This window comes from Mustelus asterias, unplaced genomic scaffold (genome assembly GCF_964213995.1).
Source record: "Mustelus asterias unplaced genomic scaffold, sMusAst1.hap1.1 HAP1_SCAFFOLD_279, whole genome shotgun sequence".
Taxonomy (NCBI): domain Eukaryota; kingdom Metazoa; phylum Chordata; class Chondrichthyes; order Carcharhiniformes; family Triakidae; genus Mustelus; species Mustelus asterias.
Window position 1 is genome coordinate 110,391 of NW_027590244.1, and position 72,089 is coordinate 182,479.

At 43.1% G+C, this 72,089-nt stretch overlaps 1 protein-coding gene across 1 annotated transcript; it reads right to left on the bottom strand.

The window, feature by feature from the left end:
- Positions 1–10,153: 10,153 nt before the first annotated feature.
- LOC144486054 (scavenger receptor cysteine-rich type 1 protein M130-like) lies at positions 10,154–47,727 on the bottom strand. The gene is made up of 14 exons (XM_078204156.1): positions 47,688–47,727; positions 43,760–44,404; positions 42,338–42,592; positions 35,820–36,134; positions 25,590–25,904; positions 20,516–20,833; positions 20,379–20,435; positions 19,976–20,125; positions 19,790–19,831; positions 19,466–19,582; positions 17,701–17,808; positions 12,557–12,609; positions 12,304–12,394; positions 10,154–10,209 (listed from the first exon to the last, which is right to left on the bottom strand). The coding sequence occupies exons 1-14, from the start codon at positions 47,725–47,727 to the stop codon at positions 10,154–10,156; spliced, it is 2,562 nt and encodes an 853-aa protein (XP_078060282.1).
- Between the last annotated feature and the right edge of the window lie 24,362 nt (positions 47,728–72,089).

Sequence of the window (72,089 nt, forward strand, 5' to 3'; positions counted from 1 at the left end):
TCTAGAAGTTATAGAATGGGGATCAGAACAGGAAAGGGCATATAGTAAACTAAAAGTAGAACAAATGAAGGCTCCAGGGCTTGGACTGCCTGACGCTAGTAAAGATTTTCCTATCTATTGTAATAACGAGGGGGGGTTTTATTCGGCAGTAGTCACACAGGTCCATGGGGACAAACAGCGACCCGTGGGTTATTATTCCACAGCGGAGGGCCCCGTAGTAACCGGGTTACCCAGATGTATAGCCGCACTAGATTGAGTGGCATGGGCAGTAAAGGTCAGCGAGCCCATCATCATGACGGGGAATATTGTTTTACACACCAAACATACTTTGGTGGAAATGCTGAACACAGGAAAATTGCGGTCTGTCTCAAACATGAGAAGGGCGAAGTGGGAGGCAGTGCTTCTCCCACCCACTAAGTCCATCACCATTGTACGAGACATGGGAATGAACCCCGCAGAAGGAATGTTAGGTGAAGGGTCTCCCCACTCATGTGGGGACGGAGACGAAGAGGTAGAGGAGAGTAGAATAAAAGATGCGCCCCTGGAGGCACCAGATTTTGTCCTGTTTGTGGATGGATCACGGAAATATGCAGATGTAGGCCCATTACGGGACAGGATTAGACGATATGTATCAGAGTTAAGCTCCCAATTAAAAGATATGCGGAAAACAGTACGGGACAAACAAATAGTGATAGATGAGCACAACAAACGAGAACAGACCCCGGAGGTACCCCCGGCGGGCAGCAAGGTTATGGTAAAAACACTACCAGGAAAACCTGGATTTGCCCCCAAATGGAAAGGCCCCTATGAGGTCATTATCAGTGGAGACACCTGTGCCTGCATAGATATGCAAGGTAGGGGTGTCTGGAAGCATTGGACTCAGTTAAAGGGACACACCAATTACCGCAACAAAACAGTTAAAAGGGGAATAAAGGGTTAAAAGTAAATAAGCAGGTTGTAAGTTTCTCTCACTCGAGGGAGGGAGAGAGAGAGAGAGATGTAAGATGTAAATGCGGTCGAGAGCCTCATGTGATGGAATGGGGTACAGCAGATCAATGCGAGTTTAATAAATTAATAAATTTTACAACAGGGGCATCGGACAGAGATTTGGGAAATGTGGGAATAATAGCATTAGATTACACCTGAAGAGTCGTAAGGAGAGTTACTGCATCTGCCTGTGTAAAGATAATTATTTTAGTAGGGATATTTAAAAGTGATAAAATAAATGGATTATTTGGAGCAGGCTTTTGTTAAATTTGAAAATGTATTTTTGATAGAACTAAAGTTGAAAAGATAAATAGAAAGAATTATTCCTGCGTAAGGAAGTTAAAACTAGAGGACACAGCCTCAAAATAAAGGGGGGTCGGTTTAAGACAGAGTTGAGGAGGAACTTCTTCTCCCAGAGGGTGGTGAATCTCTGGAATTCTCTGCCCACTGAGGTGGTGGAGGCTACCTCGCTGAATATGTTTAAAGCGCGGATGGATGGATTCCTGAGCGGTAAGGGAATTAAGGGTTATGGGGATCAGGCGGGTAAGTGGTACTGATCCACGTCAGATCAGCCATGATCTTATTGAATGGCGGGGCAGGCTCGAGGGGCGAGATGGCCTACTCCTGCTCCTATTTCTTATGTTCTTATTTGAAATGATGATGAATCACTTGTTTATGTTCCTTTAAGTTATAAGACTTGCAGTAATTTTAAGATATAGTCAAAATTTAACAGAGAAGGGAGTTACATAAGGTAGAATGGGAGTGCGTGTGTCATACTGGGAATTATTGTACTGCCATAATGCATTCTAATTAAAATGTGTTACATGGATCAACCATGAAACTGTATTAAATGACAGACAGGCTAAAAGGGAGTGCCCGCCTATAATACCAAATTGACAAATCAATATAATTAGAGATGAGGGAAATTATTCAGTGGAATAATGAGATAAGAAAATGCTGGGGAAGTATTTGTTACAAACGGTTAAAGATTAAAGTGATAAGATTTCTTGAATTTACTTCTGTTTTGAGTTGAATTACAGCTTGGAAGGCAGCAGCATAAAAGTGACTGTTAATCAACGGTCTGTATTCTTAAATGTTTTACTTCCATCCCAGTGTAAGATGTTAAGTCTGAATAAATGTTGGAAGCTTCCATGTGTATCTATGTGTATCTGTGTGTTTAACAATGTGATTGCGTGAATGTTTTGTTGTTGTTCGTTTTAATGTTGAGAAAGGAGTTAGACCTTGGAAGGACCATGTGCTCTTTCCTTGTCTTGAAGTTGAAATTATAAGAGTGTAGTTGAGAAGTTTAAAAAAAAAGTAATTTGGTGAAAAATAGAAAAGCAGGAACAAAAGAATGAGGTGAATATACTGTCTGAGTCAGTTTAAAGTCCATCAAATCACTGAATCGTAGTTCCGATTATCCCAATTTACAGCAGGAGATTAATCAGTTAAAACCTCAGTTGTTAATACAAATAAAGATGTTTTCCTTGAGTATTTTTAATTAGCATTTGATGCCAACCATTGAATACCATGAATTATTGGAACTTGTGTTGCCAGTTAGTTACCGATATGAAATTCAAGACTTGTGTGATGTTCCGATAACATGCAACAAATTACATCATTTAAATCATCTCACATTGATGATAGTTCTGATAGTGTAACTAGTTAAAATTATATAGTGCCATTGGAATTGTTCTATCTATTGTTCAAGGTTTTCCAAATCTCAGAACACTGCAAAGCTTAGAACCTAGCCAGCTAGGAAGCAAACCAAAACATTTATAATCAAGTAACTCTTGTTATTGTTCTAAAAGTGCAAGGAATTCTGATCTGGAGCTCAGTCTAAAAATGGAAACAGATTAATTTAAAACTAAATTAAGAGGGTTTTGAAATACCCGATGTAATTTGTAATATCTTGCACAATTAATATTAACATAACGGGGTGAAACCGGTTTACTGGAGAGAGAGACAGAAAAAGAGTTGGAGACTGGCTTTGCAGCCAGACTCAGAAATCTTGCATCATTTCGGTTATCTGTGTTTTTAAAGAGCGGTGTCTGACAGCATAAACTATTGACATCTGTGAGACCTTATGAGACAATCTGTCTAGAGAAGGATCATTTCTGCTGAAACATTGCACTTTCAAATATGGACAAGCAAATGACCAAATTAGATATAATGTAAGAATACATCATACAAAGATCGGAGTTGTATGATATGTGATATAAATGAGAAAAGCGATGTCTTTTGATAGAATGTCCGGCTGCAGCCAGTGCAAAGTGTTGTGTGATTCGCCCCAAGCCAACTGAAGGGTCTGTTTATTTCTTCAGAATAAACTCGACTGATCTGAAGTAAATATGCCTTTCTTTAAGCATTGTTTTCGAAATAACGGTTATTTTAGAGAAAGAAGGAGAGAGAGAGAAAACAGCCATACAAGCAGTCTCCAGCTACATCAACAACTTGGCCATGAGAAAGTTTGTTTACCTTACATTGTACTTTCAGAGAATGCAGCTAAGTTTCTAAGTTGGACTCAGAATTCCAAGCTGCCGAGGCCAAATGAGCTTAAATTAACTTAAAGCATAGCACAATTATTACATTGGGCAAAAATACTTTGCACTGGCGAAGGCCATACAGACATCGGAAAAAAAATGTGGATGAAGGTATTGCCCACCATACTAAATGAGATTAAGGGTTGCTACAAACCGAACCGGATTAACCCCTTATGAGCTAATGACAGGACGGACGACGCAATTACCAAAAAGCATCATAACAGGTGGGACCGATGTAGATCCACTAAAAGATAAAATCAAGAGATATGTTTTGGAACTAAGCACCCAACTAAAAGGGATGCATAAATCGGGAAAAAAAACAATCAAGAAATAAGAGACGTAGAGAGAGCTTGAAATGCTCCCTGACAGTCCCAACAGTGGGATGTCCCAGTAAAAATATTACCTAACAAATCAGGGCTTGTACAAAAATGAAATGAGCCATATTAAGTTATAATTAGTGGAGATATCTGTGCCTGTATATACTCAATTGAACATGCTGAAATTAATTGGAAAAATATGTGATATACTCCACTTACAGATATAAGCAAACAAAGTGACCTCCAAGCAAGCTGAACGGGTTCGCGGATCCGTGGTGTTGCGCGTGGGCGATATAGCCTTTGGACCATTGTATAACGGTCGCGCGGGATATTAGTAAGTGATAAGATGCTTCTCATGCTGATGCTCACGACCCTGGCCCTGTTAGCCATAGCGGGAGAATATAGATTGAATTATGAGTTAGGGGTGAAGCACAGTGATCATCTCTGTAATGATGACTCTGTCTATTGTATGAACACCTTTGTGTATATGTCTTATCTGTATGCATCACAATCGAATCTGAGCAAGTGCTGGGTGTGTTCACACATTCCCATGCACGGAGGAAAGGGAGGAATTCCCTTATTTCCTATCCCTTTATCAGCTCCAGAAGTAATTGAATGGGTTTTAAATAAGGAATGGAACCCAGAAAGGGACAAGGCAACTGACATTTAAAACCCCATCGGGTACCACTATGCAGGGTATCAGCAACAGTGATGTTGTTCCAAGGCCAGGGGGCGGAGGGTGCACTTTATCGTCCTTTAAGAAGAATTACCAGCCCAGCTACAACAGATCAGATTCCCCACCCTACTTCATTGTGAAAAATAAACAAAGGGGATCTATCTGCCTGATAAGATATGGAACCATACCTGTTGGCCGTAGCTACTGTATACAGCAGATTGATATCACTGATGACGCTGAGGCCATGATACAGGTCACAATCCAGTGCCCCATAGCCACTGTCCCGGTTAGCCTCTCCTCTGCTTATGTAAGTGAGATGACTGCATATAATGGGACCTATTTTGTCTGTGGAAACAATGCCTATCCGTGGTTTCCCTGGAATTAGACAGGATCGTGTTATTTGGCATATGTGGTGCCTTATGTTCACCATTACATTGACTTACGGGACCACCCCGAGATACACCTGCTTAGGGCTAAGCGAGCCATTAGTGAGACAGAACGATTCTGCATGATAGCCTACCCATTTTTTGGGACAGCAAAGGCAGCACAGGAACTTATACGGATGGCCACAACCCTAGAGAAAGTTGCAAATAAGACTAAGGATGGGTTCGAGGAGGTGAGCACGGCCATCTCTGAAATGTCAGCAGAGGTCGTAGCTATTCGGACTGTGGCATTACAGAACTGATTGGAACTCGATTGTGTGCTAGCCTCCCAAGGTGGAACATGTGCCATAGTTGGCTTCGAATGCTGTACGTATATTCCCGAAGCTTCGGAGAATATAACTCGCTTAGCAGATCATATTAAACAAGTAGCAAAAGCAATACAGGAAGAAGGGAACCAATAGCATGATGATAACCCTCCGGGCTGGCTGGGGCAATGGTTCGGGTCGTGGGGTTCATACCTGATGCATGGATTGATTGTATCAATTGTAATTGTAATTACTTGCTGTGTTTGTATGGCATTATTGAACGCCTGTTGCAAAACAGTAACAGCGCGAATTATGACAGTCGCAAGTGTACAGGCGAAGGGGGCAGACCTCCCGACCAAGGAGCTAGGCCCATTCCCCGATACAATGTGGTTCTGAGTTGGTCATAAATGCCATGTTTGGATCTGTCATCCGACCAGAAGGGGGGAGTGCAGTCGGGAATGGGTTAATGACCCTTGTCACACTTAAGCAGTAAGACCCGAACTCTGTGATTTTGTTTACAACACTGCAGAGTCCATGTTTTTGTCAGAGTTCGGTGTTTTTCATGTCTGTGCCAGATAAAAGGAACAGCTATTCCTCTGTCTCCATTTGTTATCAAGAAATGCGATTAACCCAGCTCGAAATAAGCTAAACAGTCTCCATTTTTATGTACCTTTGTTTAACACGATGGAGTTGGCATGTATGCCTTCTGTCTTTGAATCACCATAGATTCATATATATATATATATATATATTCATCATACGTTATTCATCTTATCCTGATATAAAGTATTATACAAACCTGTATGTAGATTAGTTAACTTGTTTGTGCAAAACCTGTAATATTGTTTCAAGGCAATGGCGAACGATCGTGGCCTTGGAGATCGAACAAACTACGCAGAGGAAGATACTGCTAAAACAACAAGAATCTCACCATGAACAATGACAGACATCTTAGAGAATTGTAATGTAATGAGGGCGGGGCCCGGGACATATATAAACTCTGTTCTTACTTGTGTTCGATGAGAAGCCCTGGGTCCACTGTTAGGAACCTCACTTCTCCCACAATTGTGAAAATAAACCTGCATTTTGATCTACTAATAGTGTCAGAGGTTTTTTTACCTACAACACCTTCTTCACCACCTTCTCCACCTGTGACGTCACCTTCAAAGATCTGTGGTCTTGCACACCCAGGTCCCTCTGCGTCTCTACACCCTTTATGGTTCTTCCATTTATCGTGTAGCTCCTTATCTATCCGTAAACTGTCCATCTTGATGGAGAAAGCATAAAATAATGATTCCATGAGCGACACGTTTGAAAGAGCCTGCTCTCGAACTAATAAAAGGAGATCAGTGATCATGGTCTTTGGTCTAAACAAATCTGCTGTATGTGTCTTAATCGCTGCAATAATCGTTCACATGCACGTATGGGTCTGTGGAAGAATGAAATTGTCAAGCCCAGCTCAGTCATGTTCGGCAAAAAGGAGCAAGATGGTCATTTTCTAACACTGATTAAATGGGAACCCTCCACATTTCAGTGTATTGTTCACATAGTCAGGCAATGAGCAATTGATTTCAGTTGAGATGTGAACATTCCACAGTTCAGTATATTGTTCATACAGTCAGGCAGTGAGCCACTGATTCACATTCTGGGGCAATTAGTTACTCCCCTAGATTGTTGCAGGGTGTTCACGTTTGTAAGACCGCCTGGCAGGAGGTGTGCGATTTATTTCCTTTCCTAGAAATGTATTTAATTGGACGGCAAACCGCTGTAAATGAAGACAAAATAAAACTACTTGTTTACGAGAGAGGCAGGAATAAATGCGACTGTGTGTCATTGCATCTGATAAAGCATTTACAGGATGTGTTAGCAAACGGGTTGGGACACATAGGGTCAATATCAGTGGGCCGCTTTTTTGATGCTCTCGCTCAATGGTATATTAAATACCCGTTATCAGTCTGTACAGGACATTTCAGGAAACATAAATGGGTGTGGTGGAATTCGAATTACCGAGAACAAAGTGTGAATGTGTAAATTAGGAAAGAAGGATGACAGGGGTTATCCTGCATTGAAATGGGGCAATAGCGGGACTCAGGGGCGAAGCACTGTGGCGAGAACCAGGAAAAATGGGGATGTCCCGGCTGCACCGAACATATTTGCCAAGGTTACTTCTACATATATCTGGAGGCAACTGGAGCTGAGGGGAAATAAAAATGGCAAGTGAAGTTAAGAGACATCTGGCGTACGTGGAAATATCGTTGGAATGCAGAGTTTAATGAGCATTCCTAGCCGATTATAGTCTCTGAGTCCCATCGGGAATGTCGAAGTTGACATGAGATCACCATTTATTCTTCTAAATAACAACATGGTGTAACATATCATGAAATTGCAGTGATCTCAAAACACAAAAAGCGCCTCTTGGTCCATCATTTCTGTCGCCATCCGAAAATGAAACATGCAACCTTATTCCACCGTTTGCATTTGCTCCGTAGCTCTAAAGTTTCTGGAACATGCGATGGATATCCATAAACCGTTGAGGCATTCTGTACATATTACCCTCAAGGCTGTGAATGGCAGAGACCCACAGGTCTCTGTGTGATTTTTGTTTCTGATCTCCCCTCTAATATTTCCAAAAACCTGTGGAAATCTATCACCCTTAGTCATGAAATTATCTGTTAAAATAAGCACGCACTTCCCATATAGTCTATCCTGACACCTCACAATTGTGTACAGTTTCTTGGAATCCCCATCATCCTCCACTACCCCAACGAAAAAGAGAAGACAATCCATTCTTTCCCATCCCTTCAGCTTACCAATTCTAGATGCATCACAACTTGCCATGGCTCCTGCTCTGTCAAAGACGACAAAAAAACTACAAAGGGTCGTAAACGAAACCCAGACCATCACGCAAACCAGCCTCCCATCCCCTGAATCTGTCTTCACTTCCCACTGCCTCGGAAAAGCAGTCAGCATAATCAAGGACCACACGCACCCCGGCATTCTCTCTTTCCACCTTTTCCATTAGGAAAGAAACGTACCAACCGATTCAAGAACCGCTTCTCCCGTGCTGCCATAAGACCTTTGAATGGTCCTCGCATCAATTTGATGTTTCTCTGTACACCCTGGCTATGACTGCAAAGCCACATTCTGCACTGTCTCCTTTCCTTATCCATATATAGTATGCATTGTCTGTATAGCGCGCAAGAATTGATAATTTTCATTGCATTTTGCAGATTATCCCTGTTATCCTTATGAAATAAAGGAACAACATTGGCTATTCTCCAATCCCTCGGGAGCTCTCTTCTGGCTAAAGACGATACAAAGTTTTTGTAGGAGGCCCCGCAATTTCCTGCCTCGTCACCCTCAGTATTCTGGGATAGGTCCCATCAGATACCGGGACTTGTCTATCTTAATGCTTCTCAAAACACACAACACATCCTCCTGATTTATACTGACATGCCCGAGAATATCAACATGCCCCTCTCCAGATTCATCATCCAACAGCTCCTTCTCCTTTGGGAGTAGCGATCCAAATGTTTCGCTGAGAGCCTCATTCACTTTCTCCGACTCCACGGATGAACTCCTCCCTTTGTCCTTAAGTGGACCTACCCTGTCGCTGGCTACCCTCTTTCTCATTACCAATCCAGAAAACGCCTTGAGATTTTCCTTAATCCTGTTTGCAAAAGACATTTCATGCCCCCTTTTAACCCTCATACCTCCATATTAATTTTAATTTCTGCTTTGTTAATATTCGTCGATGGCTCTGTCTGTCTTCAGTTTCCTAAAGCTGCCCCCTTTTCTTTTGACTAAGTTCACAATTTTTCTTGTGATTCAAGATCCCCGAATCTGTCAATCCTTCTCTGTCAGGTTCACAGGAACATGCTGATCCTGAACTCTAATCAACTGGCCTTTAAAATGTTCCCACGTGACAGACGTGGATTTATCCTCAAACAGCCGCCCAAATGAACATTACCCAATTGCTGCTTAATATTGTCGTATCGCCTTTCCACAGGTTAGCGCAGAGGTCTACTCTGTTCCTTATCCATAAGTAACTTAAAACGTAGTGATTATGGTCCCTTCCCGAAATGCTTCCACACTGATACTCGTGTCACCTCGCTGCTCTGATTCACCAATAGTAGATCTGGTACGGCCCATTCCCTATTTGACTGTTTCCATATTGCTTCAAGAAACCTTGCTGGACGCATCAAACAAATATCACCTCTCCTCCACCCCATCCCGCACACACACACACAGACACCCCGCGCCCCTTCCATCCATGCACCCAGACATTATGAAAGCCCATGTCAATACAGGAGACGTTGCCATTAACTACCACAACAACACTGTTTTCTTTCATATTCTCTAAATAATTGCTGCGTTAAAAGAAACTGAAATAATTGCAACATCCAAGTTTTAGATAGAACATAAACAACGACGGAACACACATTCTGACTGAAGTGTTTAGTCAATGCACGTTTATTGATAAAATCCAGCAACGTTGCATATGAATGCATACAGACTAAGGGAACATTCGTTCCTGCATTTGGGACATTTGGCGGCGGCGGACGATGTTAAAATAAATCGCGATACAACAGTTTGGCCAATTGTTTTACAACGTATTTAATGGGGTTTCAAATACAAAGCAGTTGATATTCCTTGATGCCTTTCATTCATACACAAGTTTCGCAGTTTTGTAGTAGAGATAACGTATGCAAACAGAGCAATAGTTTTCATTATTAATATAACCAACTAAATTATTTAAAACTAACGCTGTTTAAAAATTTAATTCAACATCTGCATTACAAAATCTGAAAAAAGGAGAAAATTGAACTGCAGTTATTTCAGCACAAAATATCATGGTAATTAATTGAAATAAAGGTAAATTCGCATCGACACAATCGTAGTCAGCATGTTCATACAGTTCGCTAAGATAATGACAATTTTCTCAGAACGCATCCTGAAGTTCTGTCTTATCTGTTGTGATTAGACGTTGACATTTACCTGGAATGGAGAAAAAAGCGAGAGTAAGGGCGATGTGCATTACCACTCAGTTGGTCGATCTCTCATCTGTCAATTCCCAACTCAATGTTTCTTTATTTTTAAATATGTGGTTGACACGCCAAAGCAATCGCGAGGAAGTCCTACGCTGACAAATGTGAAAGCCATCTTAGCGAGCAGAATTGGCAGTTAAGGCATTATGTCAACGGAACTGAATGTGAAGTACCAGAGAAGTAATTTCAAATAGACCAGAGGAATTATCCTGTAGTTTGCCAGCATCTGACCATTATCTGCCATTCAATCAGCCATCCCATTTAGCAACTGATCTTGTCGTTCTCACTGAATCAAGTTATCCGTTTGTGTAGTGCAAACGGCGTCCCCATGTCCGTTATGTCAAGAGTGATTACATTTCAAACACGAGGTTAAAGCGTGCTTTTGACCTGAGTTGTTCATACGTTGTCGATCTTCATTTTCTTTTGCTCGATAAAAAAAGTTCCAACCGCCACTAGGACATGATAATTCATAGAAATCCTACAGTGCAGAAGGAGGCCATTCGGCCCATCGAGTCTGCACCGACCACAATCCCACCCAGGCCCTACCCCACATAATTTACCCGCTAATCCCTCTAACCTACGCATCCCAGGACTCTAAGGGGCAATTTTTTTAACCTGGCCAATCAACTTAACCCGCACATCTTTGGACTGTGGGAGGAAACCGGAGCACCCGGAGGAAACCCACGCAGACACGAGGAGAATGTGCAAACTCCACACAGACAGTGACCCAAGCCGGGAATCGAACCCGGGACCCTGGAGCTGTGAAGCAGCAGTGCTAACCACTGTGCTACCGTGCCGGTTAGACTGCCGGTTAGAGATTATTATCTTTACTCGTCAATCTGAACCTGTTCACCTCAAATATCTTTGATTAATCAATAAATAACATGTTCGCTCGCATAATTTTAACCTTAGCTAATGGATGGAGTCACATCACAAGCGACAGAAACCACACACGGCACAATCTCATCACCGCCGCATAAACATTGGAAGAGATAATTAAACATTGTTGTTAACCGGTTGGTAGAGATCTTTCTTCATTTTCAGGCACAGGGTCGTTGGCCTTCTGCACGGGAATCACACAACTTGTAACTGTCAGGGCGAAAGCACTCTTTCTTACCAAACTAGGAGGATGACAATTGAGTGGGATCTGTGTTGTTATGAGTGCTGTGTGTTGTGATTAGATAAAGAGTATAGTGTTATGATGGGAGTGAAGGAATAATGCAACTCTTATTTTTCTAAACAATTGACTGCCAGACATTTCTCATAACTTACAGAGAAGTGCTTGCAAACAAATGTTTACATAAAGCAGCATAATGGAAAAATCCGGCAGATAGCAAAGTCATTGCATTTTAGAAAGTTATGCCTGGAATTGTGACCTCAAGACACAAAGAGCGATAGAGTGGCCTTCAGCCACAAATCACGTCGGGATTTCATTGCGGGGTTTCCAAATGGCCAGGATGTACGGGAAGATCTATGGCTGGAAAGGTTTGCAGAGAGCGTGCTTAATTAATGGAGGGGGGTTAGAAAAAAAATCTGGCTGGTGATGAACTGGGATCGATGATACTCCAGGAACAACAGGAAGATTCGACCTTAAAGTTTTTTAAAAACAATGAACTCAGGTGTATGGAGAATAAAATGTGATTGCAGGGGCAAAACTGTTTCGGAAAGTAACGATCGAAGTTTCCAATGGAATGGCTTTGTTTTCCCCAGCTGAGCCATTTGAGGAGACGGGAAACGATACAGAAGAGGGCCCACTGATACTTGAAAATATCCATTGCCTTAACAGCAAACAAGAACTACACCATCTCAAATCGTCCCCTGAGAAACCTGGTGTTTCATTCTCTTTCTCGGCAGTATGTATTCCAATTAAACAGCGGATTTGCTGATGCCTGCAATTACTGGAATGTAATCAGGCTATGTAACTTACAACCTGTTCTTCACATCTCCAGTAAGATAAGACTGTCTTGTGCTGAATAGTTTATGTTACACAAGATGTATTGGGGATGAGTCTGTTTAAATTGAAAGTGTACCGCAAATATCTTACCATGGACATCGTCTCCAGTACAACTGGCGCTTTGCAACGACACCTTCTGCCCAGCGAACTCAGATATTTTTGGAGGTTGCCTCTCAATTTTCTGGCCGTTGGTTAGAATTGAATTGAAAACAGCCTTTTTACACAGATCACTTTTACTGGGTAAGTGTCAGTGATTGAACTCACCAAGAAGAGAGAGATCGCCGTCAGCAGTCCTTTCTGTGAAGTGGTGATCAGGATCTCTGTTCATCAACAAGTTACCTACCCTTGTCCCATATGCTTCAGTCTCAGCATCATCATAATCGCCCAATACCGGATCTGCAATGAAATAGAGATTTCCATTAAAATTCTTGCTAACACTGCACACACAGAAATGACCATATTTGTGTCAATCTACCCGGGTTTGAGCACAGGAAAATTGATGAACGTTGACCTTATGTGTCGAAAGATGAGAACATCAAGAAAGTTTGCAGCTTGCTAACTGGTGTTCGGATCGTCTCAATTTGGAAGGCACAAGGATCACAATGTAGCAACCATCAAATACGAACAGGCATTTCTTATTTTTTCTGGCAGAAAGTCGAAAATTGTTTTCATTCCCTTTACCGCTGGGTGCAGTCAGTTTGATAATGTGTCAGATGTATATTATTCCAGCATTGTTAAATTTAACCACTACATCACTGCGCGTTCATGGCAGCGCCCTTAGACCGTTTGGTCGTTTTGATGCTGAGTTGATACTATTCGATAGCAGAGAGAGAGTAGTGGGGGGTTTGGGGGGTGAGGGGGGGGGGGGGACTTGGAGTTGGGTAAGGGAACAAAACTGACAGTCACAAAATTGAAGTCATACTGACCCTGAAAGCAGGAGGAGCTCCAAGCTGGATTTTCTGATCCCAGATCCGTGCTACCTAAGCTGTGACTGGTGTAATATTCGATCTGATTGAGGGAATCCATGGAAGCAGAAACTGCTGAAGACAAAATGATTTATCATTGGGGAGATAACTTGAAATGTAGGGGCAGAGCGCCCAGTACGTACATCGTTCCTGTGTCACTATACTGGAAATTTAATAGGGCGCCTTTCCGTCATAAACTTAAATACACAGAAATACAATAGTTCAAGGAGAATTATCCGCACCTTCTGATCAGAGCAACACTGTCCAAATAAAGCTGTTCCTATTGCAGGCGACATACTGTAAGTGTTAGACCTCTTCCAAACAAAGGGAATGATTGCAGATTATAAAGCATAATGCATGTTTTTCATATAGAGACATTGAGCGGTGTATGCTGATGACGAATCCTCTCAGAGCGAACACCCACCCCCGACCGCACGGAGTTGTTTATAATTGCGAACGTAAGTTCGCCGGCAGTGACTGTGGGAATGAAAACCCAGATACATGCATCATACTATATCTCAGTGCGTTAATGTATTCTTACCTATTCATTCATTCCCAAAATAGAGCGTAAGTTTCTTTGAACTGATATTGCGGCACATAATTGGACAATTAATATTAAATATCAGATTCTGGAATTTCAGAATTTTCAGGTGGATAAGACAAATCGCAGAATAGTTGCTTCCATTATGAACACATTGCAAAGAAACGAAGAGAGTCACGAATGAACACAAATTTTAAGGTTATAATTTATTATTGCCCGAATGTTGAAATCCCCACCCTGGGGGGGGAATTCAGTTTCATTGACAAATGTAGGAAGTGCAGGATTAATCCCCATGTTTGTATCATAAATCGCTGTTCTGCATGGATGCTTGTGAAACACAAGGTCCGGCATTCTGCCATTCTGTATATCTATGCAAGACTCGTAGGTAGTGCTTTCTAAACTGTGACCAGAGAGATCATCATAATATCTGCATTAACATTGTATGCTCTTAGCCAGACGGCATTGACAAGTTATTGCGGCCATTTAGGAATTTGTTTATGTTCAAACACTGATGTAACAAACAAAACATGACAGCTGATTTACTCAATTAAATGCGAACAATTAAGTGTGATGGTCTGATTACGTGATGAAACATGATGGAAAACATATTTGCCAAAGCACCAGGAAAATTGCCATGCCCTGCTTCAGTTTGGTTCTGTGGTATATGTCAGTCCAAAATGAGAGGGGAAACATGGACCTCTCATTTGGATTGAAATATACCAACGTATATTTGAACGTTTTGAACGTCTCATCCACTTCTTGCCCTCGGTATGTGGATCTTTCCCTCATAATCGCACTGATAATTTAGCCTTGCTTCTGTAGAATGAGTTGAAACCAGCGCTGCCTAACAGTGCTGGCACCTGAACAAAGGCTGACGCATACATGAGGCATTTTCATGAGGTAATGATGCAATAGCTTATCAAATGGAATTTGAAATGTTGATCAATTTGGTGATCATCTCATCTACCATTTGAGGCATACGTAGTTTTCATTCTCGAAGTCCACTTACTAATCACAATATGTTTGTATTTTGTGTCGTATTTTCTCATTTAGCAGGTGTCCCATTGTATTTTGTCTAATAACCTAAAGATGATTTGTCTGTTGTGCAAGGGACATGTTGCATCACACATTTCAAATATAGTCATTATTAATTATCAGGTAGAATTCAGATATTGCACACTTTTTGCTTTGTATATTTTTAACAGATGTAATGTCGCCACTGTCATGTTTTAGGTCATTGGATAAGCTTTCAGCTTATCTAACTTACGAATATTCTAAATCCTCACAATTAGATAGTGATTGCATTTGTTTTCTAACCTGAACTTCTAGTGCTATGGCCATTTGATCTTTCTCGATTTTGTAGTCTGCTATTTTTTTCTCCGATGTCATAGGCGAGTCGGCACCAGAATGTGGCATCTGGAGGATTTTCACGTTTACTTCATTGCAGTGTTCACTAACTTGTGACAGAAATATCTAAAATATCCGATACAATATGTTGCAATATTATTCTGGTTTGCTATATAATTTAACTTCATTGCCTTCTTCATTGTTTCTCGTGCCTCCTACCATCCTGTTTTCTTTCTTGGTTTCTCCATCTCCAGCTTTCCATGTTCTTCGTGCATTCTTGTTCCTTCAGCTTCAATTCAAACAATGTCTCTTTCGTCCACAATGTGACATTCATACTTGACTTTTTCTTACATATTTGACAGCTTATATATTCGCAGCTCTTTGCGGGACAACATTTCAAATTTTCTGAGGATCGACATAGGGCACCTTCCTAAATATAATAACTTTTTCATTCCTAAGGTATCTATGTTGTCCCTCAGCTGGCTCCTCCCATCTATTATTTTGCCAATCTAGTTGCGATCTAAAAGACAATTGAGTTCAAGTGACTCGGTTCCAGCTGTTGCTTTACCTTTTGATTCCATCTGCTCTGAATCATTCCCCCTTTCTCGATATAGTGGAGATTCCTATTCTTTTGTACTCCCACGCGGATTATATTATTATTTATGCACTGTAAGTACATTTTCCCTTGCTATTTGTTTCCTGCAACAACATTCTATGAATTTAACGGCACTGGAAATAATCTCATGATTATTTTTATATGGATAATTGTATAATTTATGCTAAATTAACTACACATTCTGATAAATATGAGCTGATGTATTGTGGGAGGTCCAACGAAGGTAGCATATACACAATGAACAGTCAGCCACTGGGGATTATTGACGAGCAAAGGGGCATTGGTGTAGAAGTCCATAGTTGCCTAAAGGTGGCAGAACACATCGATATTATCGTGAAGATGATGTACAGAATTCTTGCCTTCATTAGCCAGACATGGAATATCGGAACAACGAGTTCTTGGTACAACTTTATAAAACATTGTTTCGGCACAGATGAAGGATTGTGTGCAGTTTGATTGTCAGCCATTCAGTCGGACATGATTGCACGAATATGTGTGCTGATGAGATTCACAAGGAAGGAACGTTTCAGTTGTGAGGAGAGACTCGATAAGATGTGTGTGTTTTCCCTGGAGCATAGGAGACTGAGAGAAAATCTGATAGAGGAACACAAACTTATGAGAGGCATAGATCGGGTAGAACATAGTAATGATCCTCCATAGCTGAGCTGACGATGGCCACGGGGCAGAGATTTAAGGTGAAGAGTTAGTGATTTGGAGGAAATCTGAGGAAATATGTTTTGCTGAAAGAGTGGTGGAAATATGGAACAAATGTCGAAGAGGTGGTGGAGGCAAGTGTTCTCGCAACATCTAAGAAGCATTTGACCGAGCTCTTAAATCGCCAAGGCATAGTGGGTTCTGGGCCAAGTGTTGGAAAATGGAATTAATATGCTTTAGTATTTGCCATTTGGCATACATACGGTGGCTCGATGGGCCTGTTTCTGTGCTGTATGGTTCTATATGTTCCTCAATAGCACTTCTTTTGTTTGTTGTTCCGTAGCAGCCAGCTTCCCGCCCCCTCCAGCACACTCCCCCCACGACACCACCCCCCCTCGCCCCTCCCCCCCTCCTCGCTTACCCCTTTCATCCCACCACACCCCTCCCCCCTCCTCGCCACCCCACCCCACAGGCACACACACACATTCCGCCATGGGAGTGACTGAATTATGTTATAGTCAATAAAGTTACTCTTCACAGCTCAGACACCTGAAGTAGTCAGTATGCTGCTGAGTGAGAAATAGGAAAAGGGATTCCTTATCGTTGTCTACAACCAAACTATCAGAAGGATGTGGAGACTTTGGAGAGGGTACAGAAAAGATTTACAGGATGTTTCCTGGTATGGAGAGCATTAGCTGTGAGGAGAGGATGGAGACACTTGGTTTGTTCTCAATGGAACGACGGAGGTTGAGGGGCGACCTGATAGAAGTGTACAAGATTATGAGAGGCATGGACAGAGTGGATAGTCAGAAGCATTTTCTCAGGGTTGAAGAGTCATTTACTTGAGGGAAAAGTTTAAGGTGCAAGGGGCAACATTTAAAGAAGATATTCGAGGCAGATCTTTTACACAGAGGGTGGTGGGTGCCTGGACCTCGTTGCTGGGGGAGGGAGTGGAATTGGATACTGTCGTAACTTTTAAGGTGTATCTTGACACATACATGAATAGTATGGGAATAAAGAGATATGGTCCCCGGAATTTCAGGGGCTTTTAGTTAAGACGGGCAGCATGGTGGGTGCAGGCTTGGAGGGCCGAATGGCCTGTTCCTGTGCTATAATGTTCTTTGTTCTTTGTTTTTTGTTCAAATAAGACAGGAAGGAGCAGGGGCAATCTTCCCAAACCCATCACTTCTCTCTGCGCTCATCTTCAGGGAGACGCTCAATGTGAAAGTATTCCATCACAAGAGCATACTGATTATACTGCTGATCATGTCATTTCGGTGAATTTTCAATTGGAAATGGGAATTTCAGTGGAAAGGGCATTCCTTCAGTGAACGTTCGCGATCAGCCAGAATGTGTATAAATACCTGAGCCACAAGTTTCATCGAAAATCTTGCCAGATGGAATACTCTCAATTTCTTCATAAATTCCTTGATACAAGCCAGCAGGTGGACCACTGGCGCCAGTGACGGCATCTGTTTCAGGAAGCAAAGAGTGAATTGATTTTCAGTACATTCCCCCGGGTTTACATCTGAGGTTGTGTTTAATTGCGCCTTAACATAATAGAGGAGCAGTTCCTGTTTATCTTGAAATAGGGTCAGTGTGTCAGCCTCTGGCTCTTTGCTGTAAAATATATTTCCTAATTGAAGTTATTTGCCTTTGCCTCTGATTTATGTATTTCCTGAAAGTTGCTGCCTTATATATTTATGATTCATAATTAAGATGGAGCTTAAGTTGCAATGCTATTCATGGAGCAATATTGAAGAAGGACCTGCAAATCATTAAGAAAATCAACACTGATTCAGAAATAATTCTTCACTGGTGAATGCAACACGCCTGAAATTGACAAAGGAATATTTTGTTGAACCACTTCCCACTGTGAGTTTCTGAGAAATGAAAGTGACATTTGTTCTATGAAAAATAAAGATAATGTGCAGTTTGACCAGTCCCATTGTCTAATAAGTGAGAAAAATTGTCTGTACAGAACGCCCCCCCCCCCGTCTCTCCCCCAGCCCTCACCCCCCCCCCCCCCGCCCCCCACAAACTATCCTAACTTGGACATCAGCTCCTCAAGTGTTCCGTTGAGCAAAGAACATTAATTATTTTCACATATATTTATATTTATTGATACCATTTCTAAATTTCGATTTTTTTCATGGTTTCGTTATAATCATAAACCATGTTCCATCATCGATTTAAACTCTGGAAACTTCTGAAGTTTTGCTCCATTTAGTTTGAGGTTCAGGCGCGCCTCATGCTCCGGACATTATCATTCTCCCAGAATTTACAAGCCAGATTCCGGAGGGATTTTACACTTTACTGAGTCTGCTTAGGAGAAATGTAGTGCAGGACGGGTTCTCATGTGTAACAGGAGTAAAGAAAACCGAGGAAAACGGTGATTTGACAAAGCCAGTCAGCTTGAATAAGGAGGAGACTATTTGTATGTAATAGGTATATTTTTTAAATGTGTTTGCATGTGTATGTGCTTGTGCGAAGTGATTGCGTATGACACCGGCTGAACTCTGCGGACTGTATCAGTTTTGAAGGGCGAATGAGGACAAAACTGTTCTTTGTTTTATCTCGTCAGTTTGAAAAGTCATCAGTTTATCCATATTCAGGGTGGTTTTTAATATTATATATTAGTTGAATTGGAATGTTTTGTATATTATTGCGCGTCAGGAATGAGAAGAAGAAGAAGAATGGAACCCGAGTGGGAAAGGATGAGTGACATGTGAATTTTTAATTGAAGCAAATGTGATTCATCGGTACAACAAGTAACTTATTTTGTATCGAGTACACTGTGTGATCTTGGAGAACGAATATGAAGTTTGCAACTAATTTACATTTCCATAATTGCATTGAGGAAGACGCATATCGCCTAAGAACGTTAGGCCTGTTTCCTCGACATATGCTGCTCTCTGTGCTGATGTGTTCCAGTTTTTTTTGTTCTTTGTCTTCATCGTAATCAACAACTGCATTGAACATTTAAAAAAAGGAAGTTAGTAGATTAACATGTATTTCTCACGTTGTCAACTCAGACTCTCTGGAAAAGTGTAATAAATGTAGACTGTCCGGGATGTGAAATATGATGACTGGTCCAGTGTTAGATCAGAGGTAAGATATGAAACTCACCTTTCCTTTTCAGCGTTCTCTGTATGACAGCCATTAGTGCTGATAGCTCACAGATTAACAAAACTCCGAGTGTAATGCAGATGAAAACAGGTATGGGAGTCTTCTCAATTCCCTGTGCTTAAGCGGAAAATCACAGAGGGATTTAAGAAATAGACACAACGATTGCATTTCTCAAACAAAAGTAAATCACTGATGAAAACACTAATATTTTCTTTTAAATTTACAATGCCAAGAGAATGTCAATAACATGAGTATCGCTAGTGCGAGCACTGTGAAGAACAGGAATAATATTCAAGATATTGTAAAGATTTTAAGGAACATTACCTGCAGGTGAGGATGGGGAATCTGTCAGTGCGGCCTCGGGTCCTGTGGAAGGCATTGCATATTAAGTCATGAGATTGATACCTTAGAGTTTATCTTAAGAAATGGAACTGCTGACACTCATTTTTGAAAAAAATCTGTCTCATTCTAACCGAACAAAACAAACTCATCACGTGTCTGGACCCTTACCGGAGCAGATCACACTGGCATCTTCTTTATGATTACAATCTGATTGTGCGGACGATGATGTAGGACAGTCAGAGAGAAAGTATTCCATTCCAGTACACTTCACCTCTTCTAGCCAGATATCACCTTCACCCTGAGTGAAATAGGCCCCTCCTGGGGCAAATAGAGCGGAACCACAACCCGATTGACGACAAACGACATTGGCATCTTCAATATCCCATGAGTCATCACATACTGTGCCCCAGAGGTGATTGCACAATATCTCTACTCTCCCTGAACAGTTGTTGTCTCCTCCAACCAAGCGCACAGGTAGTCCCAAATCTGGAAATAGAAACTATTATTGACATCTCCATTCCTAAAGCCACGAATACCTCAAATGTTCAGTGTAATGAAGAAATGCAAACACCTGATTTGCGATCGCATTCCGGTGGCCTGTCGACTTCCTCTTTACCCACGATGGATTCTGTTAGCAGGAGGAAAATATAATTGAATTGGGCACCAATGTCTGAAAAGGCGACATGATTTATACGTGTGCTGGCTTACCTGAGCAGACAACACCCGCATCTTCCGAGTGCTGACAGTTGTGTTTACCCCAAGGGTCTGCCTGACACTGCCAAAGCGTTCTCTCATTTAAATTACACTTAATATTATCAAGCCATATGGGTCCGGTTCCTGGCCCGAACAACTGAGCGTCATAATTAATGTAAGAAAAGGCGCCGCAGTGTAGCTGTTTACAAATCACTTCTGCATCATGGTTATCCAGTTTGTCCGAGCACACTGTTCCCCAGGTGCCATTGTAGAACACTTCCACTCTCCCCTCACAGCGATGCTTTCCATTCACCAACCGTAACTCTTTGTACTCTGTCAATGAAATTAGAAATGTGCAATGGTTCATTCGTAAGCTCGCTGCATGATCGATGATCAGGTCATAAATAATAAAAATACTAAGTTCACTGCCTATTGGTCATTGTTTCGGTGGGTAAAGATGTAAATAAAATCTACTCTAAAGTAAGTGATTATCTCACTCTTGCCAGTTGTTATTGGATCATTTGAAGAAGTTACAGATGTTTTCAACGAATTCTCAACCAGAATGGATTTCGACAAGGGATTCCACAACGTATCTCGCCAAGATTAAAGCCCGAAGGTAAAGGCCCACCGTTTTGGAGGCAGTAACTCGGCATTGATAGAGAATTAGCTATTGGGCAGGAATCAGCGAGCAGGGAGATGGGGTTCTTTTTCATTTTGGCGACCAGTATCCAGTGGGGTTTCGGAAGGAACAGTGCTGGGACAGCAGATACCTGTAACATATTTTAATGATTTGCAGGAAGGAAACGATTGCACTTTAGCCGGATTTACAGGCAACACAGAAAAGAACGTGGACAGGCATGTTGCGACAGGGATGAAAACAGTTTACAATGAGAGCCTGGCAGGTTACGTAAGTGGCCAAATAATTATCAAATTAAGTATCTGTGGGAAACCGTGAAGTTGTTCATTTTGGATGGGAGAGCACAGAACAAAATAATACTTAAAGGGTGAAAATCCTCAGAAAGCTGCAACACAGATGGACTTGGGACTCCATGTGCAAAAGCACAGAAAGCTAGTACAAAGATGTAGTAGGTATTCTGGAAGGCTTATTCAAAGAACAAAGAAAATTACAGCACAGGAACAGGCACTCTGCCCTCCAAGCCTGCACCGAACATGCTGCCTGATTGAACTAAAGCCCCCTACCCTTCCGGGGACCATATCTCCCTATTCACGTCCTCTTCATGTATATGTCAAGACGCTCCTTAAAAGTCGCTATCGTATCTGCTTCCAATACCTCTGCAGACAACGAGTTCAGACACCCACCTCCCTCTGAGTGAAAAACTTGCATCGTAATCTCCATTCAACATTCCCCCCGCATCTTAAACCTATGCCACCGAGTAATTAACTATTTCACCCTGAGAAAAAGCTTGTGACTCCACACTCTGTCCATGCCCCTGATAATCTTGGAGACTTCTACCAGGTCGCCCGACAACCTCCGTCGTTCCGGTTACAACAAACTGAGTTTCTCCAACGTCTTCTCATACCTAATACCTTCATGCAAGGCAACATCCAGGTAATTATTTTGTCCAAAGCCTCCTCATTCTACTGGAAGTGTGGCGACCAGAATTGAACACTGTATTCCAAATGCAGCCGTACTAAGATCATATAAACCTGCAACATGACTTGCCAATCTTTAAAGTCAATGCCCCGGCTGATGAAGGCAAGCATGCTGTGTCCCTTATTGGCTACCTTCTCCACCTGCGTTGCCACCTTCGATGGCTTGTGCACCTGTACACCCAGATCCCTCTGCCTATCAATAATCTTAAGGATTCTGCCATTTACTGTATCTTTCCGATCTGTATTAGAACGTCCAAAATGCATTACCTCACATTTGTCCGGATAAAGCTCCATCTGCCATTTCCCCGTCCAAGTCTCCAACTGATCTGTATCCTGCTGTAACCTCCGATGGTGCTCATGTTTGTGAGGATGAGAGTGTGATGCAGGCTGATGGGCTGGAGGAGTTAGATGCTCTGAGGGAAGATGTATTAGCAATTTTGAAAAACCTGAGTGTCGATAAGTCCCCTGGGCCAGATGGGATATATCCTCGGATTCTTTGGGAGGCAAGGGATGAGATTGCAGAGACTTTGGCTTTGAGTTTTGGGTCCTCACTGTCCACGGGGATAGTTCCAGAGGAGTGGAAAGTGGCGAATGTTTTTCCTCTGTTTAAGAAAGGAAATAGGAATGACCCTGGTAATTATAGGTCGGTTAGTCTTAATTCGGTGGTCGGTAAGTTAATGGAAAAGGTCCTGAGCGGTAGGGTTTATGACCATTTGGAAAGATGCAGCTTAATCCCGGATAGTCAACACAGATTCGTGAAGGGGAAGTCTTGCCTCACAAATTTGATTGACTTCTTTGAGAAGGTAACGAAGTGTGTAGATGAAGGTAGAGCAGTTGATGTATTTTACATGGATTTTAGTAAGGCGTTTGATAAGGTTCCACATGGTCGGCTCATGAAGAAAGTAAGGAGGTGTGGGATAGAGGGAAAGTTGGCCGATTGGATAAGTAACTGGCTATCTCATAGAAGACAGAGCGGGGTGGCGGATGGAAAATTTTCAGACTGGAGACCAGTTACCAGCGGTGTTCCACAGGGATCAGTGCTGGGTCCTCTGCTATTTGTGATTTTTATCAATGACTTGGAGGAGGGGGCTGAAGGGTGGGTCAGTAAATTTGCTGATGACACCAAGTTTGCTGGAGTCGTGGATGAGGTGGAGGGCTGTTGTAGGCTGCAAAGAGACATTGATAGGATGCAGAGCTGGGCCGAAAAATGGCAGATGGTCATTCATTTTGGCAGGACAAATTTGAATGCGGATTACAGGGTCAACGGTAGGGTTCTGAGGAATGTAGAGGAACAGAGAGATCTTGGGGTACATATCCACAGACCTCTGAAGGTTGCCACTCAAGGGGAGAGTGCCGTGAAGAAGGCCTATAGTGTGTTAGCGTTTATTAACAAGGGGTTTGAGTTTAAGAGCCGTGGGGTTATGCTGCAACTGTACAGGACGTTAGTGAGACCACATTTGAAATATTGTGTGCAGTTCTATTCACCTTACTATCAGAAGGACGTGGGAGCATTGGAAAGAGTGCAGAGGAGATTTACCAGGATGCTGCCTGGTTTGGAGGCTAGGTCTTACGAGGAAAGGTTGAGGGAGCTAGGGCTTTTCTCTTTAGAGCGGCGGAGGATGAGAGGCGACTTAATAGAGGTTTATAAGATGATGAGGGGGATAAAGAGGATGTTCAGAGATTATTTCATCGGGTGGATGTAGCTGTTACTAGAGGCATAACTATAAGGTTCATGGTGGGAGATTTAAGATGGATGTCCGAGGTAGGTTCTTTACTCAGAGAGTTGTTGGGGTGTGGACTGGACTGCCTGCTGTGGTAGTGGAGTCGGGCACTTTAGGAACTTTCAAGCGGTTATTGGGTAGGCACATGGAGCACAACAATATGATAAGAAGTGGGATTGCTTGATCTTTGTTTCGGACAAAGCTCGGCACAACATCGAGGGCCGAAGGGCCTGTACTGTGCTGTACTGTTCTATCTTCTATTTTCATCACTATCTGCAAATCCACCTCCCTTTGCGCCATCAGCAAACTTACTGATCATTCAGTTACATATTCCTCCAAATCATATACATATATATATATACATGTATATATTACAAACAGCAAAGGTCCCATCACTGATCCCTGAGGAACGCCACTTGTCACAGCCCTTCATCCAGAAATGCACCCTTCCGCTGTTACCATCTGCTTTCTATGAATGAGACAGTTCTGTATCCAACTTGCCAGCTCACGTCTGATGCCATGCGACTTCACCTTCTGTACCAATCTGCCATGAGGGATCTTGTCAAAGGCCTTACTGACAACATCCACTGCCCTACCCTCATCAATCATCTTCGTCACTTCCTCGAAAAACTTGATCAAACTAGTGAGAAACAACCTCCCCTTCACAAACTTATGTTGCCTCTCTCTAATAAGTCAATTGATTTCCAACTAGGAATAAATCCTGTCTCGAAGAATCCTCTCCAATAATTTCCCTACCACTGACGTAAGGCTCACCGGCCTGTAACTACTTGGATTATTCTTGCTACCCTAATTAAACAAAGAAACAACATTCGCTAATCTCCAATCATCTGGGGCATCCCCTGTAGCCAGTGAGGCTACAAAGATTTATCTCAAGGCCCCAGCAATGTCCTCCCTCGCCTCCCTCAGTATTCTGGGGTATATCCCATCAGAAATCCCAATACCTCCTCCATTTTGATCTCAACATGACTCAAACTATCTCCACAACCTTTCCCAGGCTCATCATCCATCAAGTCCTTCTCTTCGGTGAATACTGATGCAAATACTAATTTAATACCTCACCCAATCCTCTGGCTCCACGCGTAGATTCCCTCCCCCGTCCTTGAGTGGGCCAACCCTCTCCCTGGCTGCCCTGTTGTTCTTTATATATGTATAAAAAGCCTTGGGATTTTCTTTAATCAATTATGGCAATTGTTTCAAGGGGGCTGGAGGGTAATTTGTGGAAGTTTAAGTATATTTATTATTGTCACAATTTGGTTTATATCTGCAATGAATTTACTGTGAAAACTCCCTGGCCACCATACTCCGGCGCCTGTTCGGATGGACTGAGGGACTATTTTGCATGGCCAATACAGTTAGTCTGTCTGCAAGTGCACAAAGCATTGTCGAGACTACATCTTAATTTCTGTGAACAGCTTCGTTTCCTTATTGAAAGAAAATAATACTTCATTCGAGGCAAAACAGACTGGGATGATCTCCAGTATGGAGGGATTGTCTTATGAGAAAAGTTGAACAGTTTAGGACTCGATTCATTGGAATTTGGAAGAATGGGCCGTGATCCCATTGACAGAACTGTTTCGATGAAGAATTATGTTTGCTTCATAATTAAATAAAATATCCATTCGTAATTCGAGGTTATTTCTGTGTGCTGCATTTCCATTTCTATCAATGAAATATCTGTTTTGCGAACTCATGTTTTTGTCTGAGAACAATTAACACATTGAAATCTCCGTTACCTGAACACATAATGTTGACATCCTCTTTCTGATTACAGTCGTGGTTACCCCATGATGCAGAGGGACAGTCCCATAGAAACAACTCGTCACCGGAACAGTTCACTTCATCCAACCAAACTGAGTCCACACTGGGTCCACTTGAAGCAGGAAGTGCTGCGTCCAATGCAGTTCCACATGCCAGCTGTTTGCAAACCACATGGGCGTCCGTGAGATCCCAGGAATCATCACACACTGAGCCCCATGTCCCATTGTAATAAATCTCCACTCGGCCAGCGCATCGGTCTCCACCGTCTGACAGTCTTAACTGTTCATGTCCTGTTGGGCAAGAAGTTAGGTAGATTATATTCAACACCATTGAATACTAACATTGGATGGTCAGTAGCCTGGGATAGGCTCCTCGCTCTGTGATTGGATCCTCGATGTCCTGAACCAAAGACGGCAATCAGTAAGGAACGGCAACAACAACTCCTCTGCAATTATCCTAAACATTGGTGCCCCACATGACCATGTCCTCAGCACCTTTCTATACTCCTTATACACCTATGAATGTGTGGCCAAATTCCCCCCCAACTCGATTTGCAAGTTTCCTGATAACACCACCGAAAGGGGTCGGATCTCAGACGATGTTGAGACGGGTACAGGAAGGGGATACAGAATCTGGTGAACTGGTGCAACGACAATAATCTCTCCCTTAATGTCAGTAAAACGAAAGAGATTGGCATCGATGTCAGGAAGCTCAGTGGAGGAAATGCCTCTGCTTAAATCAAAGGGGATGAAGGGGAAATGGTCGAGAGCATCAAGTTTCTAGGTCAGCAGTTCACCAGCAACTTGACCTCGCCCCTCCACGGCGACGTTAAAGTTAAGAAAGCCCACCAACGCCTCTATTTTCAAGCGAGGCTAAGGAAATTTGGCAAGTCCCCAACGACTCTCAGCAACTTTTATGGATGCACCATACAAAGCGTTCTTTTGACTGTATCAGAGCTTGATATGGATGCTGCTCTGTCCAAGATGGCAAAAAACTACAAGTGTCGTGAAAGAAGCCCGGTCCTTCCCACAAACCAGCCTCCCGTCAATTGGCTCTGTCTACCTTTCCCGCTGCCTCGGAAAAGCAGCCAACATTTTCAAGGACCCCACGCACCCCGGGCATACTCTTTTACACCTCTTTCCCTTGGAACAAAAATTCAAAAGTTTGAGGTCAAGTCCCAACCGATTCAAAAACAACTTCTTCCCTGCCACCATCAGCCTTCTGAATGGACGTCACTCATATTAAATTCATCTTTCTCTACATCCGAGCTATGATTGTAATACTACATCCTGCGCCCTCTCCTTTCCTTCTCGATGTTCACAATGCTTTTACTCTATAGTGCACAAGAAAATCTGAAACCAGGTAAGTACAAATAAAGTCAGGTAAACAAAAGGTGTTTAAAAGTATTTGTGTTTATTTATGAACAATCTAACGAAGCAAAGAGGGTTTCATTGCAGGGACATTTAGGTTGAAAATACTTGCGATGTTGTGTTGACAATTATTAGCTTTTTTCCATAAGGCCAGTAGTGGCAGAAATTGAAGTGTACTGCGAGCTGTGAACTCAAAAGATGTTGCAAAAGCATTTGTGTGGACATAAGGTAATTCACTGTCGGCTCTTGAGATGCGATCGAGAGACCTCCTCAAAGGTGGGCAATAGGCACATGAAATTTGAATGACATCTACTTTTCGAGGAATAGATGTAGACAGACGAGCTACCAGTGAATTTGAATCACCAACCGTAAGGGTAGCAAAATGAAATAAAGAGCTTTGGTGACGGTATGAACAGGTGCAGAGAAAGACACCTCGATGTCAACAATCACATCAGCATTACAGATGACATGACAAAAGGAAAATACTGCGGATCCTGGCATCTGAAACAAAAACAGAACATTCTGGAAAATCTCAGCAGTTCTGACAGCACTATTGGAGACAGAATAGAGCTAACGTTTCGAGTCTCTCAGCGAGACGGAAGATCACCCAGACTCGAAACATTAGCTCTATTCACTCTCACAGATGCTAAGAGTCATGCTGAGATTTTTCAGCATTTTCTGTTGTTGTTTCAGATTCCAGCATTCGCAGTCCATTGCTTTTGTTTGGAAATGGACACTCTCTTTCCGCAGGATGCTACTAAAAGACAACAAGTAAACAAAAATCAGTTTTTGATCAGGATATCATGCTTGGAGGACACCACAATAGCCTACTGTCGAGGAAAGTGAAGATTGTTGCTGATAATTCCATCATATTGATTGATTAGCTTAGAGTGGAACCAATAGATTGCATTCCCAACCAACCTCAGTCAGTGGACAGCAGTTTTGGGATAAAAGATCCATGACCAACTATATCGTAAACTGAAGAGTAATACAGAAGGAGAAGGAGCAATAGTTTGCCTTTGGCACGTTCACTAAGGGTTGTTTCTGTGGTAGAGTAGGGCTGAAAATATGATTCTCGTGTATCAAACATATTGCAAGTAACTCTCAAATGAAAGGGACACAGAACATGCAGGAAGAATCGGCAAAGTATTAACTAACCGAAAAATAGGGATGAATGTGTGATTTCAGTGGAAGTAGAATCCAGAGGGAAAGAGATTGAAACCATCAACAAGCTAGCTCGAATGGGGCATGATCAAATATTGGAGAGAAACTAGATATGTCAATTTCATGTGATGGTGCAGGTGAAACTGTTATTAGATTGAACACACTGATGGTGTCAAGGTAGGGGCTGCTGAGGAGAATAAACTGTGAATAGTAAATCCAATGGTGGGATTTAAATTTTCTTGGATGCCAGGATAAAAGAGAGTTTTCGATGATTCAGAAATATTTTCCTTGATTGTGATGGTGATTGATGAGTGTTATTTGTTTTTTTTAGGATGCTCCTTTAATAAAGAACAAAGAACAATACAGCACAGGAACAGGCCCTTCGGCCCTCCAAGCCCGTGCCGCTCCCTGGTCCAAACTAGACCATTATTTTGTATCCCTCCATTCCCACTCCGTTCATGTGGCGATCTCGATAAGTCTTAAACGTTCCCAGTGTGTCCGCCTCCACCACCTTGCCTGGCAGCGTATTCCAGGCCCCCACCACCCTCTGTGTAAAATATCTCCTTCTGATATCTGTGTTAAACCTCCCCCACGCTCTTCACCTTGAACCTGTGACCCCTCGTGAACGTCACCACCGACCTGGGGAAAAGCTTCCCACCGTTCACCCTATTTATGCCTTTCATAATTTTATACACCTCTATCAAGTCTCCCCTCATCCTTCGTCTTTCCAGGGAGAACAACCCCAGTTTACCCAATCTCTCCTCATAACTAAGCCCCTCTATACCAGGCAACATCCTGGTAAACCTCCTCTGTACTCTCTCCAAAGCCTCCACGTCCTTCTGGTAGTGTGGCGACCAGAACTGGACGCAGTACTCCAAATGCGGCCGAACCAACGTTCTATACATCTGCAACATCAGACCCCAACTTTTATACTCTATGCCCCGTCCTATAAAGGCAAGCATGCCATATGCCTTCTTGACCACCTTCGCCACCTGCGACGTCACCTTCAAAGATCTGTGGACTTGCACACCCAGGTCCCTCTGCGTATCTACACCCTTTATGGTTCTGCCATTTATCGTATAGTTCCTCCTTACATTATTTCTACCAAAATGCATCACTTCGCATTCATCAGGATTGAACTCCATCTGCCATTTCTTTGCCCAAATTTCCAGCCTATCTATATCCTTCTGTGGCCTCTGACAATGCTCCTCACTATCTGCAAGTCCTGCCAATTTTGTGTCGTCCGCAAACTTACTGATCACCCCAGTTACACCTTCTTCCAGATCGTTTATATAAATCACAAACAGCAGAGGTCCCAATAGAGAGCCCTGCGGAACACCACTAGTCACAGGCCTCCAGCCGGAAAAAGACCCTTCCACTATCACCCTCTGTCTTCTGTGACCAAGCTAGTTCTCTACCCAACTAGCCACCTCCCCCTTTATCTGATGAGATCCAACCTTTTGCACCAGCCTACCATGAGGGACTTTGTCAAACGCTTCACTAAAGTCCATATAGACGACATCCACGGCCCTTCCCTCGTCAACCATTCCAGTCACTTCTTCATAAAATTCCTCCAAGTTAGTGAGGCATGAACTCCCCCTCACAAAACCATGCTGACTATCGTTAATGAGTTTATTCCTTTCTAAATGCGCATACATCCTATCTCTAAGAATCTTCTCCAACAACTTCCCCACCACGGACGTCAAGCTCACCGGCCTATAAATACCTGGGTTATCCTTCCTACCCTTCTTAAATAACGGGACCACATTAGCTATCATCCAATCCTCTGGGACCTCACCTGTGTCCAGTGACGAGACAAAGATTAGCGTCAGAGGCCCAGCGATTTCATCTCTCGTCTCCCTGAGCAGCCCTGGATAGATTCCATCAGGCCCTGGGGATTTGTCAGTCTTTATATTCTCTAACAAACCTAACACTTCCTCCCTTGTAATGGAGATTTTCTCCAACGGGTCAACACTCCCCTCCGAGACACTCCCAGTCAACACATCCCTCTCCTTTGTGAATACCGACACAAAGTATTCATTTAGGATCTCCCCTACTTCTTTGGGCTCTAAGCATAATTCCCCACTTTTGTTCCTGAGAGGTCCGATTTTTTCCCTGACAACCCTTTCGTTCCTAACGTATGAATAAAATTATGGACATTGTTAGAGAAGCGAAGCATGCCCTGATGTTTTGTTATATATGACCCACTCATCAATCTTGTGCAAAGTTGCATCGACCTGCTATATAACCTCGACTTCAAAATATAGCTCGAATTAAATGTAGCTGTACATATCTCCTGCATTTTTTCCTAAATGTGCAACATGTTTGGAGGTAATGCGAATATTATTAGAAACACGTGGTACCTCCTATCTCATTCTTTTACTCATGTGATTCCCAGCATCGGACTCTCCCTTTGACAATGTGCTAAGTTGAATATCTTTCGAAATGCTATTTGCCTCTTCTGAGCAGAATCCATTTCGATATATCAAACTGAATACGCTAGTAGTACTCGGAAATAGATTATGGGCGATGTGTAAGCCCTGTCATGACCTTTCTTAGCAAAGTTAAAACATTCGATTAATTTAGCTACTGATTAGCGACCGTGTGGCTATTGGATGGTACGAAAGAGGGGAAAAAATCATAGAATCTTGGTCAGAATAAACAGGACCATTTGTACGATAAACAATTGCAGCTCAAAAAGTAAAGGAAACACGATGAAACATAATCAGTCTTAGTGCAGCTTGTGACCAGGAATTTGAAAGGAGTGGACGTTCAGAATTGGAAAAGAAAAATCTCGTTAACCCTTAAGCTGAGGACAATGCTGCTGTGTACGAACTGACAGCAAATTTATCAAGACCGCACTTACTGGATCCAAAAATTAATATGATCAACATTCTATGTTGTAAAAGATTGCCGCAAAGTATTAGATTCAGACAGTGCTGAAAAGGCCATTTGGCCCAATGAGTCGGCACCGACAGTCATCAGCACTAAATACGCGTTTATCCTATTTGCCTGTACTTGTCCATGTTCTTGAATTTTATGATATTTCAAGTGCTCATCCGATTTTTTTGTAAAGATTGTAGGTTTTCCGGCCTCCACTACATTCCCCAGCAATGTTTTACAGATTCCCACCATATCTGGGCGTTTTTTTTCTTTCACTGAGATCCATTCTGAATCTCTGGCTCATTCCAAAAACTATGCTCCTTTGTGAATGACCCCTCTACCAACGGGACCAGCTTCTCCATAATCACTCTGTCCATGCCTCTCATAATCTTATATACCTCAAATATACCCCTACCCCTCAGCCTTCTCTTATCTAAAGGAAACAATCCATGCCTATCCAGTCTCTCATTGTAGCTCAAATTCTCCATCCCAGGCAGGATGCTTTTGAACCTCCTCTGGACCCACTCTAGTGTTATCATATCCTTCCTATAATGAGTTGAACATAACTGCACACAGTACTCCATTTGCGATCTAATCAACGTTCTGTACAGTTCCAATATTACCTCTTCACTCTTATAATCTATGCCACGACTGATAAAAGCAAGTATCCCACATGCCTTTCTAACTATACTATTCATGTGCTCCGCCGACTTCAAGGAACTGTGCATAAGTCTGTTCCTACGAGCTTCCCAGTGCCCTGCCATTCATTAAATGCATCCTGGCGTTGTTTCTTCTTCACCTTGCACTTATCAGGGTTAAATGACTGTTGTCACTGTTCTGTCCATCTGACCAACCCACCTGCATGTTTCTGTAAATTCAGTATTAACACAGTATTCTCCTTCAGTATTAACCACCCTCCCATTTTACATGTCATCTGCAAACTTGTTTAATGCTCCCCTCATATTCTGTCTATATCAGTTATGTATATAATACACAATAAGGGTCACAGTGGTGATCTATGTGGCACACCACTAGGCACTGGCCTCCAGTCACTCGACGGCCTTCTAACACTAACATCTGTGCCCTATTACGAAGCAGTTCCTGAGCTATCTCGCCATGTCGTCCTGAATTCCACATGCTTAAACCTTCACAATCTGTCTGACAAATGGGACCTCGTCAAAGCTTTGCTAAAACCTCAACTACATCAATTGAACTTTCCTCATCCCCAAACTTGATTGCATTCACAAAAGTCCGAACAAAGTTGTTAATCATGACCAACCTTGGACATAGCCAAGCTGATTTTCCATAATTAACTCATGCCTATCCGAATGGATACTAATTCTCATCTCAAAATATTTCTCCAATATTTCTCTGCCACTGATGTGAGACTCAGAAATATGTATTTAAATTGTTCATCTCTATCACCCTTCTTGCAAATTGGAACCCTATTAGTCATCCTCCAGTCCACTGGCACTTCCCCCAGAGAAGAATTCAGAAATTATCTCTGTGCCTCTGCTATATCCTGCCTCGCCTCCCACAGCATGCTGAGATGCAATTCATCCGGGCGGGGGGATTCCCCCATTTTGAAGCTCGTCAGGGCAAACTGCAAGTTCATCACCACTTTCCTGAATTATGTATCTACTTTATCCTATTCCTCAGTGAACGTTGCAATGGATTAATTTCAACTATTTCCTGCTGAACTGTTTAATCCACTGTCTAATATGTTTATACCCTCAAACATGTGATTCTGTGGTTTGCTTTATGATATTTGCACGGTGCTTTATGACACTATTCCACTAAATTGGCTTCAAAATTACTATTTAACATTTGTAAAAAGAATTACGATCTGAAGCTGCATGTTTCAGATCGGAAATTGCCACTAACTACACCAGAGCAACACCCATCGTTATATTGCTATTGTGTCAGCAATGCGTATTGCTGATAATATCATAACCCGGAGAGATTATTGATGTCCTGGGCCACATGTTTTTTTTCTGCATTCAGAAAACGTGCAAATTAACCCACTGAAGTGAACAACGCGAAATTTCCCCATAATTTGAGAATTTTCTGTTTAAGTTTATATATTATAATTTTATCATTTTAGTTTCCTAAAGTTAGAAAGCATTATTGACCTGAAAGAGTTATTAACCGAAAGAAAACTGAATTCTTGCACGCAAGATTACAGTTTCAGATTTAAAATCAGTCCTTCAAAACAATCCCCCCCAAAAAATATTAACCACTTTGTCATACACACAAGTAAGCAACTCAACTCCCACATTGGTGCTTATTTATAACAATGCAGCGATACTACTCAATACATAGCTGCTCTGAATTCAATAAGGTAGACAACACAGACTCGGAAAATTCGGTCTATCTACTTTCGAAATTCAGTATTTCGGCTTCGACCAACCTCATGACGTTCCAAGTATGTCTGATTCATTCTGCACCATCACCCAGAGCAGAGTAATTCAATTTGCAGGCTGTCTTCTTCACACACGCACGCACACACACACACACGCAGCCAACCCCTAACCTCTATATATCTAAGGGTATAGTTCAAAATTCCGAAATATGTTTAGATTGTCATCAGTATTTGACTGAAGTAAAATATTCCAAAAGAAAAAAAATCATATTTTCCGATTCAAAAACATGCTCAGCTTAAGTAAACGTCAGTAACCTTCCTTTGTCTGTCGATGAAAGTACTATTAGCTGTAACAATCCATCACTTCACTGACAATTAAAATGTAACAACTGAAATAAATAGATCTCATGTATCTCGTAATGCAAGTTTTAATCCTCAACTATTCATTAAAATGCATTGGACCATAATATCTTCTGGACAGATGTTTATCTCCTGTGCCTTTATCCGGATTTGGGAACTGTTGCAAAAAACAACTGTGTCATTTGAGCTTGCACAAACAAAGTTCTTCACAGAATAACGCAATTTCCACAAAAGATATCAGTTCCAACAATTCAAAACATAATGAAACTTTAATGTGAAGTTAATGCGATAACTTCACTCCAACTTTTCTACGGTTCAAATCGCACAAAAAAATCCATAACTGTGCTTTAACGGAAACGGCCTTTCTGTCCCACAAACTCCTCTTCACAAGTCTGAGCAGTTTGACCAATATCAAGGCTCACATTTGCCTCGTTCATAAGCCCTTTAGGTGCTATTTTTCGCTTTGTAGCCAGGATTTCATATATTTAACTCTCCTTCTGGCCTATATTCTATTATTTACTCTTTAAAACTTTCACTCACATAACCCGTTGTTAACCCATTCCTAAGAATTCTGCCTCAACGTCGCTGCTCTGCTTGCTCTACACAGGAGGTCCGCTCAACAAACGTCTTCAATTTTAAATGAGGATCATAGTGTTCAAGCATATCCATTTTGTACATCACACCCACAATCATGTCACATCTCCTCAGCGTTTCCAGATCTAACCATGTCAAGTTCACTGGATTTCTGATGTCTTTTAAAAAGAAAAAAAATAACAGTACAGCACAGGAGAAAAGACCCGACTAAAACTGCGCCAATACATGGTTTCTATGCTTCTGATCGACTCCCGTTCATGTGTATACACCTTTAATGTTGCTAATTTGCCTGTTTCCACCACCTCCACTGGCAGTGTTTTCTTTTCATTTGATTTGATTTGATTTATTATTGTGATATGTATTACACACAATGAAAAGTATTGTTTCTTGCGCGCTAAACAGACAAACCATATAGTCCAAAAGGAAGGAAACGAGAGCGTACAGAATGTAGTGTTACATTTATGGCGAGGGTGTTTAGAAAGTTTAACTTAATGCAAGGTAGGCCCATTCAAAAGTCTGATGGCAGCAGGGAAGAAGTTGTTCTTGAGTCGTTTGGTACGTGACCTCAGATTTTTGTATATTTTCCTGACGGAAGAAAGTGGAAGAGAGAATGCCCGGGGTGCGTCGGGTCCTGAATTAAGCTGGCTGCTTTGCCGAGGCAGCGGGAAGTGTACACAGAGCCAATGGATGGGAGGCACCCGCCATCCTTTTTGTGCTAACGTTTCCCCGCAGGACTCCCATAAACTTATCACCTATCAACTTAAACCTGTGCCCTCTTGTCGTCCACCTATCCACCCTGAGAAAAAAGCCTCTGACTATCCACGTGACCTCAGATTTTTGTATGCCTCTTATGGCGTTGTTGACTTCAATCAGGTCATTCTGAACCTGCGTCCTGCCCGTGAAAACAATCCTGGTTTATCCAACCTTGCCTCATACCTAAAATCCTCCAGGCAAGATGCTGGAAGAGCCTTTTTTGCACACTCTAAAAAGCATCCACGTCCTTCTGACAGTGTGATCACCATAACAGCACACATACTTCAAATGCTGCCGAACTAAAGATTTAAACGGCTGTTCAAAGTGCTTCGAGTACTCAGTCCTAACAGGAGCTTCAACCTTGTCCTGAACCCTTCATATATTCTGAAATGAATTCCTCACTCACATCACCGTCTTTCATTGTGCTGTGAAACGCATATAGCTACCAATTTAATGACGTTTTTGGCATGTATTTTTTGGCATTATTTCATGTTGCGTTCTCTATTTTGTTCCTGTGTTGACCGTTGTGAGTTTTGCCTTGCTTTAATCCACCATAAAATCTGTTCGCCGTGCACATCCAGCTCGGTCACCCATCTCTACCTTCATTACCTTAACAACATGTTTTGGTGACACCACAAAAAGGGAAAATAATATTACTAAATGCCTCAGCAGTTAGAATGTGTTCTTTATGTTTCGCAAGCAACGACAGTTTTATTCACCTGAGCACAGAACACCAACGCCGAATCTGTCATTGAGAGAGGAATCCAGTAGAAATGATCTGCAGCTCCGGAGGTGTGATTCGTTTCCTTCACAATGGACATCATTCAACAACACAGGCTCATCACTCTCTCCGTACTTTGAAGAGTTATAAACGGATATTGCGTCGCCGCATTCCAATTGTCTACAAACAACGTTGGCATCATTCAGATCCCAGAAGCTGTCCTGCACTCTGCCCCAAGAGCTGTTGTGGTAAATCTCCACTCGCCCATCGCAACTGCTTCCCCCATTCGTTAATCTCAATGACCAGCTTTCATCTGAAAAATAGGAACAAATTGTAAAGCAGAAGTTGAACTAAATAAGAAAGAAGGTTATTAAAACTGACACTTTAAGTCACTGTCATTGTTTGCTCCTTTTTGCAATAGCTGACAGAAATTTAAGAAGAGCATTCAGCCTTATATTTTTCACCAGTGAATACGTTTTGAAGAAATATTCAATTTGATGCCAATACCAAGCACAGTACAATGTTGGGGAAATTAAAGGAACACATATCTGCCATACATTCGAAATGTACTTAAAACTGAATATTACGTGACGCATTTAAGATGTCTGATGAATTATTCTCAAAGCAACAAAACTCACCTGCTATATTTCCCAGGATCACGCAGGAAAAGAACGTGAAATGTATTGTTTTAGAAGGTCCTCATGTTAGATAGAGGGCTCTAGAATTTTGAAGCAGACCAATGCGCCATGGCTTGTGTAAGTAGCAGGATGGATGGAACCTTACCTGCTGCCGTTCAATTAGATTGCTTGCCTGGGGATCATTTAATTCCTTGAGATTTGCTTGCAAATCGATTGCAGCGTGTTTAATCCTAATTTTGACATCTGCCTCATCAGTAATAAAGAGGAGTTGTGTTGCTAAAGCAATCGTTGCGCAGATTTCATCAACTGACCTGTTCTGTCACCTGTGGCATTTAAGTGCGTGGTCAATGTTGATTCCCTTACCATTACCGAAAGAGATGTTGCAGCAAATAACTGAAACAATAGCCAATTAATGTCAACTGAGGGGACTAGACGTAGAAGGGTATGGAAATTGAGAACAGTGCTGATGTGGTGATTTGGGAAGGTTTTCTGGCAGAAGCGAATGTTGACAGAGCTGGAAACTTAACGCCATTGCTCGGGGAAGGAAGGCAAGAGGGTGTGTGCAACATCAGATCAATGAACTCAAATGAAATTGAATGTAAAAGACAGCAAATACATATTTATTTAACAAGGTGCGCAAGTGGCAAATTGTTCCCTCTGCACTTAACCATGAGATAAACCTACGAAATATATATATTTTTAGATCTCAATGATTCAATTTTATATGAGTGCTCACTTGGCAAGTTATGTAACCGTATGGTTAATGAAGCGAACGAAAAGTTAATGACGCACTTCTGGATGAAGTTCTTGAGGTTTTGCACGGTTAGTGTTAGGGCACAGTACTACTCATTTGACAATGAATGGTACATCAAATATGCAGAAAGGAGACCCAACTTCGAAGTAAATAAAAATATGTATCAAATTACCCAGCAACAAACGTCATTTTGATAACTTCCTCATTTAAAAAGTGATTGCGGATTATTGGTAACGTTTGATGAGGCCAGTGTCAAAACGATTTGAACTATTAGACTGGTTTGGATATGCTTTTGTTCGTGGGAATGGCAATAATGTCATTTCCTTTGGTTTTATTCATTACAGGGATTGTTTGGGTTTTTTTGTTTGTACTCACTGGAGCAAATCACATTGACATCGTTTCTGTGTGTGCACTCGTGTTGAGTTACTGGAGAAAGAGGACAATGGAACAGACTTGTCTCATTCCCTTTACATTCCAAGCGATTCCTCCGTATGAGACCAGTGCCCTGTCGAAACTGGACGCGTCTTGGTAGATTCACAGCGACTCCACATTGCAGCTGAGCACAGACCACATCTGCGGCATTCCAATCCCAGTGAAGATCACACACTGTTTCCCAGTGTTCAGCGTGCTGGATTTCCAATCTACCCGAGCATCGGGACTCTCCATCTGCTCGTGCAGCATTTCGGCGACCTGAGTAATATCAATTCACGAGAGTGCAATTTACTTATCAATGACCACTTATCACATAGCTCATCAACATGAATTTGTCAGATTTCGTTCTTAGTTTGATTGGATTTCCGTCCAATAGCAATTGTTCAGCACCGAGACCACCTCCCAATGCCTAATGTTCCTCCACCGTCACACCCGGCCAACGCTTCTGTTTGAAATATCACTGTACGCTTGTCGGTACTATATTTTTATTCTGACGAATCCAATGCGATCAGTGTGATGTAAAAAATAAACACTATCCCCACTGAAAGCTCTGCAAGCATCTATGAAGAGAAAAAATGAGAAATCCAAGACAAATAATCTCTTTCAGATCGAAACCAATGTATTTTTTGCTCCCTTTTCATTTCTTTAATGTTTTCATTCAGAACCCAGACAGCAACATTAGGCGTCACATTTCACTTTCATTTTTACCCTGTGTTGAACGAGAGAAACTTGAGTATCTGGAATAACCATAGTCCCTACAGTCATCCCAGCCTGCAACATTGTCTACACTTGATTATATTTCAATCGAACACTTGAATCCAAAATGACGCTGAAGTGTTATTTCTGCAGCTGACATTAAGTTGCAACTATTGATGAAATAAAAGGAAATTAGGGACAGAGTAAGTCCGTGAAACTCTACGTGTTAGTGTAGTCAGAACAAGAAATGCAGTGGCCAGGTACGTATAACATTTCCGTTCAGTACGACATTCATGTCTAGTCAGCTGGACTGTAATGGGAGAACAGTTTGGCACAATAATATAATGTGGAGATGCCGGCGTTGGACTGGGGTAAACACAGTAAGAAGTTTAACAACACCAGGTTAAAGTCCAACAGGTTTATTTGGTAGCAAAAGCCACACAAGCTTTCGAAGCTCGAAGCCCCTTCTTCAGGTGAGTGGGAATTCTGTTCACAAACAGAGCTTATAAAGACACAGACTCAATTTACATTGTACTTTAGTAAAGCGTTTGACAAAGTCCCTCATGGTAGGCTAGTGAAAAAGGTTGGATCCCATGGGATAAAGGGGGAGGTGGCTAGATGGGTGGAGAACTGGCTTGGTCATAGAAGACAGAGGGTGGTAGTGGAAGGGTCTTTTTCCGGCTGGAGGCCTGTGACTACTGGTGTACCGCAGGGCTCTTTATTGGGACCTCTGCTGTTTGTGATTTATATAAATGATCTGGAAGAAGGAGTAACTGGGGTGACCAGTAAGTTTGCGGACGACACAAAACTGGCAGGACTTGCAGACAGTGAGGAACATAGTCAGAGGCTACAGAAGGATATAGATAGGCTGGAAATTTGGGGAAGGAAATGGCAGATGGAGTTCAATCCTGATAAATGCGAAGTGATGCATATTGGTGGGAATAATGTAGGGAGGAGCTACACGATAAATGGAAGAACCATAAAGGGTGTAGAGACGCAGAGGGACCTGGGTGTGCAAGTCCACAGATCTTTGAAGGTGACGTCACAGGTGGAGAAGGTGGTGAAGAAGGCATATGGCATGCTTGCCTTTATAGGACGGGGCATAGAGTATAAAAGTTGGGGTCTGATGTTGCAGATGTATAGAACGTTGGTTCGGCTGCATTTGGAATACTGCGTCCAGTTCTGGTCGCCACACTACCAGAAGGACGTGGAGGCTTTGGAGCGAGTACAGAGGAGGTTTACCAGGATGTTGCCTGGTATGGAGGGGCTTGGTTATGAGGAGAGATTGGGGAAACTGGGGTTGTTCTCCTTGGAAAGACGGAGGATGAGGGGAGACTTAATAGAGGTGTATAAAATTATGAAAGGCATGGATAGGGTGAACGGTGGGAAGCTTTTCCCCGGGTCGGTGGTGACGTTCACGAGGGGTCATAGGTTCAAGGTGAAGGGGGGGAGGTTTAACACAGATATCAGAAGGACATATTTCACACAGAGGGTCGTGGGGGCCTGGAATGTGTTGCCGGGCAAGGTGGTGGAGGCGGACACACTGGGAACGTTTAAGACTTATCTAGACAGCTATATGAACGGAGTGGGAATGGAGGGATACAAAAGAGTGGTCTAGTTTGGACCAGGGAGCGGCGCGGGCTAATTGTTCCTTGTTTCTCGTTTTAAGGCTTCATTCTATGATCATCTTGCTGGTGCCAGTACAGAGCGAGACTGCGGATAGTTGGGAACCTGTCTCGGGGGCAGGGAATTCATATGGTGTTCGTGGAAGTGGAAATGAATAGGGTTGGGAAGCATTTTCCGATCAGGGCCATTGTGATCTCCTGGACTCGTTTCGATCGCCTCAGGGGGTCGGAGAGGAATTTCCCAGATTTTTTTTCCCCATATTGGCCCTGGGGTTTTTCACTCTGGGTTTTCGCCTCTCCCTGGAGATCACATGGTCTGGAATGGGGGGGGGGGGGGGGGGGGTGGGGGTGAGTTAATAGGTTGTGATGAACAAAGCATCGTAGCTGTGAGGGACAGCTCGGTGGATAGGATATTAGGATGTAGATAGGCTGGAAAATTGGGCGGGGATCCTGGATTCAGGATTCAATCCTGGACCGGGGAGCGGCGCGGGCTTGGAGGGCCGAAGGGCCTGTTCCTGTGCTGTATTGTTCTTTGTTTGTTCTTTGTTTGTACATGAATAATGGTTGGAATGCGAATACTTACAACTAATCAAGTCTTTAAGAAACAAAACAATGGGAGTGGAGAGAGCATCAAGACAGGCTAAAAAGATGTGTATTGTCTCCAGACAAGACAGCCAGTGAAACTCTGCAGGTCCACGCAACTGTGGGAGTTACAAATAGTGTGACATGAATCCAATATCCCGGTTGAGGCCGTCCTCGTGTGTGCGGAACTTGGCTATCAGTTTCTGCTCAGCGACTCTGCGCTGTCGTGTGTCGCGAAGACGCTGCGACAACGGGTGAATGAACACCGCTCGACAATCACCAGGCAAGACTGTTCTCTTCCTGTTGGGGAGCACTTCAGCGGTCACGGGCATTCGGCCTCTGATATTCGGGTAAGCGTTCTCCAAGGTGGCCTTCGCGACACACGACAGCGCAGAGTCGCTGAGCAGAAACTGATAGCCAAGTTCCGCATACACGAGGACGGCCTCAACCGCGATATTGGGTTCATGTCACACTATTTGTAACTCCCACAGTTGCGTGGACCTGCAGAGTTTCACTGGCTGTCTTGTTTCTTAAAGACTTGATTAGTTGTGGGTATTCGCATTCCAACCATTATTCATGTAAATTGAGTCTGTGTCTTTATAAGCTCTGTTTGTGAACAAAATTCCCACTCACCTGAAGAAGCGGCTTAGAGCTTCGAAAGCTTGTGTGGCTTTTGCTACCAAATAAACCTGTTGGACTTTAACCTGGTGTTGTTAAACTTCTTACAATAATATAAAACAGACTTAGATACCATCTGAGTCATGAGCGCAAATCAGGCCTCTAAACTGTCTTCTGAACAGAAAGTGAGTTTAGCCACGCCAGGTCAATACCTCTGCCCTCACTTTTTATTCCCCTCTCATCCATACCCGCACCCACGTTTCAAGAATTCAGTATTCGTAAATTGAAAGATAGTGGAAAGGGCAAATGCCTCAGCCACATTAAATGGACTGCAGTTGCTGAAGAAGACAGCATGACACCACTTTTTCTAGGGCAGTTAGGGATGGACAGGAGTGCGATAAGAACTCGAGAACCCTGAGTGAGATGTTGCTTTGGAGGGTCGGTGCAGAATCGATGGGCCAAATGACCTCCTTCTGCACTGTATGAATTCTGTGATTGACGAAATATAGAGGAAGCTCGTTATTCGGGAATGTATATGAATCACTCTGCAATTATAGCAGAGCAGTATTCGGTTTTCTTTTCAAAAATCTCAGCGCTGTCGAAGCCAATGGCTTCTCTTCCTCGGTTATTATAAATTGTGCTGTGCCCGGCAGTGATCCAGCCATTCGCTTTTGCATGTAGGAGGAACCTGAGCAGTGAGTCCAGAGGCGCATTAAGTCAACCTTCCTGTCGCCCAATTAAATATTGCAACAAATTTATTATTGCAAAAGTAATCTAATCAGTAATGGATTATTATAGTCATTCAAGTAATATTGTATTTGTTTTCGTCCAGAAATTGTTGCAATGTTGCAGCAAACCGCGCAGGAACGCGTCCCTGTTATTAAATCGCGACATTATTAATAAGAGTGTTCGGGAATACCAAATAGGAGCAGTGATCTGTTATTCACTTCCTCGACACTGCACCGCTATTCTATAAGACAATGTCTGGCTTATTCGTATTTAGATATATGCATTACGACCTTCACTCAATAACGTTTGATCCCTTTGTCCAATAATCATCTATCGAACTGTCTTAAAAAAGAAAGCTCCGCATTTGTCCGCTGCCTTCTGAGGCAGACCACGTAGTATTTGTGGATAAGACATTAATTTCCCGAATTATCAGGGTTTGTACCTGAACAGATTACTGCAAAATCTTGCTGGTGTCCACAACCTTCTCGACCAATCACAGGCCCTGACCCTGGACCAAAATGAGAGATAAGCGGCATCGCTGTGACAGAACCACAATCCAACAGCTGGCAAACAGCTTCCGCCTCAGGTGATGACCATGCCTCATCTTTGCAAACTGTTCCCCAGTTTCCATTCCAATAAATCTCCAGCCTCCCAGCACAGGGATGGCTTCCATTCAGCAGCCTGGGCAGTGTACTTCCTGAGAAATATATTTGGATACACATAATTCTGAAACTATTTTCGATGAAAAATTCGAGAAAATGTCGGCAAAACTCAACATTAATCCCATATCGTTATTGATCAACGTCACATGGCACATTTAATCGCATGAACTCTATCGTCCCCCTGTGTGCGAAAGTGCTGGAGATATCAGTTTTAACGTAGTTGCTATTCTATTAATTATTTTTTTAGATATCACTGTATGTTGCCTTGCTTTCTTTTCAACAATGAAAATGTCACTGAAATGCTGCAGTCTAACCATTTCTTACGAAGTAAAATGCTTATTGAATTATATCACAAATAATATTTGTCCTATTGATATTAATTATTTTCTAATTATGCTAACAGAAACTTGGCCTTTTATCTTTCCGACACATGCTTAATAAACTGTCCGATTTCAACATTTCAACTGTACATTCCTGTCACCTGGCTGTGTTTGTGGAACCTGATGAGATTTAATATTAGGAAGTTATTGCAAACAAGGGAATCCCATCAAACTCAGATAGGAATTGGCCATCTCTATTCTGTGGGACAAATGGTCATTCTGTTCACACCCCGAGAATATGCAGTGGAGAGAAATTAGAAGGATTTGTTTGGGACATTCGGAATCTGCCAAATCAGCGCGAAATCGGATAGGTAACTGAAGACATTCGGTTGGGACAATGGAAGATAGGTGTGCAAAAGATGTATGGATTGTCAGCTTCAATGTGGCTATGTGCTTAAAGAGAGACTTACGAATGTTCATAAGCATTCCACTGGAAAATTATTCACAAAATACACAAGCAGTTGATCAGCAAACGTCATTTCCGTTTACGTAGTCACATCCCACTTAATATACATTTTGTAAATCGCCAACGAATCAACTGTGAGTGAGGCCGGGAGAGCAATGTGGGTCAGGGACACTGATGAATTGTGTTTTCTTTCTCAATCTGTCCCAGGGACGTGTCTGTGTTTCTTATGACCAATCTGTGTTTCCATCTCTGAGTGCACGGCATAAATATTCAAATGCGAATCAATATATCATGAAATTTGCATCTTACTATGTCTCTTCATTCTCAGCTACCCATACTAACTGCTGATCCATTGGAGCTCAGAAACTTCCTTGGCCGACTTCACCTTCATGTACGCGATCAGACGCACCACAAACGGCCAATGCAACCAAGAACTTTTGGTTGATCAATGCCTGGGAGCGGCTGCTGGCTTCGCGAATGGAAATTTAAACTGTGATTGTGACATTCCCCGCAATCTAGCTCAGCGGCTGTGGCTTTCGGGAAAACTTCACTGGACGACGTGATGAGCGGTAAAGGACAAATATTTACGTACTGCTTACAGAGGGGTTTGTTCATTCTAATATGAATGCAACATGAGTATGCGCTGACAAATTGGACAATGACTATCATTCCATTTCTGGTGACGGACAGTTCCAGGTTAGTTCCCTCGTCGTCGGGAAAATAAAACATGGAGAAAGCAGAAAAGTAAATACCTGAGCAGATGACAGAGGCATCATAGGAATGTGACAAGTCATATCGCGACCATCCACCTGACTGACATTTCCGCAGGGCGTTCTCGTTCCCTCTGCACTGAACATTGTAGGTCACAATGTATCCGGATCCTTCGCCAAAGTAAGCCCCACGGGGAGCAGAGAGTGCAGTCCCACAGCCGAGTTCCCGACACACAACAGCAGCATCTGCCAGGTCCCAGGGAAAATCTTCCACAGTCCCCCACTGCCCTAAGTAGCGAATCTCCAATCTCCCAACGCATTCACTGATCCCGCTCACCAGTCGTAGTTTTTCTGTCCAGTACAAATGATAGCAAGATTCAAAACCAGTTAAACCCCCAGTCTCCCAGCACAGGGACAACACATTCACGATTATACTGAAGAATCAATCTGCCAGTTGGACTATCCTAGGTTCGCAATAAAGGACGAAATTAATTTGAAACATGAAACAATAGAAAGATAAATATATGGAAACCACGTGAGTGAGCAGGTACCAGGAGTCAGAGAGAAGATTCCGCCAAGGCAGCTGCTCAAGAAGAATCTTGGTCGCTGTGGGCCCGGAATTTATTCTGTATTCCAAGGAGAGCTGACGGGGAACGGGACGATCAGGGTGACAGTGCTCTTAATCACCTTGATTGGCACTGATTGATAGAAAACCGTTCTCAGAGTCCCAGGAATGCTTGGGCCCGGAGTGAATGCTGAAATGCACCTGTCTCTGGCAGTCAATAAGAAAGGCTGGTGTGTGACCTTCTTGTCTGCACGTCAATGTTGCTGAGATAGAAAGCATAGCCCTTTTGTCAGAGACAGTCGTGTGAGTGAAGAGAACCCTACAACCTCTGCACTGAAGGGAACCACCTCAATTGTCACTATGCATGAACATAACAGCAGTCCCTCAACTGGGATGACACACCTTCCGGAAATGCCCGGACGAGCCTCTCTTCTTGTGATTGCTAAAGGGCAGGGGCGCTGTTTACTGACCAGAAATGCACTGAGATTCTCGGCCAGTCTCTGGATGTAATGATCTGGATTGGAAATGATAGAATCAGATAATGTGTAAATAAAGGGCAATTACCTCGACGTTGACTGTTTCCGGGTCCGCCTGTAATGAAATGCTGAGAGTTGGAGTTTGCCCAGGCTCGGAATGAGTGAAGGTTTCATTTAAATACACCAAATGGCTGTGGAAAAAAAATCCCTTCACTTTGCAGAAGTGGCATCTGTGATTTCATTAGATTCGCATGAAACAATATATACAATTCCTGCAGAAATCCAACATTGGTAATGTGATAGAAGAAGGCGAATTGTTTTCACAGATACACACTGATAACTTGGTACAGTCTCTCTTTGTCGTGTCTGTGGTTGGGTCTCTTGTTTGAACAGTGCAAATGCGGTTGCGTTTGGGCTGTTCATTTTGGAAGAGTCGACTGAAACACCATAGTGTTGCCATCCCTGCAGAGAATAATGACATTTAAAAGACGATATTACAGTTTTTAATTCTGAATACCATTGACCAATTATCCCTGATGGTAGTCAATGACCGAAAAAGAACATATTTTTGCTGTAATACGATATTAGAATCTACAGCGAGTAACATTTAATTATATTCGGGATAATGTTCAGAATGTTAACAGTTCTGGGAGGATTCTTCAATATATTTGACTTTTCATATTCTCCTTCGCTAATACTTGCAGCCCATGACCATTTAGATAAATAGCTTGATTTGCTGCTTGATTGCTAATCAATTCAAATTTCAGTTGGCCTTATTGCGGCTGCTGATACTCAAAGACTCACGGGCGACACGGTAGCACACTGGTTAGCACTGCTGTTTCACAGCTCCAGGGACCTGGGTTCGATTCCCGGCTTGGATCAAAGTCTGTGTGGAGTTTGCACACTCTCCTCGTCTCTGCGTGGATTTGGTCCGGGTTTGCATGTGCTCGTCTCTGCGTGGATTTGGTCCGGGTTTCCTCCCACAGTCCAAAGATGTGCGGGTGAGGTTGATTGGCCATGCTTAAAAAAAATGGCCCGAGTGTCCTGAGTTGCGTAGGTTAGAGGGATTAGCGGGCGGGATATGGGGATAGGGCCTGGGTGGGATTGCGGTCGGTAGAGACTCGATGGCCGAATGGCCTCTTTCTGCACTGTATGGTTTCTATGGTTCTAATTCGCTCACTGGCATTCTCTGCTCTCATTAACCTACAGCGACTCTGAAACATCAATGCTTCCTGTTATTTGGAACTAAGAGTATTTGTCAACTAAAATCAATAGGTGTCAGTAAAAGTGGTGCTGGAACTGATTATAATCGCCAACAAAATACAATGAAAAAGAAGAATATTTAAGGCTGATGTAAAATGTTGGAAATTATGTTTATTAAAACAGGACATTTCTGAAAAGAGAAGGATAGATTCGGACAATTCAGAAGTTAGCTCTGTTGTGATCTTTTGATTAGAGCACATGGTTACTGTGTTGTTTTACATTCATGTTTTTCAATTCGGATTCGAGCAGCTCCCTGTTAAATATTGTTTTGCTGGATGTCCTGAGAACGTTACTTTTAACCATACATTTGAGACAATGTTAAAATACTGGCCAAAAGGAACACACACTATACAAATATGACCAGTTGTACGAATCACATAACTTTCAATAATTATGTATTCAAATAATCAGCTCTTGACTGAATAAATATTTTCCTGGTTGTAAAATCAGAAAACTCTGATCACTATAACTGTAACCATGAATTCCGTTTTACTGCACGACATAATGTAAATACCTAACAAGTGAGCAGAGACTAATGAACATAAGAAATATGAGCAGGAGTAAGGCACAGATCTAATTCATGCTGCGGATATAATTGAAATCAATGATAATGTCATTCCTAACCTATTCCGTCAACTTTAGGCTAGCAAACAAGTTTATCTCCAGAGATTGTGAAATTTTGATAAGACATACAGAAAAGATATTGGCCATTATGTAAGGTGATACAGAAAAAAACGTATGGCCAAAGTGATATGGGCCATTAACAAAGAGTCTGTGAAGACGATTAATTATCGGAAAGAACTGAACATAAAAATATATGAAATAAAAGATGCCATTGAATGATATAGTTCAGAATGTTGGAGGCCATCAATAACCAGACATAATTGTTCATGCAATCCATGTACGTGAAATCAGTGGTATTATTTTGAATGTTCTCGCTGCTATGTCAGTCTTAATATTTAATAGCAAGAAAGCTATTTTTTCCTTCCTCCCCTGAATACATATCTGCAGCATACTTTTTCTGAATATTCTAAATTCAGTGCAAGTGATTTTAAATTAATAACTTTAATTCCCTGCGCCACACGAAAATTCTAGTTTGAAATCCCATTGACAGAATGGTTGGTGTGGGAGGAGTCGGCACAGCTGCAGTTTTCCCCCTGGATTCTGATTTAGAACTCGCAATATTCTGACACTGAGCTCTCTCTCTCTCTTCCTATCTGTCTGGAAATCGCAAGAGGATAAATCCCCCTCCAGGCTGACGGCAAGGAAAATGGGAAATAAAATCGCCTATTTCAAACGGTAGAGCTGAAAGTCAAATAACACTACATACGTATTAACTTGTGAATTTTCCTCGACACAAACTGTTCCATATTCGCTACAGATGATCATTCATCGGAATTAAATGCGCACTTTTCATGTTCATTGATTTTGATCAGCTGTCGATTGGTAAAAACGATTCATGGTGCAACATGCATTTCAGTCAAACGCAGGAGTAAACTGCCAAGTACATGCTACATTCCGTGTCCATTCACTCCGCCGCTTGCTGAGTGGAATCAGTATTTTAAATGGGCATATTTGACAAAAATGAATGATTTCTTTCCTTCTGCCATGAGGTGAAGAGTGAAATTGTTTACTTTAATGGCAAAACTCATGCTTAAAACAAATCTTGGAAAATTCTATTCGAAATTTCAACAGCAGCAAGAGAGATAATTTACCTAATTTTGTCATAGGCAATACTTTTGCATTATATAATTCATTGGAACTGATTAAGCAACATTCTAATTTTGCAAATGTGAATATTAGATTTTAACATTTTACGGACTGCAGCCCATTTTTGCTGCCACTACGACTCTTTCAGATGCATAATAGACAGGAACTGCAAACCCGAACACATCGTGCAGGAAGCAAAGTTGTTAAAATGTGGAGTGTGGAGGGAAAGTTAACTCCCTGAATGCAGAACATCAACCAAACCAGCACATGCTACCGACTGAACTCACGCGGGTATTTTTCCCATCTATTTCTCAATAAAATAAGTTTCTGAACCCGTGCAAAATAATCTATGGAATTCCCTTCCCCACATGAAGCGTAGTTTTTTGATCCAGTTAGTTAATATTCCATGATGTACAATTCGTGAAAAGCATAAATGTTGTGACAGCGATATCCCGTCAGTTAAACAGTATATTTTTAAATTATTGGTTGAGTAATAAATGCCACCAAACACGATCTGACAATAGTGAGCAAGGAAACTGAGCAATCTGCATTGGAACTCAAACAAACAGACTCGCCCTCGGAAGGAAGCCTATAATACTGTGCAAATACAGCATATTCATCAAAGCATTTTTACAAATGTGCAATTCAAAGTACATGCAATCATGAATATATGTACTGAACATATCATAGAACATAGAACATTACAGCGCAGAACAGGCCCTTCGGCCCACGATGTTGCACCGACCAGTTAAAAAAAAACTGTGACCCTCCAACCTAAACCAATTTCTTTTCGTCCATGAACCTATCTACGGATCTCTTAAACGCCCCCAAACTAGGCGCATTTACTACTGATGCTGGCAGGGCATTCCAATCCCTCACCACCCTCTGGGTAAAGAACCTACCCCTGACATCGGTTCTATAACTACCCCCCCTCAATTTAAAGCCATGCCCCCTCGTGCTGGATTTCTCCATCAGAGGAAAAAGGCTATCACTATCCACCCTATCTAAACCTCTAATCATCTTATATGTTTCAATAAGATCACCCTCTTAGCCGCCGCCTTTCCAGCGAAAACAATCCCAAATCCCTCAGCCTCTCCTTATAGGATCTCCCCTCCATACCAGGCAACATCCTGGTAAACCTCCTCTGCACCCTCTCCAAAGCCTCCACATCCTTCCTGTAATGTGGGGACCAGAACTGCACACAGTACTCCAAGTGCGGCCGCACCAGAGTTGTGTACAGTTGCAACATAACGCTACGACTCCGAAATTCAATCCCCCTACCAATAAACGCCAAGACACCATATGCCTTCTTAACAACCTTATCTACTTGATTCCCAACTTTCAGGGATCTATGCACACATACACCTAGATCCCTCTGCTCCTCCACACTATTCAAAGTCCTCCCGTTAGCCCTATACTCAACACATCTGTTATTCCTACCAAAGTGAATTACCTCACACTTCTCCGCATTAAACTCCATCCGCCACCTCTCGGCCCAACGTTGCAACCTGTCTAAGTCTTCCTGCAAACTACGACACCCTTCCTCACTGTCTACCACACCACCGACTTTGGTGTCATCAGCAAATTTGCTAATCCACCCAACTATACCCTCATCCAGATCATTAATAAATATTACAAACAGCAGTGGCCCCAAAACAGATCCCTGAGGTACACCACTTGTAACCGCACTCCATGATGAATATTTACTATCAACCACCACCCTCTGTTTCCTATCCGCTTGCCAATTCCTGATCCAATTTCCTAGATCACCCCCAATCCCATACATCTGCATTTTCTGCAGAAGCCTACCATGGTGAACCTTATCAAACGCCTTACTAAAATCCATATATACCACGTCCAGGTATATCAGTTAGGTATGTAACAATTGGATCGTCACACATATTTCTGTCACAGAGATTTCTGAACAGACACCACCACTGTGTGTCAACATTCATTGAAATAAAATATATGCCGAGAGCCCACACTTACTCCACAGCACATTACATTCTGCGTAATAAAATGACGCTCCAATTCTATAACATTTGGTTCACAGTAAGTGGGGAGGATCAGTATTTTAGTCTGTTGTGCCTGGAAAAGAACTGCAGAGTTCAAAGTCACATAATCAATGGGGTTGGACTGGGTGTCAAATCTAAGACTGACACAATTCAACAGAGAGCATAACACATATTTGTATCGATGGAAAGTAACTATTGAAAGCTGCCAGTAAAAGGGAAACGGTGAAAGTTGGCTCATTGTTGGCACTCTCAGTTTAATATCATCGTATCAGTCTGTTTTCAAAGTCTCGTTCTACAGACTTGAGCACAATTTCTCGAGAGATATCTCAGTTCAGATCGGAGTGTGTGCTGCATTGTCTGAGGTCCCCGCTTCTGGACAAGACCTTAACGCAAATGTCCCATTGTCCGTTCATAAGGAGCACTCGAACAAGGCAGGGGAATAACCCGGCTGGACTGTTTAATATCTGCCGCTCAAATATCATCGCAAAAGTGGTCTCAGGTGGCCGTTATCAAACTGTTGCACGGAGCAGCACATATAGTTTAAACTGACTTCAACTTTTCCTACAGTACAATAGTTGATACAGGGATTTTAAATGTATCTCATTGAAGTTAAGCTGGTGAAATTCCGCCACGAAATAAATGGCATGAAATTTAATGGTGTTTTTTTTTTCTCGATCGGGCGCGGATGATTACCTTTCAAAATTTGATAGAACTACGAAAGGTACACTCCAAAATTTGTTTTATTAAAACAAATGAGTTAAAATACTTCAGTTTCCAAATTAAGCGATCATGCAAAAAGACAAATTTGAATGAGATCGAACATTTTTTTCTGTAAATTGAACCCAGGCACCACAACAGCCTGTTCAAAAGCGTTCAACTGTATTTCTCACAAGATTCAGCTTAAATAATTAGATTGTCAGTTTCAGCCATTGAGCTGTGCTGGGGAGGCGGGTGTCCCACACCCCGCAGTTACATTCTCACACAGCAGAGTATACTCTAATGTAACAACAGTGAGCTCTTATCCTAGCAGATTATGTATAACTGAAACGGTTATCATCCGAATTTGAGGCCTGTCTGGTAAACTAGCGCAGGGGCCCATCACACGGAATCAGCCGTGCTAATTGTATTTGATTCGACTTACAATCTGATTTTGACAAACTCTGAGTAATAAGAAAAAGAAGCTTTAATTTAATCAGAGTCAAAACATTGTAAACTCTCGTCCTGCCTTCTGTTAAGCACTCTTACCTTTGTGTCAGTCTATCTTCTGTTTAAGTCTCATTGTAGAGACTTGAGTATAGAGTCTCAACTGATCTCCCAGTTCAGTGCTGAGGATGTTGTCCGAGATTTTCCCTTTCTATTTAGACATTAATGCGTTTTCTTGAACGTCTGCTCAAGTGGATAATTCAGACAAGGCAATGGTGTTCCCCCTTGCTTTTATGGCAACAACATATCACTCAAAACACTTACAAAACACCTTTAATTGGAAATTGCCACAGAATTGTCCGTAGCAATAGTCTGGATCTAAGTAGACAGCAGCGTTTCCTACAGTGGAATACGTGTTGTGGACATTTTAAATGTATCTCATTGGCATTTTAGTATTTCACTTTCCCTGAAAACGTGAATGGAGTGATCTGAAAGAGGATTTTTTTGGCATGAAATAAGGCTGAATTTTTATTGAAGTGTGACAGAAATTAAACATGAAGCAATCATTCAAAAATATACAACACAATATAAATTTGAGACCATAAGGCATTGAAAAATTTGAATTAATGAGCACATAATACTGTAAATTGAAACTTGGCCCCAGAACACGCTGTTCAAGAGGAATCAGATTCTATTTCTGGGAGATACAGGGTAAATAATCAAACTAGAATGTTAACTTCATTGTCTGTGCTGTGCTGAAACTGTGGATTGATTGTGATCGACAAATAAGTCATGATACCGAATACAACTTTCCACAATTTCTTTAAAATATAAGAAAACATCTTTCACTTTCCAAAATATAGTAATACGTTCCATAGCAAAAAACTGATTAAACAAAATAATGGTGCTCATATCTGAGAAAAGAACAGCGTTACAGTAGATAGAACATAGAACATAGAAAGCCACAGCACAAACAGGCCCTTAGGCCCACAAGTTGCGCTGATCATATCCCTACCTCTAGGCCTATCTATAGCCCTCAATCCCATTAAATCCCATGTACTCATCCAGAAGTCCCTTAAAAGACCCCAACGAGTTTGCCTCCACCACCACCGACGTCAGCCGATTCCACTCACCCACCACCCTCTGAGTGAAAAACTTACCCCTGACATCTCCTCTGTACCTACCCCCCAGCACCTTAAACCTGTGTCCTCTCGTAGCAACCATTTCAGCCCTTGGAAATAGCCTCTGAGAGTCTACCCTATCCAGACCTCTCAACATCTTGTAAACCTCTATCAGGTCACCTCTCATCCTTCGTCTCTCCAGGGAGAAGAGACCAAGCTCCCTCAACCTAGCCTCATAAGGCATGCCCCCCAATCCAGGCAACATCCTTGTAAATCTCCTCTGCACCCTTTCAATGGCTTCAACATCTTTCCTGTAATGAGGTGACCAGAACTGCGCGCAGTACTCCAAGTGGGGTCTAACCAGGGTCCTATAAAGCTGCAGCATTATCTCCCGACTCCTAAACTCAATCCCTCGATTAATGAAGGCTAGTACGCCGTACGCCTTCTTGACCGCATCCTCCACCTGCGAGGCCGATTTAAGAGTCCTATGGACCCGGACCCCAAGGTCCTTCTGATCCTCTACACTGCTAAGAATGGTACCCTTCATATTATACTGCTGCTTCATCCCATTGGATCTGCCAAAATGGATCACTACACACTTATCCGGGTTGAAGTCCATCTGCCACTTCTCCGCCCAGTCTTGCATTCTATCGATGTCTCGCTGCAACTTCTGACATCCCTCCAAACTATCCACAACACCACCTACCTTGGTGTCGTTAGCAAACTTACCAACCCATCCCTCCACTTCCTCATCCAGGTCATTTATGAAAATGACAAACAGCAAGGGTCCCAGAACAGATCCCTGGGGCACTCCACTGGTCACTGACCTCCATGCAGAGAAAGACCCCTCCACAGCCACTCTCTGCCTTCTGCAGGCAAGCCAGTTCTGGATCCACAAGGCAACAGCCCCTTGAATCCCATGCCCTCTCACTTTCTCAAGAAGTCTTGCATGGGGGACCTTATCGAACGCCTTGCTGAAGTCCATATAGACCACATCCACTGCTCTTCCTTCGTCAATGTGTTTGGTCACATTTTCAAAGAACTCAACCAGGCTCGTAAGGCACGACCTGCCCTTGACAAAGCCGTGCTGACTACTTTTGATCATACTAAACTTCTCCAGATGATCATAAATCCTGTCTCTCAGGATCCTCTCCATCAACTTAGCAACCACTGAGGTTAGACTCACCGGTCGGTAATTTCCCGGGCTGTCCCTGTTCCCTTTCTTGAATATAGGGACCACATCTGCAATCCTCCAATCCTCCGGAACCTCTCCCGTCTCCATCGACGATGCAAAGATCATCGCCAAAGGCTCCGCAATCTCCTCCCTCGCCTCCCACAGTAACCTGGGGTACATCCCATCCGGTCCCGGCGACTTACCAACCTTGATGCCATTCAATAGTTCCAACACATCCTCTTTCTTTATGTCCACATGCTCGATCCTTTCTGTCCACCGCAAACCAGCAGTACAACCACCCAGATCCCTTTCCACCGTGAATACCGAGGTAAAGTATTCATTAAGCACCTCCGCCATTTCTAACGGTTCCGCACAAACTTTTCCCCCTTCACCTTTTAAGGGTCCTATGCCTTCACATCTCATCCTTTTACTCTTGACATATTTGTAGAAAGCCTTGGGATTCTCCTTAATCTTACCCGCCAAGGTCTTCTCGTGACCCCTTCTCGCTCTCCTAATTTCCTTCTTAAGCACCTTCCTACATCCCGTATACTCCTCTAAATCCTTAACACCTCCTAGCTCTCTGAACCTTCTGTACGCCTCTCTTTTCTTATTCACCAGGTTCATCACAACCTTCGTGCACCACGGTTCCCGTACCCTACCAACAACCCCCTGTCTCATCGGAACGTTGTCATGCAGAGCTCCAGACAAACATTCCTTGAAAATCCTCCACTTTCCTTCGGTACTTTTCCCCAAGAATGCCTCCTTCCAATTTACCCGTCTAATTTCCTCCCTGATGACACTGTATTTCCCTTTACTCCAGAGAAACACTTTCCTAGCCTGCCTGATCCTATCTCTTTCCAATGCTATCGTGAAGGAGATAGAATTATGATCGCTATCCCCAAGATGCTCACCCACCGAGAGATCCTCCACCTGTCCAGGTTCATTAGCCAGCACCAGATCAAGTACAGCCTCTCCTCTAGTAGGCTTATCCACATACTGTGTCAGGAGGAAACTCTCCTGGACACACCTAACAAACTCCTCTCCATCCAAACCCCTAGCCCTAGGGATATTCCAATCTATGTTTGGGAAATTAAAATCTCCCATCACGACAACTCTGTTATTCCTACATCTCTCCAGGATCTGTTTCCCCATCTGCTCCTCAACATCTCTGTTACTATTGGGCGGCCTATAGAAAACACCCAGCAAAGTTACCGACCCCTTCCTGTTCCTAACCTCCACCCACAGAGACTCCGTAGTCAATCCCTCCACGGCGTCCACCTTCTCTACAGCCGTGACACTATCCCTGATCAACAGTGCCAATCCCCCCCCTCTCTTGACTCCCTCCCTGTCCTTCCTGAAACATCTAAAACCCGGCACCTGAAGCACCCAGTCCTGTCCCTGAGACATCCAAGTCTCCGTAATGGCCACCACATCACAATTCGAAGCAGCAATCCACGCTCTAAGCTCATCCACTTTATTCACTACACTCCTGGCATTAAAATAGACACATCTCAGACCTTCATCCTGAGCACTTCCCTTCTCCATCACTCGTCTAACCTCCCTCTTACCCTGTCTACATTCCTTATCTATTTGCGAGCTAACCTCCTCGCTCTCAGTCCCCTCATTTCGATTCCCTCCCCCCAACCTTTCTAGTTTAAAGCCTCTCCAGTAGCCTTAGCCAACCTTCCCGCCAGGATATTGGTCCCCCTGGGATGCAAGTGCCACCCGTCTTTTTTAAACAGGTCACACCTGCCCCTAAAGAGGTCCCAATGATCCAAGTACCCAAATCCTTGTCCCTTGCTCCAGTCCCTCAGCCACGCATTCATTCTCCACCGATTCCTGTTCTCACTCTCTCGCGGCACAGGCAGCAATCCCGAGATTACTACCTTTGCATTCCTCTTTCTCAGCTGTCTACCTAACTCCCTATATTCTCTTTTCATGACCCCTTCCCTCTCCCTACCTATGTCAGCAGTACCTATATGCATCACGACCTTCGGCTCCTCTCCCTCCCCCTTCAGGATTTCTGGGACTCGACCAGAGACATCCCGGACCCCTGCACCAGGGAGGCAAACCACCATCCGAGAGTCCCGTCTGTGTCCGCAAAAACGCCTATCTGACCCCCTCACCGTAGAGTCCCCAATTAGCACTACCCTCCTTTCCTTACCCTTTTGCACTACTGGGCCAGTTCTCCATATTCCATATTCTCCATATTCCATATTCTTCATATTCCAATTTTGGAGCAGAATCTGAGAACAAGAGACTGCAATGTTCTAATCGTTGATCAGAATCTGAACAATAGACTGTAATGTTCCAATACTGGATCAGAATCTGAGAACAATGGACCGGAATGTTCCAATACTGGGTCAGAATCTGACAACAATAGACTGCAATGTTCCAATACTGGGCCAGAATCGGAGAATATTAGACTGTAATGTTCCAATACTGGTCCAAAGTCTGGGAACAATGGAAAGGGATTATCCAATAATGGATGAGAATCTGAGAACAACATCCTGTAGTGTTCCAATAATGGATGACAATGTGGGAACAATGGACCGGGATGCTCCAATAATGAATCAGATTATGAGAAAAATAGACTGCAATTTTCCAATAATGGATCAGAATCCGAGAACAATAGTCCATCATGTTCCAATAATGGACGGCAATGTCGGAAAAATTGACCGGGATGTTCTAATAACGGATCAGATTCTGAGAACAATCAACTGCAATGTTCCAATAATGGATCAGAATCTGAGAACAATAGACTGAAATGTTCCAACACTGGAACAAAATCTGAGAACAGTACACTGTAATGTTCGAATACTGGATCAGAATCTGAGATCAATAGTCTGCAAAGTTCCAATAATGGATCAGAATATGAGAACAAGAGAGGGCAATATTCCAATACTGGATTGGAATGTGGGAACAATGTACCGGGATTTTCCAATACTGGACCACAATCAGAGAAAAACGGACTGCATAGAACCATAGAAAATTACAGCTCAGAAACAGGCCTTTTGGCCCTTCTTGTCTGTGCCGAACCATTTTATGCCTAGTCCCACTGACCTGCACTTGGACCATATCCCTCCACACCCCTCTCATCCATGAACCCGCCAAGTTTTTCTTAAATGTTAAAAGTGACCCCGCATTTACCACTTTATCCGGCAGCTCATTCCACACTCCCACCACTCTCTGCGTGAAGAAGCCCCCCCTAATATTCCCTTTAAACTTTTCTCCTTTCACCCTTAACCCATGCCCTCTGGTTTTTTTCTCCCCTAGCCTCAGCGGAAAAAGCCTGCTGGCATTCACTCTATCTATACCCAGCAAAATCTTGTACACCTCTATCAAATCTCCCCTCAATCTTCTACACTCCAGGGAATAAAGTCCCAACCTATTCAATCTCTCTCTGTAACTCAGCTTCTCAAGTCCCGGCAACATCCTTGTGAACCTTCTCTGCACTCTTGCAATCTTATTTACATCCTTCCTGTAACTAGGTGACCAAAACTGTGCACAATACTCCAAATTCGGCCTCACCAATGCCTTATATAACCTTACCATACCACTCCAACTTTTATACTCGATACTCCGATTTATAAAGGCCAATGTACCAAAGGCACTCTTTACGACCCGATCCACCTGTGACGTCACTTTTAGGGAATTCTGTACCTGTATTCCCAGATCCCTCTGTTCAACTGCACTCTTCAGAGCCCTACCATTTACCCTGCACGTTCGTCTTTCGTTTGTCCTTCCAAAGTGCAATATCTCACACTTGTCTGCGTTAAATTCCATTTGCCATTTTTCAGCCCATTTTTCTAGTTGGTCCAAATCCCTCTGCAAGCTTTGAAAACCTTCCTCACTGTCCACTACACCTCCAATCTTTGTATCATCAGCAAACCTGCTGATCCAATTGACCACATTATCATCCAGATCATTGATATAGATGACAAACAACAATGGACCCAACACCGATCCCTTCGGCACATCACTAGTCACAGGCCTCCACTCAGAGAAGCAATCCTCCACAACCACTCTCTGGCTTATTCCATTGATGTGGAGATGCCGGCGTTGGACTGGGGTAAACACAGTTAGAAGTTTTACTGTGTTTATCCCAGTCCAACGCCGGCATCTCCACATCATGACTACCATAGACACCGCAAACTGCCAGCTCCAAGTGGAGAGGATCTCCAAGAAGATCGCGCATATCGACACAGACATCAAGTTTCTACAAAGATGCAAGAAAACAGACAAAATACCGAAAGGACTACGGATCACGAACCCACTCAGGTCAACCTATAACACAGACGACACTGAGAGACTTTGCTGTCGCACCTCTCTCACCCTCCTCAACCACCTCATACACCAACTCTACAGCAAACGCCGTAGACTGGAAACCAAGATAGAGTCCATATTCTCAACTTGCACTCAGGATGCAGACCAGCTGCGAAACTCTGCCAAGCAGACGAGACAAAGGAACTACACCATCTACATGCACACCAAGAACAGAAAACTTGAGAAACTCGGCATCACCACCAGCAGCAACCAAGCCTCCCCCGGTACCACAGTAGAAAACAGTACCACTGCAGGGAAGTCCATTGTCAACTTATCGGACCACACACTTCAACCAGATGAAATCGAAGTTCTCAGCCGAGGGCTTAATTTTTGCCCCACCACCAAAATAGACCCCATCATTCTCGCAGCAGACATAGAGGAATTCATCAGGCGAATGAGGCTGAGGGAGTTCTTCCACAAACCCCAAGAGGCCAACAACGAACACAATGGGACAGCCAATGAACCGGAACAGCCGACAGAGAGATCCGCAGTGCATCCGAAGAGGAAAGAGTCGAATTGGACTCCTCCGGAAGGCCGCTGCCCTCGACTTGACATGTATGCCCAAGCCGTCAGGATGTGCGTCAACACCAAATTCATCAGCCGCACTCACAAGACAGCCCCGAACATCACCCAAGCACAACGTAACGCCATCCACGCTCTCAAGACCAACCACAACATTGTCATCAAACCAGCAGACAAAGGAGGAGCCATCGTCATACTGAACAGAACGGATTACTGCAAAGAAGTGTACCGACAACTAAACAACGAGGAACACTACAGACAGTTACTGACAGATCCGACCAAAGAACACACCCGTCAACTCAACACTGTGATCAAGACCTTTGATCCGGACCTTCAGAACACCCTCCGTGCTCTCATAGAACATAGAACATAGAAAGCCACAGCACAAACAGGCCCTTCGGCCCACAAGTTGCGCCGATCACATCCCCACCTCTAGGCCTATCTATAGCCCTCAATCCCATTAAATCCCATGTACTCATCCAGAAGTCTCTTAAAAGACCCCAACGAGTTTGCCTCCACCACCACCGACGTCAGTCGATTCCACTCACCCACCACCCTCTGAGTGAGAAACTTACCCCTGACATCTCCTCTGTACCTACCCCCCAGCACCTTAAACCTGTGTCCTGTCGTAGCAACCATTTCAGCCCTTGGAAATAGCCTCTGAGAGTCTACCCTATCCAGACCTCTCAACATCTTGTAAACCTCTATCAGGTCACCACTCATCCTTCGTCTCTCCAGGGAGAAGAGACCAAGCTCCCTCAACCTATCCTCATAAGGCATGCCCCCCAATCCAGGCAACATCCTTGTAAATCTCCTCTGCACCCTTTCAATGGCTTCAACATCTTTCCTGCAATGAGGTGACCAGAACTGCGCGCAGTACTCCAAGTGGGGTCTAACCAGGGTCCTATAAAGCTGCAGCATTATCTCCCGACTCCTAAACTCAATCCCTCGATTAATGAAGGCCAGTACGCCGTACGCCTTCTTGACCGCATCCTCCACCTGCGAGGCCGATTTAAGAGTCCTATGGACCCGGACCCCAAGGTCCTTCTGATCCTCTACACTGCTAAGAATGGTACCCTTCATATTATACTGCTGCTTCATCCCATTGGATCTGCCAAAATGGATCACCACACACTTATCCGGGTTGAAGTCCATCTGCCACTTCTCCGCCCAGTTTTGCATTCTATCTATGTCTCGCTGCAACTTCTGACATCCCTCCAAACTATCCACAACACCACCTACCTTGGTGTCGTCAGCAAACTTACCAACCCATCCCTCCACTTCCTCATCCAGGTCATTTATGAAAATGACAAACAGCAATCCCACGTACTCCCCGTGTTGGAGATCTCTACTGCCTCCCGAAGATACACAAGGCAAACACACCCGGCCGTCCCATCGTATCGGGCAATGGGAACCTGTGCGAGAACCTCTCCGGCTATGTCGAGGGCATCCTGAAACCCATTGTACAAAGAACCCCCAGCTTTTGTCGTGACACGAAGGACTTCCTACAGAAACTCGGCACACATGGAGCAGTTGAACCAGGAGCACTCCTCGTCACAATGGATGTCTCGGCACTCTACACCAGCATCCCCCATGACGATGGCATTGCTGCAACGGCCTCAGTGCTCAGCGCCAACAACTGCCAGTTTCCAGATGCAATTTTACATCTCATCCTCTTCATCCTGGACCACAATATCTTCACCTTCAACAACCAGTTCTTCATCCAGACACACGGAACAGCCATGGGGACCAAATTCGCACCTCAATATGCCAACATCTTCATGCACAGGTTCGAACAAGGCTTCTTCACCGCACGGGATCTTCAACCGATGCTAAACACTAGATACAGCGATGATATTTTCTTCCTTTGGACTCATGGTGAACAATCACTGAAACAACTCTATGATGACATCAACAAGTTCCATCCCACCATCAGACTCACCATGGACTACTCTCCGGAATCGGTTGCATTCTTGGACACACGCATCTCCATGAAGGACCTCAGCACCTCACTGTACCGCAAGCCCACGGATAACCTCACGATGCTCCACTTCTCCAGCTTCCACACTAAACACGTTAAAGAAGCCATCCCCGACGGACAAGCCCTCCGTATACACAGGATCTGCTCGGATGAGGAGGATCGCAACAGACACCTCCAGACGCTGAAAGGTACCCTCATAAGAACAGGATATGGCGCTCGACTCATTGATCAACAGTTCCATCGCGCCACAGCGAAAAACCGCACCGACCTCCTCAGAAGACAAACACGGGACACAGTGGACAGAGTACCCTTCGTTGTCCAGTACTTCCCCGGAGCGGAGAAGCTATGGCATCTCCTCCGGAGCCTTCAACATGTCATTGATGAAGACGAACATCTCGCCAAGGCCATCCCCACACCCCCACTTCTTGCCTTCAAACAATCGCACAACCACAAACAGACCATTGTCCGCAGCAAACTACCCAGCCTTCAGGAGAACAGTGACCATGACACCACACAACCCTGCCACAGCAACCTCTGCAAGACGTGCCGGATCATCGACACAGATGCCATCATCTCACGTGAGAACACCATCCACCAGGTACACGGTACATACTCTTGCAACTCGGCCAACGTTGTCTACCTGATACGCTGCAAGAAAGGATGTCCCGAGGCATGGTACATTGGGGAAACTATGCAGATGCTGCGACAACGGATGAATGAACACCGCTCGACAATCACCAGGCAAGACTGTCCTCTTCCTGTTGGGGAGCACTTCAGCGGTCACGGGCATTCAGCCTCTGATATTCGGGTCAGCGTTCTCCAGGGCGGCCTTCGCGACACACGACGGCGCAGAGTCGCTGAGCAGAAACTGATAGCCAAGTTCCGCACACACGAGGACGGCCTCAACCGGGATATTGGGTTCATGGCACACTATTTGTAACCCCCACAGAGTTTCACTGGCTGTCTTGTCTGGAGACAATACACATCTTTTTAGCCTGTCTTGATGCTCTCTCCACTCACATTGTTTTGTTTCTTAAAGACTTGATTAGTTGTAAGTATTCGCATTCCAACCATTATTCGTGTAAATTGAGTTTGTGTCTTTATATGCTCTGTTTGTGAACAGAATTCCCACTCACCTGAAGAAGGGGCTTGCAGCTCCGAAAGCTTGTGTGGCTTTTGCTACCAAATAAACCTGTTGGACTTTAACCTGGTGTTGTTAAACTTCTTACTGTGGTTATTCCATTGAGCCAGTATCTTCGCCAATTTACTACGACCCCATGTATACCTAGCGACTGAACCTTCCTAACTAACCTCCCATGAGGGACCTTGTCAAAGGCCTTGCTGCAATCCAGGTAGACAACATCCACCGCCTTCCCTTTATCCACTTTCCTGGTAACCTCCTCGAAAAACTCTAATAGATTGGTCAAACATGACCTACCACGCACAAAGTCATGTTGACTCTCCCTAATAAGTCCCTGTCTATCCAAATATTTGTAGATCCTATCCCTTATCACACGTTCCAATAACTTGCCCACCACCGACGTCAAACTTACTGGCCGATAATTTCCCGGATTTCTTTTGGAACCTTTTTTAAACAACGGAACGACATGAGCCACCCTCCAATCATCCGGCACCTCCCCCGTGAATACTGACATTTTAAATATGTCTGCCAGGGCCCCTGCAAGTTCAACACTAGCTTCCCTCAAGGTCCGTGGGAATACCGTGTCCGGTCCTGGGGATTTATCCACTCTGATTTGCCTCAAGGCAGCGAGCACCTCCTCACCTTTAATCTGTAAAGGTTCCATGACCTCCCTACCAGTTTGCCCTATTTCCGTAGACTCCATGCCCGTTTCCTCAGTAAATACGGATGCAAAGAAACCATTTAGTATCTCCCCCATCTCTTCTGGTTCCATACACAGTCGACCACTCTGGTCTTCAAGAGGACCAATTTTATCCCTCACTATCCTTTTGCTCCTAACATACCTATAGAAGCTCTTTGGATTTTCCTTCACTCTGTCTGCCAAAGCAACCTCATGTCTTCTTTTAGCCCTCCTGATTTCCCTCTTAAGTAGCTTCTTGCACTTTTTATACTCCTCGAGCATCTGATCTGTTCCTTGCTGCCTCTACATTTCATACAACTCTCTCTTCCTCTTAATCAGTGTTACAATCTCCCTCGACAACCAAGGTTCCTTATTCCTATTTACTTTGCCTTTAATCCTGACAGGAACATACAAACTCTGCACTCTCAAAATTTCTCCTTTGAAGGCCTCCCCCTTTCCATTTACATCCTTACCAGAGAACAGCCTGTGCCAATCCACACTTCCCAGATCCCTTCTCATTTCATCAAATTTGGCCTTTTTCCAGTTCAGAACTTCAACCCGAGCACCAGATCTATCCTTATCCACGATCAGGTTGAAACTAATGGCATTATGATCACTGGATCCAAAGTGTTCCCTCACACTCACATCCATCACCTGCCCTAACTCATTTCCCAATAGGAGATCCAATATTGCATCCTCTCTAGTTGGCACCTCTATATACTGATGTAGAAAATTTTCCTGAACACATTTTACAAACTCTACCCCGTCTAAACCTTTAACAGTATGCGAGTCCCAATCTATATGTGGAAAATTAAAATCCCCTACTTTCACAACTTTGTGTTTCTTGCAGTTGTCAGCTATCTCTCCGCTGATTTGCTCCTCCAATTCTCGCTGACTATTGGGTGGTCTATAATACAAGTCCATTAATGTGGTCATACCTTTCCTGTTTCTCAGCTCCACCCATAGGGCCTCTGTAGACAAGCTCCCTAATCTATCCTGCCTGAGTACCGCTGTAACATTTTTCCTGACCAACAATGCCACCCCCCCCCCCCACCTTTTATCCCTCTGCCTCTATCCCGCCTGAAACATTGGAACCCTGAAACATTGAGCTGCCAGTCCTGCCCCTCCTGTAGCCAAGTTTCACTAATGGCTATAATGTCATATTTCCACGTGTCTATCCACGCCTTCAGCTCATCCGCCTTCCCCACAATCCTCCTGGCATTGAAATAGACAAACTTCTAAAAATTATTTCCACCACACTCTACCCTTCCATTTGTGACTTGCAATGTTCCAATACTTGATCAGAATCTGAGAACAGTAGGCTGCAAAGTTCCAATAATGGATCAGAATCTGAGAACAAGAGACGGCAATGTTCCAATACTGGATTGGAATGTGGGAACAATGGACCGGGATTTTACAATACTGGACCAGAATCAGAGAACAATGGACTGCAATGTTCCAATACTGGATCAGAATCTAAGAACAATCGACTGTAATGTTCCATTATGGAACAGAATCTGGGAACAATACACTGTAATGTTCCAATACTGGATTAGAATCTGAGAACAATACTCTGTAATGTTCCATTATGGATCAGAATCTGGGAACAATAGGCTGTCATGTTCCAAAAGTGGATCAGAATCGGAGAACAATAGAAATGGATGTTCCATTAATGGATCAGAATCTGAGAACAATACACTGTAATGTTCCATTATGGATCAGAATCTGGGAACAATAGAAATGGATGTTCCATTAATGGATCTGAATCTTAGAACAATACACTGTAATGTTCTATACTGGATCAGAATCTAAGAACAATACAGTGTAATGTTCCATTACGGATCAGAATCTGGGAACAATAGGCTGCCATGTTCCAAAAGCGGATCAGAATCTGAAAACTATAGGCTGTAATATTCCAATACTGGATCAGAATCTGAGATCAAGAGACTGCAAAGTTTCAATACTGCATCAGACTCCGAGAACAAGAGACTGGAATGTTGCACTAAAGGATCACAATCTGAGAACAATACTCTGTAATGTTCCAATACCGGATCAGATACTGAAAACTATAGACTGTAATGTTCAAATACTGGAGTAGAATCTGGGAACAATAGAAACATAGAAACCCTACAGTGCAGAAGGAGGCCATTCGGCCCATCGAGTCTGCACCGACCACAATCCCACCCAGGCCCTACCCTCACATATTTACCCGCTAATCCCTCTAACCTACGCATGTCAGGGGCAATTTTAACCTGGCCAATCAACCTAACCCGCACATCTTTGGACTGTGGGAGGAAACCGGAGCACCCGGAGGAAACCCACGCAGACACGAGGAGAATGTGCAAACTCCACACAGACAGTAAACTGGGATTTTACAATACTGGCTCAGAATCTGAGAAAATTCGACTGCAATGTTCCAATACTGGGTCAGACCCTGAGACCAATAGACTGCACTGTTCCAATAAAGGATCAAAATCTGTGAACAACAGACTGCAGAGTTAGAATAATTGAACAGAATCTGAAAACAATAGACAGTAATGTTCCAATACTGGATCAGAATCTGAGAACAATGGACTACTATGTTCCAATACTGGATCAGAATTTGAGAATAACAGACTGCAATGTTCCAATCATTGATCAGAATCTGAACAATAGACTGTAATGTTCCAATACTGGATCAGAACCTGAGATCAATGGACTGCACAGTTTCAATACTGGATCAGAATCTGAGAGCAATAGACTGTAATGTTCCAATAAAGGATCATAATCTGAGAACAGGAGAGTGCAATGTTAGAATAATTGAACAGAATCCGAAAACAATAGACTGCAGTGTTCAACACTGATCAGAATCTGAGAACAATAGACGGTAATGTTACAATAAAGGATCAGAATTTGAGAACAACAGACTGTAATGTTCCAATCATTGATCAGAATCTGAAAAATAGACTGTAATGTTCCAATACTGGATCAGAACCTGAGAACAATGGGGCGGGATATTACAATGATGGATCAGAATCTGAGATCAATGAACTGTAAAGTTCCAATACTGGATCAGAATGTGAGAAAAAGAGATTACAATGTTCCAATAAAGTATTAGAATTTGAGAACAACCGACTGTAATGTTCAAATCATTGATCAGAATCTGAACAATAGACTGTAATGTTCCAATACTGGAACAGAATCTGAGAACAATAGACTGTAATGTTCCAATAAAGGATCAAAATTTGAGAACAACACTGTAATGTTCCAATCATTGGTCAGAATCTGAACAATAGACTGAAATGTTCCAATACTGGATCAGAATCTGAGAACAATGGACCGGGATATTACAATGATGGATCAGAATCTGAGATCAATAGACTGTAATGTTCAAATAAAGGATCAGAATCTGAGAACAATACACTGCAATGCTCGAATAATGGATCGGACTCTGAGAACAATAGACTGTAATGTTCTAATACAGGATCAGAATTTGAGAACAATAGACTGCAATGTTTCAAAACTGGATCAGAATCTGCGAACAACAGACGGCAAGGATCCAGTACTGGTTCAGAATCTGATAACAACAGACTGCAATGTTCCAATACTGGATCAGAATCTGAGAACAATAGACTGAAATGTTGGAATAATTGCACAGAATCTGAGAATAGTAGACTGCAATGTTCCAATAATGGACCAGAATGAGGGAACAATGGTCCGGGCTGTTCCTATAATGGATCAGAATCTGAGAAAAATAGACTGCAATGTTCCAATACAGGACCAGAATCTGAGAACAATACACTGCAATGTTCCATTATGGATCAGAATCTGGGAACAATAGATTGCAATGGTCCAATACTGGATCGGCATCTGAGAACAATAGACTGTAATTTTCCAATACTGGTTCAGAATCTGAGATAAACAGACTGTCATGTTCCAATAATGGATCAGAAGCTGGAAACAATGGCCCGGGATGTTCCAATAATGGATAAGATTCTAAGAACAATAAACGGTAATGTTCCAATAAAGGATCAGAATTTGAGAACAGCAGACTGTGATGTTCCCATCGTTGATCAGAATCTGAACAATAGGCCGTAATGTTCCAATGCTCGATCAGAATCTGAGAACAATAGACTGCAAAGTTCGAATACTGGATCGGACTCTGAGAACAATAGGCTGTAATGTTCCAATCATTGATCCGAATCTGAGAATAGTAGACTTCAATGTTCCAAGACTGGATCAGAATCTGAGAACAGTGGACTGGGATATTACAATGATGGATCAGAATCTGAGATCAATAGACAGTCATGTTCCAATACTGGAGCAGAATTTGAGAACAACCGACTCCAATGTTCCAACCGTTGATCAGAATCTGAACAATAGACTGTCCTGTTCCAATACTGGATCAGAATCTGATAACAGTGTACCTGAATATTACAATGATGGATCAGACTGTAATGTTCTAATAAAGGATCAGATTCTGAGAACAATCGACTGCAATTTTTCAATACTGGATCAGATTCTGAGGGCAATAGACTGTAAAGTCGCAGACCTCCAGCCGGAAAAAAGACCCTTCGACTGCTACCCTCTGTCTCCTGTGGCCAAGATGTGAAGATGCTGGCGTTGGACTGGGGTAAAAACAGTAAGAAGTTTAACAACACCAGGTTAAAGTCCAACAGGTTTATTTGGTAGCAAAAGCCACAAACGCTTTCGGAGCCCTCACCTGAGGAAGTGGCTTGGAGCTCCGAAAGCTTGTGTGGCTTTTGCTGCCAAATAAACTGTTGGACATTAACCTGGTGTTGTTAAACTTCTTCCTGTGGCCAAGCCAGTTCTCTCCCCATCTCGCCACCTCTCCTTGGATCCCCTGAGCCTTAACCTTCTTAACTAACCTGCCATGAGGGACTTTGTCAAATGCCTTACTGAAATCCATATAGACGACATCCACAGCCCTTCCTTCGTCAACTGTTTTTGTCACTTCCTCAAAAAACCCCACCAATTTTGTAAGGCACGACCTCCCTCTTACAAATACTGGATCAGACTCTGAGAACAATAGACTGTAAAGTTGCACTAAAGGATCATAATCTGAGTAAAATACACTGCAATGTTCGAATAATGGATCGGACTCTGAGAAAAATAGGCTGTAATGTTCCAATCCTGGATCAGAATCTGAGAACAATAGACAGTAATGTTCCAATACTGGATCAGAAACTGAGAACAATAGACTGTATTGTTCTAATTCTGGATTAGAATCTGAGATCAAAAGACTGCAATGTTCCAATACTGGATCAGAATCTGAGAACAATAGACTGTAATTTTCCAATACTGGTTCAGAATCTGAGACAAATACACTGCAATTTTCCAAAAATGGATCAGAATCAGAACAATAGACTGGAATGTTCCAATAACGGATCAGAAGTTGGAAACAATGGACCGGGATGTTCCAATAATGGATAAGATTCTAAGAACCATACACTGCAATGTTCCAATACTGGTTCAGAACCTGAGAACAGTAGACTGCACTGTTCCAATAACTGATCAGAATCTGAGAACTATAGGCTGTAATGTTCCAATACGAATTAGAATCTGGGAACCAATGACTGGGATGTTACAATACTTGGATCAGAATCTGAGAACAATAGAATGTAATATTCCAAAACTGCATCAGAATCTGAGAACAATACACAGTATTGTTCCAGTACTGGATCAGAATCTGAGAACAATAGACCGGGATGTTCCAATAATGGATCAGATTCTGAGAACAGTAGGCTGCAATGTTCCAATAATGGATCAGAATCTGAGAACAATGGACTGTAATGTTCAATAGAGCATCATACTCTGAGAACAATAGTCTGCAATTTTAGAATAATTGAACAGAATCTGAGAGCAATAGACTGTAATGTTCCAATAGTGAATCCGAATCTGAGATCAATAGACTGCCAAGATTCAATACTGGATCAGAATCTGAGAAGAAGAGATTACAATGTTCCAATACTGGATCAGAATCTGAGAACAATAGACTGTACTTCTCCCATAAAGGATCAGAATTTGAAAACAACAGACTGTAATGTTCCAATCGTTGATCAGAATCTGAACAATAGACTGCAATGTTCCAATATTGGATCAGAATCTGAGAACAATGGACTGGAATATTACAATGATGAATCAGAATCTGAGATCTTTAGACTGTAATGTTCCAATTTTGGATCAGATTCTGAGAACAATAGACTGTAATGTTCTAATACTGGATCAGAATCTGAGAACAATAGACTGCAATGTTCCCATAATGTATCAGAATCTGAAAACGATAGACTGTAATGTTCCAATACTGGATCAGGATCTGGGAATAATAGAACGGGATGTTACAATACTGGATCAGAATCTGACAACAATAGACTGTAATGTTAGAACATAAGAACATAAGAAATAGGAGCAGGAGTAGGCCATCTAGCCCCTCAAGCCTGCTCCGCCATTCAATAAAATCATGGCTGATCTGATAGTGGGTTTAGTTCCACTTACCCATCCGCTCCCCATAACCCTTAATTCCCTTAATGGTTAAAAATCTATCTATCTGTGACTTAAACACATTTAACGAGGTCGCCACGAATTCTTCATTGGGCAGAGAATTCCAAAGATTCACTCCGCTCTGGGAGAAGAAGTTCCTCCTCAACTCTGTTCTAAATTGACTCCCCCATATTTTGAGGCTATGCCCCCTAGTTCTTGTTTCCATTGGAAGTGGAAAAAACCTCGCTTCTTCTACCCTGGCTCGCCCCTTCATTATCTTATATGTATCTAAAAGATCTCCCTTCAAGCTTCTAAACTCTAATGAGTACAGGCCCAGTCTACTCAACCTCTCCTCAGAAGCTGACCCCCTCATCTCCGGAATCGACCTGGTGAACCTTCTCTGTCCCCCCTCCAAAGCTAATATATCCTTTCTTAAATAAGGGGACCAAAACTGCACACAGTACTCTAGGTGCGGCCTCTCCAGTACCCTGTACAGTTGCAGCATGACATCCCTGCTTTTATACTCCATCCCTCACGCGATGAAGGCCAACATTCCATTTGCCTTCTTGATCACCTGCTGCACCTGCAAACTGAGTTTTTGTGATTCATGCACAAGGACCCCCAGGTCCCTCTGCACAGTAGCACGTTGTAATTTTTCACAGTTTAAATAAGAGTCCATTTTACTATTATTCCTTCCAAAGTGGATAACCTCACACTTACCAACGTTATACTCCATCTGCCAGATCCTTGCCCACTCACTTAGCCTCTCCAAATCTCTCTGCAGACTCTCTTTGTCCTCCACGCAATTTGCTTTCCCACTCATCTTTGTGTCATCCGCAAACTTTGTTACCCTACACTCGCTCCCCTCCTCCAGATCGTCTATGTATATGGTAAATAGTTGAGGCCCCAGCACCGATCCCTGCGGCGCGCCACTCGTCACTGATTGCCAAGCGGAAAAGCAACCATTTATCCCGACTCGCTGCTTTCTGTTAGATAGCCAATCCTCAATCCACGCTAACACTTTACCCCCAACTCCGTGTACCTTTATCTTATGCAGCAACCTTTTGTGAGGCACCTTATTGAATGCCTTCTGGAAATCTATTTACACAACATCCACTGGTTCCCCTCTGTCAACTGCACTCGTCGTATCCTCAAACAATTCCAGTAAATTAGTCAAACATGGCTTTCCCTTCAAGAATCCATGCTGCGTCTGCTTGATTGAACCATTCTTTTCCAGGTGTCCTGTTATTTCTTCCTTAATGATAGATTGCAGCATTTTCCCAACTACGGATGTTAAGCTAACCGGCCTGTAGTTACCTGCCTTTTGTCTACCTCCTATTTTAAACAGTGGCGTTACATTAGCTGTTTTCCAATCAGCTGGCACCTCCCCAGAGCCCAGTGAATTTTGATAAATTACAACTAATGAATTTGCGATTACTTCTGTTGTTTCTTTTAGAACCCCGGGATGCATTCCATCTGGACCAGGGGACTTGTCTACCTTTAGTTCCATTAGCCTACCCAACACTACCTCTTTAGTAATAGTGATCGTTTTAAGGTCTTCACCCCCGACAGTCCCGGGTAAGGGCAGAAGTTGTTTTTTGTAGTTCAGTTAGGGCATCATGATCGGCATAGATTTGGAGGGCCGAAGAGCCTGTTCCTGTGCTGCACTTTCCTTTGTTCTTTGTTGATTATTGATTACCTTGGATGACACCCTCAGGATGTAGTCTCCTTTACTGACAACTTTGCTTACATTATCATCAAAATGGTCTCACGAATGGACCCTGAGGAAGAGTCACACAGTCGTGAAACATTGGCTCTATTCTCTCTCCACAGATACTGTCAGACCTGCTGAGATCTCCCAGCATTTTCTGTTTCTGTATTCATTTATTGACTCCATTTGCTTTCATTCCCACGCAGCTTTCTCCTGTTCAGTTGATATGTAAATGTTGAAATGTTCAGCAAACTGCTGGATAATTCCTGGAAATATTAAGGCAAGTCCCCGAAAAATACATCATTCCTCAATCCATCTCGCGCCAGCTCCCCCATCCTTTACGTCTCTCCTATACATTGCAACAACCCTTTCTTCATCCTTGCCAAGAGTATCGTCACCTTGGCTCATTCCTCTGCCAGGTCACAAGCTCCGCATGAAGCCAAGAGCCAGAGACTCAGTTGGGAGCAGCACACTTGTTTATAAAGCGAGAATTCACAATACAGGAGACGCTGAGGTTGAGAATTTACCATAATGTGGACGTTCCAGAGCATCATCCTTCTGTTTGGACTGCTGGATACAGTCATGGGGGAGTAGGGACTTCGAGGGCCGAAGGGCCTGTTCCGGTGCTGTCCTTTCCTTTGTTCTTTGTATGTATGGGTGACATGGTGGCACAGTGGTTAGCACTGCTGCCTCACAGCGCCAGAGACCCGGGTTTGATCCCCGGTTTGGGTCACTGCCTGTGCGCAGTCTGCACGTTCTCCCCGTGTCTGCATGGGTTTCCTCCGGGTGCTCCGGTTTCCTCCCACAGACCAGAAGACGTGCTGTTTAGTTGCATTGATCATGCTAAATCCTTCCTCAGTGTACCCGAACAGGCGCCGGAGTGTGGCAACTAGGGGATTTTCACCGTAACTTAATTGCACTGTGAATGTGAGCCTACTTGTTTCATGAATAAATAAGCTTTAGAAACGTGATCAGCCCTGTGTGCAAAGCAGAGAATGCCTGTCTTACACCATTGTATCAGTAACATTCTCAAAGGGGCCACACAGCGCCAGGGATCCTGGTTCAAATCCGGCCTCTGTGTGGAGTCCGCACATTCTCCCCGTGTCTGCATGTGTTTCCTCTGGGTGCTCCACTTTCCTCCCACAGTCCAAAGATGTGCAGGTTGGGTGCATTGGCCGTGCTAAAAATTGCCTGTTATTGTCAGGGAGACTATCAGGGTGGATGCGTGGGGTTACGGAAATAGAGCCTGGGTGGGGTTGTGGTCAGTACAGACTCATCATAAATTGTATCACAGAAACCCAACAGTGCAAAAGAGGCCATTCGGCCCATCGAGTCTGCACCAACAACAATCCCGCCCAGGCCCTATCCCCACAACCCCACGTAATTACCCCACCAACACCTCGAACCGACACATTCCGGGACACGAAGGGGAAATTTAGCCTATAATTCACCCCACTGACAGCCTGAATAAATTGCAATTATATTGTATCTTTAATGTAATGAAACAGACCGGAATGAAAAACATGAAACTTATTTCTGAACTGAATTTCTCATCACAATGAAACACTATTTTCATTGAAAATTGGGGATGAAGTGGAAATGATCGAGAGCTTCAGGTTTCTAGGTGTCCAGATCACCAACAACCTGCCCTGATCCCCCCACACCGATGCAAAAGTTAAGAAAACCCACCGGTGCCTCTACTTTCTCAGGAGGCTAAGGAAATTTGGCA

What these genes read in the sequence shown, in the direction of transcription:
- LOC144486054 (XM_078204156.1), bottom strand. Translation starts at nt 47,727, where the DNA reads ATGGAACAGTTTGTGTCGAGGAAAATTCACAAGTTAATAC. An exon ending in TGTCAACATTATGTGTTCAG is followed by an intron (nt 20,834 to 25,589) that starts GTAACGGAGATT and finishes TTTCATTGACAG; the next exon opens with AGTACAAAGAGTTACGGTTG. An exon ending in CTGAAGCATATGGGACAAGG is followed by an intron (nt 12,395 to 12,556) that starts GTAGGTAACTTG and finishes ACCAACGGCCAG; the next exon opens with AAAATTGAGAGGCAACCTCC.